Source organism: Poeciliopsis prolifica, unplaced genomic scaffold (genome assembly GCF_027474105.1).
Source record: "Poeciliopsis prolifica strain line A6 unplaced genomic scaffold, Auburn_PproV2 SCAFFOLD043, whole genome shotgun sequence".
NCBI lineage: Eukaryota > Metazoa > Chordata > Actinopteri > Cyprinodontiformes > Poeciliidae > Poeciliopsis > Poeciliopsis prolifica.
The window spans coordinates 4,520,391-4,581,338 of record NW_026562418.1 but is presented as its reverse complement, the minus strand read 5'-3'; the positions used below and the strand labels follow the sequence as shown (position 1 = coordinate 4,581,338).

At 41.4% G+C, this 60,948-nt stretch overlaps 1 protein-coding gene across 1 annotated transcript; it reads left to right on the top strand.

The window, feature by feature from the left end:
* Positions 1-3,002: 3,002 nt before the first annotated feature.
* foxo6b (forkhead box O6 b) lies at positions 3,003-45,694 on the top strand. The gene is made up of 2 exons (XM_055056011.1): positions 3,003-4,281; positions 41,556-45,694. Exons 1-2 carry the CDS (start codon positions 3,778-3,780, stop codon positions 43,281-43,283), a joined length of 2,232 nt encoding a protein of 743 aa, XP_054911986.1. The 5' UTR covers positions 3,003-3,777; the 3' UTR covers positions 43,284-45,694.
* The last annotated feature ends 15,254 nt before the right edge of the window (positions 45,695-60,948 follow it).

Below are 60,948 nucleotides of genomic sequence, written 5' to 3'. Positions count from 1 at the left end.
CTTATACTGCCCACAATAAAAGGCCAGTACATTGAAACATAACATTCAGTCCTTTACGATATCAGGTTTCCATGCTTGATGATTATTTCTCAATTGTTTAAAAGCCTCATGAACACAACTGATGTATGTTCTATACGGAAATACATCAGTTATATCAGAAATGATAAAAGTATAGAAAACTGAATGCGGTCAAGTCTGAACTATATATTGTATATATGCAATGTGTGTGTGTGTGTGGGTGTGTGTGTGTGTGTGTGTGTGTGTGTGACTCACGTCGGTCGTGTTGCGCTGCGGGTGTGCATCACCTACTCGTGATGACGAGGGCTTTGCTGTAAGCCGCAGCTGAACACCCTATATCCACCCTGCTGGCACAGCATCACTGTTTTCATTCCATATTGTAGGAGTCACACCACATTCCTCTTACAACTCCTCTGCAGCACATAAAACTCTTCTGTGAAAAACCGCAGGGCCATGTGTTTTGAATTTTCCCTCTGTTTGTTCCCATTTACAGCATCTCTGTCTCTTTTCTTCTGATCTGTCTCTCCCTCACGCAGACACACACGCACACACACCTCTCTCCTCTTCTTGTTGATAGGCCCATTTAGTCCTTGTGAAAGCATTCCATTTAGGTGCATTTGAGGTTATGGTTGTCACTGACAACCGGTTGTCAGAGAGCGCTCCATCTTGCGTTGGGGTTTTCCGGAGAGCAGTACAACACAGAGTAGCCATTGATGGAGCCTGCTTTATGGACTCAGAGCCACCAAAGACAATGGGGTGTGACAAAAACAGTGGAGGGAGCTTACTTCTTTGACCCAACCATATTAAATCACATGGTTTGATTTGGAGAACAGAAGAATCAGTCTCGTCCAATAAACGTCAAGTCAGGATCAAACTGTGAGCTTCTTTTGAGACTGGAATAAAACCCTTCAGCCCCTAAAATGTCTCCAATCTGATAAAAATCGACAAAACGCAATTCTTTGTTTGCTAAGACGTCAAAAATGCTGAAGACCAAACTGAACAAATGGGAATCATGGGGCTAAGTAGCTACCAGGTGCTGCTGATCAAACTCGTTGATTAACCGATCGTCACTAAAAGCACATCTTTCAGTTTAACACAATGTCATAGTAAACCTACAGGCCATGAAGTGTGTGAAGATATGACAGACTCTCTGATACTTAACTGGTTTGAATCTGGCCTAAAGAACACAAACTTCTTTGTGTCAACAATGAACTTCTTATCAGAGCAGACAGAAATTCAACATTTAATTTTTTATGAAACAACTCAGATGGTGTGAGCTGAGACGGTTTAGTTCATTTATGTCGCTCCAATTCAAAACACGTCATCTTAAGCCACTTTAAAAAAAAAGACAATCTAGTCCAATCATCCAGAGGGATTCTAAGTCAAAACACACCTGGTTAAACAATGCAGTTCATTTCTGTAAAACTTGAGTAAAGATGCCGGTTAGTATGGTACATGTTGGAAATGAAAATGCTAATAACTTGTGAGGATCCTAAGTAAGAATATTTGTCCAAAACCTGGAGTGCTATGGTTCACTGCTCTTTCTCAATCAAGGAGGAAGGATCATGATTTAGGTGTCTTGCACAAAAGTGATCCAATTTCTGTCAAACAACTGGCCTAAACTGTGTGATGAACTGATATGGCAGTGTTTAATGTCTGTAAGTCTTCAATGGTGTAGCCATGTTTAGAATATTCAAAACATCCTTGGCTACATCCTTCCGTAGACAGCTTAGAATGCCATTGGAGTAAATTTAGCTTTAAACTCATTCACCAACCAGTCCCTCCAGGACATAACAATGTTGTGTTTTGTGATTGCTGCGGCCTAAACTCACTGATTTTATGACACCTTTTTCAAAAAGTTGTAGACAGAGTTGTAATTTTTTTTGTATGGATTGGTCAAAATCCAGTCGAGTGTCAGTAATTGGTTTGAAAAGAAGAAAAAACAGAAAACATTAAGGTGACTTGTCAGATTTATGGAAAAGTCTCGATCCGTGGAGGATTTCATGGGTCACCAGCTCTACCACCATGGTTTTTTAAGCATGCAGTGATCTACTGCAACTACAGGTTGTGGTGGTTCATCATCGTTACTGTGTGCACTGAGATGGTAAGCATGAGTGAGACTAGCATGGCATTCAGTGGCATGAAAATTAAAAACAGGGGTCCACTTGTGATGGATAGGTCGATAGTTTTATGCTAGAGTTGTTTTTTCTTGTACAACCAGCTTCTATCTGCAACTGAGTCTCCACAGATAAAAAAAAAAAAAACAGCCCTAGTACAAAAATTCTAACAATAGAAAATGGTTTATGCACATAGGAATAAAATGGCAACAGGGAGTGGAATTGTGAGCCATGTTTTACCTACACACACATTTGCCAGGACAAATTTTCAAACAAGTGGAATTCAATAATTTTCTCCCTCAAATGCGTCTCTATAGTCCACAATTAAAGGAATACCAATGAACTGAATACAAATAATTAGAGCTGATGGTAATTAATAAACAACATATGAGTTTTATCCTTGGGCAGCAGAACATTATAAAGATGAGAAAACAACTGGACTTCCTTATAAAAACAATTGCCTTTAAACCATTTGAAGCTATAAGGTACTTTGAAGAAGTTAATTGATTTGATGCCCAGTTATTAAAACAAAAAACAAAGCTGGAAATTTAAGTCTGGTTTATCTTTAATGAGAAAAAAAATGAATTCAAAAGCAGAGTGATTGTAACGTGAGGACAGAGAGAAAGAAAAGATGACAACCTGACTGCCTTTGGAAATGGGACTGGGAATATCAACTTCACCACACACACACACACACACACACACACACACACACACACACACACACACACACACACACACACACACACACACACACACACACACACACACACACACACGCACGCACGCACGCACGCACGCACACACATATACGCAAGCATGCACAACGAGCTGGTCCCTCCTCCCAGCCTGGAAACCTGTTCTGGAGGGAGTGACTTGATCCAGGCGGCGTCCAATTATATGGAAACAGCACTTATTCCACTTTATTCCACGCTACAGTTAAGTGGCTTGAAGCCTTCAGAGACGCACAGGCGTGCGGTATAAAGCGGAGCAGCAGGCAGAGAGACGCTCCCCATGTGACATGGAAAGCTGCAGACAAAGGTAGAAGTCTCTCTGTACGCCGAGTGAAGCGGAGACAGAGGATGCTCCAAATCAAATCCACGAGGAGCTCTCTGGGTTTTTCTTGTTTTTTTTTTCTTTTTCTTTTTTTCTTTCCCTAGTCTGGAAAATCCTGGGCTCAACATAAATGATTCATGAGAGCGCGCTTCTGTTTCTGACAGAGTAATAGTGAGTTTCAGCTGAAGCCCGGCAACCTGCTGGAAGGCAGGACCAGAATCTCGGAGAGAGTCAGTTCATCTGGAGAGTTTGATCAGGAGATCAACTGTTGCTCCGCGCGGATGTCTGACCGCCGCCTGGTCCTAGTCGGGCCAGCTGGGATGGAACAGAGGCGGATTTTGCTGCTGATGCGCCGGATACACCTTTATCTGTCCTGATGTGATGCCACATTGTTGCACTGAGGGGAATGAGAACGTCACACACCGCGAGCGGCTGCTTTCCACGCTTCATCCTCTCTGTGTGTGACACACCATAATCTACCCTCTCCAGGGAGCGCTTCTGGACACTCTGACCCTCAAAAAGAGGCACAAAAGCTGACAAGCCTCGCGTTAAAGTGACTTTGCCGGGTCGGGCGGAGGGGATCATCATGCTGATGATGATGGAGACCAGCGGCATGGACGCGCATCAGGTTGATATCGATTCGGACTTCGAGCCGCATGCTCGGTCGCGGTCGTGCACCTGGCCGCTCCCGCCGTGTCCCGAGGGCTTCCTCGGGGCAGAGGAGGCGAGCCGTGGGGGTCTGGCTCTGGCGACCGTCAAAGCGGAGCGCTACGACGTGCCGGCGTGCCGGGCCGACAGGAAAGGCGGCGCGCCAGTGGAGATCAAGCACCCGGCCGGCGCCCCGTCTCCGGTAGTGGCCGCTCCCGCTTGCATGTCCGGGACTGCCCTGGACGTGGCCGGCCAGCTGCGCAAAGCCAAGTCGTCACGCAGGAACGCGTGGGGGAATCTGTCGTATGCGGACCTCATCACCCGCGCCATCGAGAGCGCACCGGAGAAGAGGCTCACTCTGTCCCAGATCTACGACTGGATGGTTCGCTTTGTTCCTTATTTTAAGGATAAAGGCGACAGCAACAGCTCGGCTGGATGGAAGGTAGGCCACGTGAAAACAATCCTCCTGACACCACAGGGGGACGTTGACTATATTTAGTGAGCCTGCAGCATTCCCTTTGTGCATATTTTAGAGCCACATAATTGACCCTTGGCTCCCGTGATTTATGTCTGTAGCGTGTCTCGCTGTCTCTCCACATGACACGGTGTGTGGAAATGGGCGTGAGCACGCCCGTTTCAGGGTTCACTGGGTTCGTGTGTTGAGAGTTCGCATCCCGTGCATATAGGAGCCACCGCAAGGAGACAGATTCCCATACTTTCCTTTGCTGCTGGAGAGGCGCGCGGTGGCGCATCGATCCGGCCTGCTGTCGGGTCACGCCGGGGACAGCGAGTGCCTCGAGCTTCTCAACCTTAAGCTGCACACTTGTTTAGGGTTTAATGCTCAGCCTCCCCTCCTCTCCTCCCACCACTAGTCTCCACCAGACCCTTTTGTCGATCCGTTGCGCCCGTGAAATTACGCACAGGCTGTTGGAAAAGCATGGCGCAAGCCAAGTGGTTTGAAACCACAATAACAAGAGATGATGACGCCGGTTGTTATAGTAAACAGATGTAACCTCGGATTATCTCTTACATTCAAATTAATATGAGGTTAATCTAATTGATTGGTCGGTCTAATCTGCTTAGATTTACCCACCATTCGGTGTTGGGATTAGCAGTCTTGTTTTCAAGGCACAAACTGCAGTTTCTCTTCATTCTCATCTTTATTTTTGTTTTCCACAGTTCTCCCTCTGGGCTTTTTGCACTTCAGAAAGCAAGATGATGAATATTACTCAGGTGTCCTGATATAACATGGGCTGATAAGAACTGGGAAGTCTGGTTGGTGAAGGGTTTCAGTAAGTGGGGAAAGTAAAAGTAAACTTGGAAAAGTTAGACATTTTTTTCAGTAAATGGCTACTGTTGCCTTCTGGAAGTCACAAAAAGAGTCTTTATTGAAGTGTTGATGTTCAACTGAGAGATACTCTGAGATTTGAAATCAAGCTTTCCTGGTCTGGTGTAGGTGGAATGGAGCAGAAGATGGACAGATTCAGACTTTATCTGCAGTAAGAATTCATTCAACTGTGGTGATGGAGAAGTTGGGTCAAATGATGAAACTCTTGGTTGACTGGTCGGTCTACCTCCCAAACCTCATCAGAAATGAGTTGTGACTTAAACAGCAAAACGATTCCATGGTCATGGTTTTCACCTAGAACAAAGCTAGGCTGCTTCTTCTCGGTCAGAGGTCAGCCACAACATGGTGAACCCTGATGGTGTAGGCAATGGAGAGACAGATTGGGAGTTCATCTGCAGTAAAGCAGGAGCTGCTTTGGTGCTTTGCGGTGAAGAAAGAAATTATTTTTCCAACACTCATTTATGGTCAGATCCATCCATCCACTGAGATCAAGGACACAAGCAGTTGGACTGAGCTTCCACAGGTTGACCTATAAGGTAATGAGTTCATATGGAGGAGGCTGATAGTAGGACCTGCATGCTGAAATGATATGGCTGAAGAGTTTCAAGTATCAGATGTGGAAAGGTCATTTCTGAGGTTTTCCGGACTCTTGAAGAAGATTCCACAGCAGACTCAGATTTCACAGGAGGAACTAGATTTCCATTTTCGTCTGGGAACATGTTGACTATTGACTGTTTTGGGGGTTCAGTTGAACAACATATAGATGAAAATAATCTCTATCCTAAACAACGGATTTATGGCAGGAGTTTAACTCTGAGGGGCTGGGGACTTTCTGATTGGCTGTTCAGGAGATGAAGCTGATTGGTGTGTGTGTCAGCGACTTGTCTCGGGACAAAACAACATAACACAAAAACACTCATATATGACGGACTTTAACAACAATAACAGCTGCAAAAACAAAAGAATGAAGGAACAAACACAGTTTGGATGAGAACACTGGGTTATGATGGATGGATGGATGGATGGATGGATGGATGGATGGATGGATGGATGGATGGATGAATGGATGGATGGATGGATGGATGGATGGATGGATGGATGATGGATGGATGGATGGATGGATGGATGGATGGATGCAATCAGACTATGTTGGCCTTTGACCCAGTTGTTGGTAGAGATTATAGTTCAGATCATCTGGTCCTGCTCTTTGTCTCCAGGTGTCCACTTCCTGTTGAGGCATCAATCTGCAACTTTGGATTCACACATTAGCACACTTCTTATCCTCAGATTGATTCCTTTAAGTGGAGCCGCAGGTCGTCAGAATAAGAACGGAGCTGGACTGCGCGCTGGAGGGGAGTGAGTTTGTTCCTGACTATGTATGGATTCTCTGAGTGGGTCTCAGTAATTGCAGTCAAGTGTTTGTTGTTGTAGTTGAGGTGGGAGGCTTTGTTTGGTCAGATGAAGTGAGTTCACTCCTGTAGGTGGTCACAGTCACGATGGTTTTGGCAGGGGTTTGGGGGGTAAGAACTCTCTCTCTTACACACACATCCACACACATGCACACACTCTCTGTCTCTCTCTCTCCATTTCGTTCATTTCAAGTGGCTGTGTGTGTGGCTGGCTGAGTTGCGCTGTGGCCTGTCTGCAGACTGTGCTGCAGGTAGGAGCTCTGACTGCACCTGAAGGCTCCATAAGGCAGCCTGATGGAGGCACACTGTGGGTGTATGGCAGCTGTAAGCATGCTGACACACACACGCATGTGCACGCACACACTTAAACACACACTCACAAACAGATGATGATCAAATATTGTCATAGAAACACGCTTACTCTTTGTGTTTGAGCCAATCAGAGCAGACCTGGAAGGACAGCGTGGAGTTTCTTCTCACACTAAATCAAAGTTCGTCTTGTCTTGGCTTATTAGCTGGATGTTGTGGAGCAAAACTATTTCTATGCTAAAAACAAAATGCAAAACTGCTAAAAACGCGAGAAAAATTTATATCAGCACTCATCTTCTTTTTCCCTTTTTTTTTTTTACCAATTTACGGAGAGAATATTTAAAGTATGAAAAACTGAGCATGAGTGACTCGATGTTAAATACGCAGAATCACAGAGCAAGTCAGTGACTCCATGCATGTAACTACTGAGCTGAAATTGATTGCACTGTTTGATCTGTAGGACCTGGTTGTGTGATTGGATTGAATTTTTGGATGCACCCTTTGCTACATTAAAGGAATGCTGTTACTGCATTTTATGTAACAAAATGTGTATTTTATTATTCAGAAAAGGAATTAATAAATTTGTTTACTTGCATTGCTTTATGTATTCCTAATATTGTACAAAAAACCCCTCAAGTGGTTAGATGAAAAATCTGCAGAAAGTGCCAGTGGATAAAATGTGGATAAAATGAATCCTTTATCTGATTAATTGACTAATTCAGAATGACCCAGTTACAAAAAAACAACATTTAGTTGCAGCCCTTGAAAAATTTTAATCTTTACTTTGAAAAAGCTGCCAAACGTCTCCCAGTGCATCTCCATGTCCTGCATGTAAAGAGTCAGCTCTCATACTTGTGGCCATCACCTTGTTACACTGAGAATGCTGGAAGCAGAGAAGGAAAACGAGATGCATCGAACACTGAGGGAGACAGAGACAAGCTGGAAGAAAAGAGACAACGCAACACCATGGAAAAAAGGTATTATTTGTTCTGCCAACTAAACCTTTCTTTTTTTTTTCAATTGGATTCCAAATTGAGTGGGAGAAGAAAAAAGAAAGAGAAAGGCGACGAGAGAAAAGCTAAGAGCGGGTGTGTGAGTAGTGGCGGTGGCCCCTGCTGCTGAGCACATTGATAGCAGCCTGAGCGCCTGTGATGCTCCAGCGCCAGCCCAGACAGAGGGGAATTGGTTGGAGATGGTGGAACAAGCTTGGAGGGTTTCCTGTGCCAGCCAGCCTGGCAGCGCGTCAACACAGAGCCCTCTGAACTGCTACACAGTTATTGTTATTATCACAAAGAGGCAGCAGAAGGGGAGGCAGCTCTTGAGTTGGCGGGCTTGGCGCTGGCTTTATGGTAGGTGGAGACAAGGAAAAGAATTTGGAAGGCAAGCAGGGTTAGTTGTTAAACGCGAGACTTGACTAAAACCCATGCGAACAGTCCTGAAAATGAAATGGGAAACGGCTCAAAGAGAGAACTGGTTGCCTGGTTAGATGACAGAGAAGTTTCTGAACTGACATAGCTGCAGCCCAGGATGTAAACAAGGGACGGACCGTCAATGGAGGCGGGATGTTCGTGGCATGAAGTGAGTCATCTGCGGTTGGAAGAGAACATAATATTCTCACCATCAGACCTCACACTTCAATCAGCTGGAATAAATCAGCTGGAACAAAGCGCTGAGAAACACTCCACTGACGGAAATTCCAGAGAGAAAACCGAATCCAGACACGGAGCAGTTGGATCTCGGGAATTGTGCCTGGTGGCGGCTTGTAAAATGTCGGCCTGGATTGCGTTCTTTCTGTGTTGTCTAACAGAATTTTTTGGGGGGGGTTAAAAAATATTCTGGTGTTTGGCTCAAGTCAAAAGAGCCAAACTAAAAATACAATGCCTGTTTCCTCAGTGTCAGTGAAGCATAACTGAACCGGCACATGATGGTCCGTAAACAAGAAGCCTTTGAGCCAGGCACCAGGGCCTCAGCACGCTGGAGCTCACCTCAACATGAAACCCAACATTTGGACTTCAGACCATGAGGGCCAAAGCCATCAAGATGAAAGCACTAAGGCCACATTTCACTTACTTATTTTAGTTTAATGCAGAAACCTGGTGAGTAAGTTAGAAATGATTTTTGTTGTTCTTGCCAACCATTCCAGCAGGACTGAGACAATACGGACATAGAATTTTAAACATGATATTCTGTGGTAGCATAGCGATAAAGATCATGATAAAACTATTTATTATGGTACTCGTTTTTCATGTGACTGTTTGACTGTGACTACATGTTCTTGAAAAACATTCCCATTTCAAACAGGCTTCTTCAGGATGCCACTTTCTTAGAAAAAGTCTGATCACTGAAATTTATTGACACTGTCACGGAAGAAACAGTAGACGAAGTAGCAAAAGTAACAATCCCAGTCATATTATCAGATTTTTTAAAATGTATTTATTTTTTATTTATCTTTCTCTTAAAGAGAAAGTTGCATATTATCAAGGTAATGCTGATAAATAGCTGCCATTGCTGCCACCTGCCTGTCTCTTTAAAAGGGTAACCAGGAGTTACCACCATCCTCTTAGTGACTCAGCGGTGGCTTTCAACGGTTTCAGGAAATCACAGTGTTTTTCACACTTCTTCAACGTCTGATTTGAAGAAAACCGAGTCCACAGAAATGCTGCACGCCAAATATTTGTTTGATTTCCCAGTTTGAGACTGACAGCTGAAAAGTGAAGCAGCACAGGGGGAGTTCCTCTGCAGTCACTCATCCTCACGTTCCCCAGCCGGATTCCACTGGAACGCAATCATGCTGTCGACATCTGAGCTGCTTCATAAAGTATTCACTCCCCCCAACTTTCCACATATTGTGCTCATTATGAAACACCATGGTTTGAATAAATCATCGTGCTCTTGTGGTGTGTTTGTTTTGGGATTTCTGAATCTTTTCAATGTCTTGTGAGGAGCATTTTGACTGAGAACGTTGTCCTAACTGTCAGTGCAGACAGGATTAAGTTTGGAGAACGAGCGCATGCTAACAGATGTTTTGCACAGATATAAAAATGTGCTGTGTGTATGCATGCATGTGTTGTGTAGCTGATGTCTGATGGGAGTCATAGTCCACCGGGCACGGGTCTGGTTAATAATTCAGTTGAGGCTCTTTATTAAGGCAGCACAGATTCCACCTGATTCTACCTTAATTGCAGGCAGGATGTGCCTCTCAGACGCTCTGAGTCTCTCCTTCTCCAGTCTGCTGTGAACATTCAGCAGAAAGATCACACACCGCTCTGCTTTGGCCCCGCCGGCTCAATGGCGGGCCCTCTGCCTCTGGTCCAGCCAGGTTCACAGAAATGGACGTTTGGAGATGATCTCGGAGCTTCCAGAGAGTATTGACTCAGAGGTCAGGCATGTGCTCCGGTTGTGAGTCACTTACATTTTTAATTAGATCTTTATGAGGGTTTCCTCCTTTCACAGGATTCAGCAAACTAAGATTGATTGTGGGTAATCAGTCAGACGACAGCTGCCTGGTGATTAATGCTGCAGCAGAGTGGCGCTGGCCGTCTGGGATCGGAGCCTTTCAGGCCCAAATGAGGACAAACCAAAGAGGAGCTGAAATGTGACCGGAGCTTTGAAGATGTTCGTCATGTTCCACCCACAAACTCTGGTTCATTTTATTAGTATTTCATAAGATGCGTCATCACAACGCCGCTCATAAGTGAAGGAAAAATGTTAAATGGATTTCATGTGCAGGTGTTTTAGTTCTCCACCGGCTTTGAACATCTACAGATGGAATATTTTGTCAATTTTTTGCTGATTAACAAGTCAACCTCAGTCAGTCCCAACACCAATTTGGATTTTGTGGACTTTGACTAATCTGCATCAATAGGGAGCTTAGTCAAACAATTAGTCATCTTTAACGCACTTCATCAAAGCATTGAAATCGTCTCTTGTTGACAAAAATCCTGTCCACCTGCCCTTCGTGACACCAGGCCTGGGTTGAACTATTTCACACAGAGAAGTCTCTTGTGATTGTCAGAGATCTTGATATTTTGCTTCAACTAATCCGATTCCACTGTTTGGTTTTTCAACATGAATACTATGAGGACAATTATATGAAAGATCATCAAGTGGCTAAATACTAGAAAGGCATTGATTCCCTTTTATAACGTCTGATACCGATATCCGAGACTTAACATTGGCCGATATCAATCCAATACAGAAAAACAATTTGATTAACTTCAAGTTTTTCTTTTTTTTTTATACACAGACATAAATGTACTGAATTACTAATTGATTTCATAACTCTGCACCAGTTCAGAAAACATAAATCCACCAATACCTTCGCAAGCTTGGTCAAACATGTAAAAACAATAACTTCAATTTGTTCAGTCGGTGAAATCAGGAGTAAAACAGCCGATGTAAAATAATAATAAAGAAAATAAAACTGACTAAAATAGGTTGATTATTTTGGTGACACATGTAAAAGTAAACAGCAACAAACCTTCCTTCACATGATTCAGAAAGTCCGTTTAAGAATTCTAAATAAAATGCAGAATAAATAATAAAGCATGACGCTGTTCAGAACACAAAGAATATAATTAGACTGAATAGATGTGCTCTTATGGATTGCTGCCGACACCCGATCTAGAATATTTGTCTTTATCGGGGCTGATTCACATATTAATATAGCAGTAAAAATGCCTGGCTGGAAATTGCAAAGTTGTTTTCGACGGCGGAGGCTGTCTGCAGGAAACCATGGCTCTGTGTGACCGTTTCGTTATCTGTATGTGTTGTGGCGTGATGAAGGAGGGCAGTTACCAGGTGACCTGAGCCGTGTGCGCGAACACGAACGTCCCGCAAACACGCGACGGTGCGTCGGGCTTCCGGTGAAGTGCAGTGGAGCCGTGGAGTGTGTTTTGTTCTCAGTGTGACTCAGTCATGCAGAGGTGATGCTCAGCATCAGTCAAGTCACATTCACTTGCTGACAGTTGAATCCATTTTCATTAAAGAAGGCTGCTTCTGCACTTTAACTGTGGTTGATAAAAGCCACTTGAAAGTAGAAACCATTAGCGTGTGAAGAGTTGGATCATTTACTGTTTTAACCAGAGTTATTTGCCTGCTTCCTTTGTCAAATGTCTGTTAAAACACCGACTACACTGTGAGGACGTCTCTTAACAATGTCAAGCCGAGCCCACAGGGTGTATTGTCACTAAAGAGTATTCTCTCCAATGAATATTCATCAGACCGCATATTTATACAAATTACTGTAAAAGCCTTTCATGCTGAGTAGGGATGAATTACAACCTTGTCATTTTAGGGACGATTAATCAAACACCACTTAATGCTTTAAATTATAGCTAAAGAGATTCATATTATGTATGTAAAGATCAGATAAAATGTGTGCGTGTGTGTGTGTGTGTGTGTGTGTGATGACAGCAGTGCAAGACAGACTCTCTGTGGAATTCTGTGTCAATTTGATGAAAATAGGTCAGGATTGAGGGCATGACGTTTAGCATTGTGATCGCGTGACGCAGACGCTGTGCTGACGACGGCCTCGTATGAACCCCAGGTAGCCCACCTCCACCCTCACCCCACCCCCAGGCCAATCCACGGCGATGTGAACTCTGTCCTTTTATCCTCTGCCATGGCTCCATCGGCTTCAAAACTCACCTAAAGAAATTTAAATCTGAAGGCTGCAGATTAAAAAGACTGCTCTCCAGCAGGATTTGCACTCAATTCCAAAAGAGACTTGGCCTTGTGGAATTTATTTGATTTAGATGTACTTTTGAATATTGTTGCTCTGCTTCAGGGAGAGAAAATAGATATTTTATCTGGATGATACTTCAACCGTCAACCGTCATTATTAGATATTTATGGTTCGGTTTATTATATTTCATCTCTCATGACAACTGCACCATAAGAATGTAAAGAAATTCAAGGTAGACCTGTGCATTCAGACAAGCTGGTGCAGTGTTTGTCCACATATATGACAATCTCTTCCATGTTAGCCTCTGATATAAAATTGTGCAGAAGTTAATTTAACTGCAATGTAGAAAAGATAAGATAGATTTTTTTCTGACAGATCACCAAAAATGAAAAATAAATTGTTTTATCACCTTAAGAGGACTGTCCTGATGCCAGAAAGGACTTTAGCTGCTGATTAGCCAAATGCTAATTTAGCAAAGAAACGTGTATTTGCCCTGTTGTGTTATCCAGCTAACACTAGTCATAATCTGCTTGATGCAGAACTTGGACCAGCAGGTGTTTCTCAGGGTTTGCATCACACACTGCAGCAACAAGTACAGTGCTGGCCAGTCTTACATGATATTTTCTACAGACCAGAATAATTATGTTTCTTTATTTCTGGTACAAATTTGGAAATCTTTGATGAAACGTAAAATAAATGTAATTAATTAAGAAAACAGACAAAAATCAGTTGAAATCCTGTCTTGATCCAGGTGATGTGGCCACCTGCACTCTGGGCCTGTTAGCATGGGGGTTGGTGCTGCATCAGACCTGCCTTTTAATCCCCAGCATGGAAAATACAATGGAAAAATGGGCTACGGGTGTTCCACTGCAGGTTAAGGGGTTTCAATGAATGTTTAATCTATAATTCATGTTTAATTTTCCCTGAAAATAAATAAAGTTTTGGAACTTTGAATTGAATGGATTGAGACATGCATGCAAACTGTTACATAGTTGAAACCAGATATTTACATACACAGAATAAAAGGACATACATATTTTTATTTCTCACCAGTTAAATCTGATCAAACTTTCCTTGTTTTTGCTTAGTTAGATTTACCAAAATTATTTCTATTTCTTAAATGCCAGAAAACAAAAAAATTTTTTAGGGGTTTTATTTTTGTAGCTTTCCTTGAACTTAAAGGTTTGCATACATTTTGGTCAGTATCAGAGATGACTGTCTTTTAAAATGTATAACTTGGGTCAAACACTGTGAGGTTTACTTCAACAGGCTTGTCATATGTAAAATGCCCAAATCTGGACTGTATTATTTTTTCCAGGTTTAGTGGCATAAAGTGCAATTATTATTAATTGTTTTTTGTCAAATAGCAAAGACAATACATCATATATGCAGTATTTGATTAAATGTTTAATTGCTAAAATGCAAATATGGAAACACATGTTGTACTGTGTGTTGTTTTAGCACATGCAAATTGTTGCTTTATCATAATAGAAGCCATATAAACCAAATAGTATGTAAAGCATATTTTATAAAATCAGTGACAGTTGAAATTCTAGTGGCTAAATGTTAAACCGGTCAAACATATACTGGCTTCCAGTATCATCTTCCTCCTTCATCATCCTCCACTTTGTGAAGTAGACCGTGTCTCCATAACTGATTTATTAGCTCCCTGAGAGTCTGACTTCATCAAATCCGTGATGCTGACAGTCATATATATACTGGCAACCCCAGTCAATGTGAGCTTTTAATAGCTGCATTAATCTGTCTATTTAACGGTGTTGTTGAGCTGGAGGTGGTCACTGAAAGACACGGCACTAAAAGATGAGGTATGGCCTCTGATGGTCGGCGATGGAGGAGCAAAATGAAAAGCAAAATGAAAAGCAGTGAAGTTCTGGAGGACAGCTGAGGATTTCCAAAGAGCCTTTTTTCAGATGGGGCAGAAAAGAATCGCAATTCTCCATGGTGTCCCTTTCAGATATATGAGACAGCGATGTCGGCATCCGAGCATGCCCAAAGTGACATTTAATTTGTCTGCGCTGCTAGATAATTTCAGTTATATGTCCTGAGGATAACTCAATGCACTGTTTCACCTAATTAGCATAGTCAAACATGTTTAGACTAATCGTCAAAACAACTTTTATAGCCCTCCACATGTATACCAGAGGTGTCACTTTGTGGCGGGTTGTTATTTTCTGAGTACAAGAGAACATAGTGCTACTTTTTTTAATCATCAACATGTGAATAAAAGACAGGCTTTAGGCATGTGTTCCCTGTCTGTTATTCTGTCATCATCTCAGGATATTAGCATTCTACTCATGCAACATAGACATTTCACTGTCACTCTTCCAAATTTTTCAAATTCCTATCACTTCAAACAAAAAAACAAACCAAAACAAAGTAATTTAACAATGTGACTTTATTGTAGAAAAATGTTAACCTCACCTTCTAACAGAAAGCTTAATGTCAGTTCAGTGGCTCTGAAAGCACACTACGTGTGAACACGTTTGTCTTTGTTGATCCTAAGCGAGCTCCGTGAGTCTAGAGGCTTTCAGCTGAAAACATTTAATCCATAAATGTGTGGAGATTGGTGAGAAATTACGTGAATCTGCTCTAACCTCAGTCACATCACAGATGTGCACAAATCTTTGTCAATATTTTGCTAATGTTGAACCCCCCCAACCCCCACCAATTTCACAATTATGGTTTTTCCATTGGATAAGAAATGAAATAAAACTCATATGTGAATAAACATCTTTATGTAATAAGTCATTAAAACCATGTAAACAGTTACATGGGTAAATGTCTACAGTTATAGTTATAGTAGATAACTGTAAATAGTTATCCAATAATTTATTAAGATGCTAGCGCTCATCATCCATCAGCCAATCAGAGCCAATTGTCTTATTCAGGCCTTGGAGCAACAAGTCTCACTTACTTGGGAGTGGCTACATATGCTGCATTTTTGGGTAAATTGTCATTGATGATACATTGGAATGACACACAACTTTTTATGAACTAATATATTATTAGAGATCAAATAAAAGATGTAACAGCACTCAAGTTTGTTTGTATGCTACTCAAACAAACTCGAGTAGCATATGATGAACAGATAAAGGAAATAAAATGTGACTAATATAAAGCAGGTGCAAAAGTGGATGCAAAACCCAGGTAGGTTGAGACGTTCGGTTTTAAATTAGCCTTTAAAACATCAGCAGCTGCTCTGAAGACCATAAAAGACGAAGAAGACCTCACAGTCAGTTTTAATGACGGGATTCAACAGAACGCCTTTACTCCTGTGTTTTTCCCTGGCAGACAGCTTCATTTCAGCAAACTAGTCTGCTGCAGCAGGTGGAGAAGGCACAGCGTCAAGTAGATTAAGCCACTCCTGTTTCTGGTATCTTTTTCAAACCTCTTTGGAAGTTTGGTAGAAAATTCTGTTGGTTTTGAAGCTGCAGCCTTGGTACCACTAACTGACCTCATGTCATAGCAAGACAGCAGTAGATAACATCCATCCATTTTCTGATCACCCTTCTCCCTAACGGGGTCGGGAGGTGCTGGTGCCTATTTCCAGCTGCGTTCCGGGCAAAAGGTGACCTGTCCTGGCATGGACAGGTCGCCAGTCTGTCGCAGCAGTAGATAACATTTATATATAAAAAAATATTTTATCTACTTGTTAAAACTGTCCTTATGTGTCAACAATATGTTATATGAGACAGATAATCTGAAAAAAATTAGATTCTCTGCTTCTTCCAGTGCCAACCAATCAGAGCCAGGAGGAGGGTCCTAATACTGTCAATCCCCCTTTTTTAACTCCACTATGCTAACTAGCATACCCTGTTGTGAATTCTAAGACTAGCTGGCATGGCTGGCCCGATGGCCGATGAATTGTTTTACTGTAACAGTAAATTGTTTCTCTATCATCAGCACATTTAGTAGTGACTGCATGAGGTTGGTTGACAGCGCTAAGGCCCTCCTCCTGGCTCTGATTGGTTGTTTTTGGTCAGGGTGCAGTTCATTTCTTCAGACATCAATAATAGCTCAGGGAGCAGGTGGAAGAGATCGATCTGTTCATAACAAACCATCACAACATGATAACAGTTTTAGAAATTATGTTACTTTAGTAGTGTATGTAGCTCCTAGGCTAAATTATTATTTTCTAACTTTAGGATCTGAGGTGTGAGCTGGCCTTCCAGTGATTTATTTCTCGCAGTTCTGGTAGAAACACAGTGAAAGTGGGAAAGCTTCCATCAGGCCTAATTCAGACAATCGGACGTCTAACTTTAGACGTCCGATTGTCTGAATTAGGATTATTCAAAATGGCATCGGGTGCTTCAGTTGAGATCTAAATAAAGTACACACTCACACAAAGGCTGGGATTAAGAAAACAGTTTGAAACAACGTGTTAATGGAACGCAGCCACGTCGGGGCGTCTGCTGACAGATGTGATGTCCGTTGGGGGCTGCCGTACTGAAGCTGACGGGAGGCCGGAGGGAGGACACCATGGCAGAGTGGCGGTTGCGTGACTGAGCGGCGCGCGGGGTTTGCTCGTGTAATTCTCCGAAGATGGATATGAAAGGCGCGACGCTAAGACTTTTCCCTGCGCTTCCTCCCCTTCCCTCCTCTTCCCCTCTTCGTCTGTACTAATGATCTGCTCCGCCTGTCGCTGCTTGGCTGACTGATACCCACTGACAGCCCCACTCAAGTGGAAATCCCCCCTCCCCACCCAGCCTTCCACAAGCACACCCATACAGAGAGAAAGTAATGAACTCTCCTCCATCGCGGCGCCGCGTGCTCACTCACTATGCATGTGTGACACACATGCAGCGCGCGCGCCAGCTTGCATAAGCGCTCGCGGTGAGCCAGCTCTACGTTAACTAATCACAGCCATTTGTTCAGTCACATGTCAGCAGACATATATATGCAGAGCAGATGACAAACACACAAACAGGCCACACATGTATGTTTCCCCTCCTTCCGTCGCATAGCGTGACTGTTCAGCAGCTGACTCACAGTCCATGCATTGTTATGCAAATGACAGCGTTTGAATTAGTGGTGAGTGGAAAGAGGTGCATTTCTGTCAAAGTTCCTCAGCGTCACAAAAAAAAAAAAACTTTTTTATTAGCTTACTTTTAGAGAAAGTGTCCATCAGGCCTGTAAATATTCTGGTTCTTCTTAATGAGCTCTGTTAAAGTTTTATGGCATGGAAAACATGCTGATGACATTTATGACTTGACTCAATATTTTTTTAATATGACTGTAAACAGTACAAAGAGGAATATCTGAATGATCATATTAACTGATGGATTTAAATATGAAGAATATTAAACATGAAGAGTTTACACACCTGAATGTATAATCAGGAAGCCCCACAGGCTTAGTGGTCCCTGAGTTCACATGTAGGTACAAGAAGGAAAATTTCCCCTGGCTCTCAGTTTATGAAGTCATAAGATTTTCATCAGAAAGCCAAGCTAACCAGGGTTAGCAGTTTGGTTCCAGTCCATAAATACTCTTAGTGGCTGAGATAAAGTTTAACTGGATATGTTGGGAAGGGTTCATTTGGGTTTTAGGTTTAGGTTTTCTTTCTTCAAACAGATTGTTTATGTGTTCAGTTTTTCCTACTTATTTTTCTTTGTTCCTGTTTTGCTAAAGTTGAGGTTTTTATTTTTTTCAGTTTCTCAAATCATAAGTTTTAAGTTTTTAGTACCAGTAATATGTACTAAAAATATATTGTCATCTTTCTAAAATAATGCCCTACATTTTTTTAATGTCTAAAACATCTTTTGGCAAAAAATTACTTGGGCCATTGTTTTGGAAAGATGATAATATTGTAGTGCTGGCTAAATTAGTCCATTTATCTGGCTTTTTGTTCCTGTCTAAGTTGAAGGTAATCCTGATAGAGCACCAAAAATGCTCCCTTTTTTTGTTGAATAAAAATGAAATCAATCTCAGGATGTGTTTTAAAGAATTGTTGCTCAGTGTATAGCAAATTTGATCAATATTTAGGATTTTAAATGAGAGATGATCAAATGCAGTCTAGACTCAATAAAATTTTTTAGTTAGCCCCGATAGCTAGGCGATGACTGGCTATTTGTTGCAAAGTTGTAGCATTTAGAAGCCATTCGTACAATGTCTGTCACTTTCTCAACATTTGGTTTTCACATTATGAAAAGAAAGTATGTCAAAGTTATGGAGACTTCTTTGGTCCTTTCATAAGCTGGTCACCTGGGCCACCAAGAAGTTTTTATTGGTCTAATTTTCTTTCACAATAGAACAAGACAAATTAATATTGTGGCCCCACAATGATCACGTACATTATGATTCAGACTTTACTTTGACAACAGACACAGACTAGTCCTTGTCAGAGCCCTAGAAATCCTCAAACTTTGTCATCTTCCTAATTCATCCTGGTGTTATTTTCTCAGCTGCGCCCCCTAAGGTTCAGAAAGAGAACTGTTGGTAAGTGGTGTTAAAAATAAACCTGGAAAGTTTACATAGGTCCAGCAAGCACATTTTTACTCTGAGTATGTGGAAAAAGAAACACAATTGTTTTATGGTATATGAGTAAAATGCTGAACAGTGAGCAGGTTTATATACCACAAGTTACTCTGCAATCCTCCTGGAGAAACTTTATTCTTACCAGTGTAAAACAATTTTTATGTCAGAATCATTATATTGTATTTACAATCAGATTAGTTTTTCTACATTGATTCCTATTAAGAAGAGTAAATTCACATTCTCCATTTTAACAGCAGTTATATCATCATATACCTTCTTTGAAAGACATTTATTGTTAATTTTCTAGTAATTCCATTTTGGACTCACTGTTCAGGAACTGAAAAGCTTGTAGATAGATGTGGTGTATGGCAGATTCTTCATATATCACTGATGCTTACTGAAGTTTATGTACATCCGAGTAAAATGAATATTGAACATGAAAAAAATTGTCTTAATTAAAATATAAACTTCATGCTGCAAACTCAGTTTTCATCTATCGCTGCAGTCCCTTCTACATCTCAGCTCTGATTCATTGTTGGAAGGTTTTTCTGCCCCACCGCCGTTTCTCTAAAAAAAAAAATTCCACCATCATCAAATCTATTTATGTACACATCGAATACCTAGGATGTGGCAGAAAGCCCTTCCATAGTGCCCATGGGCAAACGGCTGCCACTTCATATGCTCAGCATCACCTTCAGACTGCAGCTTGAGGACGTAGCCTACTTTCTCAATAAAATAACAACTTTCTGTTCTTTCATTAGTGCACACTCGAGCACTTACTGAGTATTCTCCTGCTGAGCCTTCTCCTAATTGCTAATTGGCCCTTACTAATAATAAACAAGCATGCATATGGAAATGTGATCAAAAGTAGTTCAGGGTAACATGCTTCTGTAGACAAATCAACACTGCAATCAATCCACTGTATACCAGTGTATATAGTACATTACATGTATCACCTATCATTGTATCATAAAGGGGTTCTGTAATCATAGTAATAATAATAATAATAATGATAATAACAATCTTGTAGATTACTGCTGTGCTGGTGGAGTTCTGTGGGAAAGGAGGTCAGTAAGAAACAGTCTGATGCAGGGCAACCCCTCTGGGCTCCCCCCTCCCCAGTCCAACCCTGTGTGCAGCTCACACTCTCTCATCTGATGGCTCGACCCAGCCATTATGCTCAATCAGGCGGGTTACACAAGATCCAGGAAGGCCCTGCCGGCTCTGGCAGCTTAAACCAGGAGACGTGGCAAGGTGCTGGGCCAGCAGGACCGAGGTCCAGATGAATCAAAGACTCTGGTGAGTCGGGTTTTATTGGCACTTTTAATTATCGTGGATGAGCCTCTGCTTATTTATTATTTTTGCACTATTTGTTATTCTTGATGATATACATCAATGACATGAGCTTTTTTTCAAATTGTAAAGCAGCAGCATTGACTCACTCCAGGTGCTAGTAAAATGTTGAATATTTAGCACCTAAGCCATTCCAGAATTATGATGACTGATATCATGAATTTATTGTTATTGTTATACTTACATTTGACATCTGAAAGCTTACACCACAATAATTATCTGATCTCGGTATAAGATTTAGTAAAAACTAAATTCTTAGACGAAACTTAGGTTTCTGTGATTTGTCTGTTAGTCTGTGGACTGACAGAGTGGACTGTCACTGTTCATACATATCAACAGTTTGAATAAATATGAACCTTTCCTAATCTTGTACAGTGTACACGCTCATCCTGCAGAGATGAGGGTTCACCCTAGTATACCAAATTCTTGGAAGAATGAATCTTACAAATACTTTTTACAAATATCTAATAGTGATCAATGAAAGTGAAGTTCCATTAAAATGTATTTTTAAGAAAAATAAATACAGAATCTTCCTTAAAAGCTGGGAATATTTTTGGTGCAATTTAAGTAAACATAAAAATTTTGTGCCGGTTTGTTTCCATTGCCCAGAGTTGCTACAGCAGGAACAGCCTGAATACAGGCTCCTAACTAAATATTGTTTTGTTTTCTCGTGATGAATCTGATGTCAGACCTCAGAAAGAAATCTTCGGTTTATTTCAGAAAGAAATCTTCGGTTTCTTTCCTTTTACAGTCATTGACAATGACGATAAAACGGGACGTTGGAACGTTCAGAGCAGTGGAGAAACTTCGGATGAAGTTTTTTATTGAGAAAAGCTCTGCTTTACTCCACCTCTTCATTATCAGCCTGACCCACTGCCACATTCACATACACACGCACACGCACGCACACACGTGCTTGCACACGCAAACATGCATGTATTTAAACACTGCAGGGGAAAAACACACACACATCCCAGCATTCCAATTTGCAATTCATGAGCGGCGTCTCATTAGACTTTAAGTTTTACCATAGGCCTCTGAAGTATATGGCTGGAGCAGTTATTAATATTTCATAGTCTCCCATTGAGGAGCTAAAAACGAAGTCAACCCGCTTCCGCTACAAAGTGACTTTTGCTCGTCTGTTTTCCCCCTCTTCCTCCTCTTCTTTATCACCCTCTCTCCTCCCTGTTTGTTATGATGCCGTTCTCTTCCCCTCTCCTCAGTTTGCTCCTCTGCCACTGCTTTTTCTCCTCAGCTTCCCTGCTTCCGATCCCTCTCTGTCACACAGACCCTAACTCAGACTGACTTAATTGGGCTGTCTTTGTTCTGGGAAATGTGGGCATACCTTCACCATCTTCCTATTTGGAGTCAGAAAGAGCGGAAGAGAAAGAGAAGGAGAAGGAAAAGAGGAGCAACAAAAGAGAAGATGAACGGATAACTCTGGTTCCACTCCTGCTGCTCAAAGAGGATCATGTGTGCCATGCTGAGGCTAGGAGGGACTCAGGAGGTCAAAAGGTGGAGGATGGGTGATGTGTGTATGCGTGTGCAGACAAAGATGGGTGGGGGGGGGTCTCAAGGGTTCACAGGGTGTCTGTCAGACTGGCAGACAGGAGTTCTGCCCCCAAAACAAACCCATGCATGAATAAGTCAATAAACCGCTCTCTCTGTGTGAGAGATGGAGCGTGTGCGCGTGTCTGGGTGTGTGTATGTGTGTGTGAGAGAGAGAGAGAGAGAGCAAAGGGAAGAAAAAGAAGAGAATTACACAAGGGTGATGAATTCCTGCATTTGTGACAAAGAGACAGATACCACATTCTCTTACACTGACAAAACGACAGAGAAAGTGAGAGACACACTGTGTAAGACACTGAGAGAGTGAGAGACTCATTCAGAAAAAGAGTGAAAGATAAATAGAGTGATTAAAAAACCGGGTGTTTGAGGGACTAACAGAGCTATGTTAGTCCCTCAAACACCCGATTGACCTCAAGTCTTTCCCCAATCACTGGGTCAAAGTATTAAAACGTATATTTGTTAGTAGTATTTTATTTGACACAATAACAAACTTGTTAAAGGAAATGTTAAAAAGAATGAACATTTGGAGTCCTGTGGGATGTGTACGTCACGCTGTGTACACACTTCCTGAAGCGAAACCAAAACAGATTACTAAACTTCACATATGGATACCAATGCCATCCATCCATCCATCCATCCATCCATCCATCCATCCATCCATCCATCCATCCATCCATCCATCCATCCATCCATCCATCCATCCATCCATCCATCCATCCATCCATCCATCCATCCATCCATCCATCCATTTCTTCTTCCAGTGTGGAGGGGGGACCTGTTGTCAATCTCCAGCAGTCATTGGGTGACAGGTGGGCTACACCTTGGACAGGTCACCAGTTTGTCTTCTTCAATTAATGTGTGTTGCCATTAAGACATTTTGAAACACCAAGCAACATTTTAAAATTATAAATATTTAGAATTTGATGAGTTGAAGGGATTGTCTTGAAACCAATGGCAGGCCTACACCCAAAACTTTCTTGAATTATTTCTCGTTTCATTTGTCTATTTTTTAATTAGATAAAAAATAAATAAATAAATGAATAAAACATTGGTCCTCAATAATGGAGAGTCTTTCAAGAAAAGGACGTGGAGCAGCCTGACAGGACAGGGAAGCAAACACTGACAGCACGACCATGTAGTGATTTATGATCAGTGGATGTCATCTGAGCGATCATCTCTAAGCTTTGTCCAAAAACAATGATTTTAGCGACTGTTCATTCACACAGCCCAGTGAATGAAGTCTGGTCTGGATAAAGGGGTGTGAATAGTGGGAGTTGGTGTAGCTCTGATCTTGGACAGTTCTGAGTTAATGAAAAGAATAATTTAGTAAGGTTCATAGATTCATCGGCAGAAAAAGGGAAACACAGAAAAAAAAGAAGAGTTATGGAAGGGAGACGGGCCGGGGGTGTGTGGTGTGACACAGAGACAGAAAAGCAGCATGGAAACAACTCCACGTCCTTGAAAACCAATAAGGCTCATTTAAATTTTAGACTGAGGACTCCTTCTCCCCTCTCTCGCTTTGTTTGACCTCTTCCTCGCCCTTCTTCTTCACGTCCTAATCAGTTTAATCTCTCTGTGTTCATCCCTCACCGATGCGCTTCCTCCCTCTCCCTCTCTCTTCATTACTGCTAACTTTCACAAAGCAGATTTATTCATATGATGGATGGTCTTCCGGGTCACTCCTCCAAAGGTCGTTCGAGTGTGTAGTAAGACCTGGGAAGCAGACAGTTAACTTTCGACCATGCGTGGTTGTTTGGAATGGGACATGAGTTAGACTCTCAGGGTTTGAGTGTTGGTTGTATGTGATACAGTTTGCCTAGCAGCTTTTATTGTTAGCTGTAGGAAGCCTGCTGCATGCACATAGACAGATTTAAAAGAAAGATGGGGGTCATTTCTCAAGGTCCCACTCTTCTCTGTTTCGCCCCATCAATTCTCCCTCTGCAGTATTGTGAGTGTCTGTGGTTTTCCCGCTAGCTGGCTACCTCGGCGGCAGCTTTACAGGTGCCCCTCCCTCAGCATTCTCAGCACCGTAACGCCCTGTAGCCTTTCTTTCCTTCTATGCTGCCCCCTCTTCTCCTCCCTATCTCGCATTCCCTCCGTCTACGATGGTCAGGTCTCATGGGGAAAGACAGTTGGAAGGATGCAGAGTTGCTGCCATAGCAACTACAACCCTCCCTCTTCCTCAGGTCTCCTTAGCAACTAGTTGCTTGGCATTGTTGTAATGAGCCATCCCAGCATGCCATCCTGGGGAAGCTGGAGATGTGTGATGGCTAAACATGCTGTCAATGTGTGGTGAAGTCAACTTATAAATCAGACTCCAAACTTTTGCTAATGATTACATTTGAGTGCACAGACATGTTCTCGTCCTGAATGTTTGTCATTAACTTGAAACTTCGGATTCAAGTTAATATGTGACTGTATTCTGGAATGAAACCATCAGAATCAGAACATCCCGATTCTTTCTTCACACAGGCATACATCACAAAAGCATCTGTGTACTTTAAAACGCATGGTTTCAGATTAATTACAGACACATGTTTGATGTTTCAGTTCATTTTAAAATGGAGGAGCCGAATACCTTCACCAGGATGTGGTGGTTATGAGATGAAACACTCCACACAGTTTGAAACTGTGGCAGTTGTCCTTTGTCTCATTGATTTGATGACACGCACTGGAAGTTGTAATAAACTGGTTTGCTTGTGCCGTCCATGCTGCTGGGATTTAAAGGGTTTCTGCCGTCTTTGTTCAGATTTTCACACACACCTGTCATACAACAGCACAGAACATCTGTTGATGAATCCACACCAATAAGAGCTGATTTCAACCCTTAACATGACGTAGGTGGGAGGCTGAAGTAGTGCCAGTAGTAACCCCTGAAACTAGGTGAGTGGCTCCAGCAGACTCCAGGAACAACTTTTGAGTTCTCTGCAGTGCTAGGAACAACTAGCGTACTGGCAGACGACTCGCAGGCCTCTGCTGGATCATCTGAGCTCAGCCAAAATCAAGAGCATCTTTCAATATCCAGATCTTGCTACATAAGTCCGAATATATTAATTAACATGTTTGATATAACACATTCCAGTCCTGGTGGTACAGTATGTTTAGAGGGTGAATCTTTTCCTTTAGTTACACATGTGTGATGTAGCAAAATACACAAAAGTATCAGATCTTTTTTCAGTAACTTTAGGTATACAAAGTTCCCATTTTGTGCAGTGATGCAAATTAGTTGGTAGCACTAAGTATGTCTTATTAATCAGGAGGCCAGTGTTTCCCCAAACTGCTCCTGTTTTTAGGGGACTTCCTGTTTTTGGCCTCTCAGAGTATAGATGCTTATTCTGTGAATCCCATTATGATCACCAGGAACAGATGTGATGCTAATTAACACAACCTGAATGTCTGTTGGTGCCATTATCCCTAAAGACATATATGTTTCCAAACTAAGGGACAATAAAGGATAATTCTATTTTATTCCAGTCTATTCTATTCAAAACAATAAGCATTTGGAAGTGGTGAACTGTAAGTGACATATTTAGTGCTCCACAAGTGTTCCTCTAAACAAACAAAACAGGTTAATTTGCATTCTTTTCCACAAGAAAAGAAATGCAACAAATATATTTAATCAGACTCAGCGTGATGTTTACCATGAGAGCATTAAATCCTGAGGTACTTTCATACTGTCTTCATGAAGCAGCTAAGGAGCAAAGGTGCCCAAGCAATGAATATTCAACAGTACCTTAATTTAATTATGAATATTCAGTGAAAAGTCTGGAATAACTGTGGTCACAATGAAGTGCCTTTCCAGGACCACTTATTGCTGAAAAAAAAAAGGATTCTGTAACTGAGGTACATGTTATGTTGTCCACCGTTTCCACAGGGAAGTGCTGCAGTATTCTGTTTGGAGACTCTAAAGTTGTAGGGGAAAAAATTTAATGTTGACGTATTTTGTATGCAAATATGGTTTTTAATTCTATTCTCCCAGTTTCCTAAACCTCCCTGAATTTAGACCGTCAAACATGAAACATGTTCTCTTTTTTTTAAAGTCTGAGAAACTTTTCAAATAATGTATCAAACTATTTTCTACGATGTTTTTATGAATATGTGTTAATTTCAATTCTTACAACACAAAGCACATATTCAAGGATTCTTTAAATTTTTTTATATAATTCTTTTGGCGTATTGAATGTATCTTCTGAATCTGGGAGGATCAAAAAACATTGGTTTTATTCAACTTGGTTTTTTTTATGCATACTTTACAAATACATTTTGTGGACACAAATAACAGAAAGAGATGTATTTTTATTACATTAGTTCATATATAATAATTAGTAAATAAAAAAAAAAATACAATACTAAAACTTGACATTTAGAATAAATCTAAACACTGAAAATTGGGTTTAAAAACCCTGAAATTTAATACAATAGTGATACTATTGTAATATAAGTACAGATAACAAATGTGTCATCGGCACATTAAAACATAGAAACGTCACTAACTTTCAGCAGTCTGCATAAAGTTTGGCAAAATTTGAAATGAATAAAAAAAATAAAATAAAATAAAAACATATCTGGAGAGCCAGACAGGTAATCTTCCAGCAGTGATTGGGTTTTCAGCGTGGTGTTGCAGTGCGGACCCCGGTGAGCGTGGGCCTCCGGTTGGCCCCCGGTGAGCACTGCGGATGTGACAGCTGACTGCTGAGGTAGGAGTGGCTCTCTTGAGACCTGATAGCAGGTGTGATCAGGCCTGTTTATCGGCTTCTCGTTTGGCTCCCAGAGGTGTCACGATGCCACACCTGGTGTGTGAAAACCCCCGGAGGGCCCGGGGTGGGGGAAAAACCACAGCTGAGGAGGCAGCTCTCTTTTTCAGTCGAAGGTGGAGGCAACGGACCCATTTACTCCTGTTACTATAATTAAATGGAGTTTTAGCACTCGTGACGTTTTGTTGGAAATGTTGCGTCATGGCATGAAATCTGAGTGATAACGTGGAAGGTAGAATAACATCAGGTTAGTTTTGCTTTACAGTCACTGCGTCTGTCCTGCAGCTGAGACACAGAAACCACTGAGGTCAAGCCAGGCTGGACTTGATCAGGTTCTGCTCTTACATCACTGAGCCCGTCTTGTTCTCCATGCAATTCAGCACACAGCACAAGTTAACTTCACTGTAAACTTTTGTATCTGGACTGAAATGTAGTTTATTTTTCATATTCATACACATCTTAGACCTTGGTGATATTTCTGAAAAACACGTCATGATATAAGAGTGTAATATCAGTAGATATCAATAATTATTGGTTAATATTTAATTTAAACATCCAGACCCTTCAGTTTCCACTGGAGCTGTCTCATCCTCTCCGGTTCTTTTTATGCTTAAGAACTTTTGAAGGCATGATGGAGAAACACAAAACTGTTGATGAGCAAATTCATTCATCTGACATTACTGGTAGATTTCTACATTGTAATCCACAGTGCAGATTGTAATAAAGTGAAGTAATTATGGATTAAGTTACATAAATTAATGATCAGGTTCGTGTAAAAACAACAACAAAGAGACACACATGGGAAACAACCATGTAGACACACTGTGACCCAAAAGCAAGTTCGACAGATCATGCAGAAAGACACCAGGCTGGGACAGGAACCCTGGATCTTCTTGCTGCAGGGCATCGGTGGTGCTGGCTGTCCCTGCACTGTGCAGCCCGGTCCACAGGTCCATCAGTTCTACATGGAAGTTAACTGGTGTGAGTCTCTCATTCTTTCCAGACAAATATCTCTCTGTGTATGCAAAATGGTTGTGGAACAGATTGTTTTCCATGGGACTGTCTGTGATTGGTCATTGCCAACACAGGAATAGGCAGATCACCTGACCAATAGAAACACACTGGCACCAATCAGTGTGTGTGGCAAAAAACACACACAGCTGGGGAGTTTTTCTGTGAAGTCGTTTCCAGAATGTTCCAAGCTGCAAAATGTTTGTAGCTCATTATGGTGCTGCTGCCACCTGGTGCAGCGGGGGAACAATTATAATTAGGATTCATTTAGTCAATATTGAAATCACTATTTACAATGACAATTTGTGTGAATTTGAAATAATTGGCATAATGGTTTTGTTGTACTTGGACAAAAGTGGCCTTCAGTTAAAATAACTGACCAAGTATTTACTGAACCTTCAGATATATTATATGAAAACTAAAATAATTGTAATGAAATAAGTCTCTGAATGTTTATTTTATTCATTACTAAATTAAAAGAAAAGGTTGAGCTGATAGGGCTTGTGGTTGGGGAACCCAGTGTGCATTTCTTAGTTAATACGTCAACACATTTATGTTTCTCAGACGAGTGGCTCTGCAGTGGATCCAAGTTGTATTGACTGACATGTTTATTAGAAGTTGAAATGCGGACCAGTTTCAGCTGATACAGACTAGTTCAAGACCAGGTTACTCATATTGTTGCGATGACATTTTGTAAATATAAATATTTTATCTGAGTTAATCTCTGTTCCTTCTCTGGAACAGTTTTGCTCAGAAATCATGAGTCCTGGTGTCTTATTGTGGCACCAAAAGGATCTAGGTATCTGATTAGATCTAGAGCATACAAACAACAACAACAACAAAAAAAAACAAACAAAAAAAAAAACAATTGATAATACTACCAAGAGAAAAATGAAGAAATTATATGCTAACAGAAAAAAGTATTAATTTTATAACACTAAATCGAATGCCTCTATGTTTCACTTTTCTGACATTTTCTTATTTGCAGATGATTTTTTTTGGGAACCGTGTCAGTTTTTTTACATTACTTCTAAGCTTTGAGAAATGTTTTCCTTTGTCTAAATATATGCAATGAAATCACAGCTATGAACAGATTAACACTGACTCATATCTAGTTGAAGTCTATGTATAACTTTGTTGGTGAAATCAGGTCAGTTTCTCACTTGGTAGTAATAAATGTGGTGGGGTGGTGATCCTGTTTGCTGGTGCAGCGCAGAGCGGGAGGATGATGAGATTCAAAGAGCAGCAGGACGCATCGCCATGGAGATCAGGGTGCAGAACCAGCCTCATCAGCTGTGACCTTTACACAAATCAGGATTATACATTTATGAAAACTTATGATGATGTAATTTAATAAGGTGACATTCTGCACTTACAAAAATGTTCACTCCTTGAATGTTTTACCCTTTTTATTGCGTTTACAAATCAATAATGATCAACAAAATGTGGCTGTCTTGACAAATAGATTTTTATCAATATTTCTTGACACCATTCCGGCATGACAGCTCCAGAACACTCCAACAAAGTTTATTGAAAGGTATCAGTCAGAGGATGGAGACAAAGTAATCTCATTTAGTCTATATTTCAACCAAGCAAGACTGTCCAGTCTGACACTTCTCTGTTCTTAGCTCAAAAATCAAAAGAAGTCTGTAAGCAATGTAAAAATGTCTGAAAGAAGAAAAATTCAACTCTGAGACAGCTTATAGACAATCGAATAAAATCATTTTTGTATTTGTGTTGCAGTAATAATATCCATCTGGGGAAATATATAAAAGTTTGTTTCCGTAAGCAAAATGTCGACTCTACAGCAGAAATCATAATTTTCAAGCAGAACTGCATACAGAGAGGCTGACAGAAAGTCCCCAAAGCTGATTAAATGAGTTTCATTTGATGTATAGTAATAATATTACAACAAAACTAATCATCTAAGGTGTGAGAAAAACTCCTGGACGATCAAACATGTCGATCAAACATGTTTCTTGACATGTTTGATATTTTAGTCAGGAAAGTGGAAAAGTTGCATGTTGTAGACTGGATGCTGTCACTCATCTTGTTCTTTTCTTCAATCTCTAATAAACTCTAAAACTGATTCTAAACTTCACTTCTGAATAAGATATCTTCCAAATTCATCCTAGATGTCTATGAACCGTTCAGACACATGAGTGAAGGTACTTCCATCTAAAGAAATCACTGTTAGCCTGGCCATCACCATCCTCGATTCTCATCTCCCCTCAAAACTCTGTCTGGGTTTTCTCCCGTCAGAGAGGATTTCTGGCCTTTCAACATGGGCCAATGAGCAAACAGAAAGATAAGTTGTGAACGATGATGTTCATTTTCTGCTCTGTTTTAGAATTATAGTCTGGCTGTAGTTTTAGTGATGACAGCAATCACAGTTAGAAAACATTTAGTATTTGAACTGCGGACTGAAGAACTTTACACTTTTCTTGTTCTCAGATCAACTAATGTCTATAAGTGTAAGCTAGTTAAGTAATATGTTGTGTGAGTGATAAGTCTGTTCATCGCTCTGATCTAGTGTGGGGTTAAACTAAGCAAAACTGTCTGGTCTAAAACTTTTCTAATATTACATGTTTATCACATCCAAATGGACAGCTGGTACATTTTAAGAGCAGAATGGGAGAGAGTGATGAAAAATTAATATATGTAAAAATTCAGCAGAGCCAAAAATAAATGATTGTGTCATAATGTAATACCAAGAAACCTCCAAATGCAGATCTCACTGAACAGATGTGTCTGTTTTGGAACATTGCTAGTATTCAGTGACACGTTTATATCACTTTTCATATTTTGGCCTCAGTTTACACTAACTGAAACAGATAAAAAAATTTTATCCATATGATATTTGAAGTTGTGTTAATCATATTTAGATCATACTACAAATGAAGACGATGACTTTCATTTCAAAATATAAACCTTGTTAAATACTGATCAGAACCTCCAGAGTTCTTTCATTTTGTGGCGTCCTTCATGCAGATGAAGAAAGTTGTGCGCGTGTCCGCTGTGGGTTCACTGGGCCTCCAGAACCGGCTGGAGCCTCCGGACACGCAGGGAGGATTTTCCAATCTCCTGTCCGGCTCTCAGATGCTCGTTAATCTCCCCGCTCTATTTTTATCTGCCCTCTCCTCCTGCCCCAGGCTCTCCTGCTCTGGCTCGGACCGCACGCGGGCGGGGGAGCCAGCCTCAGCCGGCCCGCAGCTCCAATTAGAGACGTCTTCGCTGGGAATTGGGCTTGCCGTCCATCCCTGCTCCCTCAGGCTCTTTTCTCAGCTACCTTTTCTCAGGTTAACCCCAGACTGAGCTTTTCTTTCTTCCTCTCCTCACTTGTCTTTTCGCCCCCTGAGTAGCTTGTTTCCCAGCCTGCAGCCCTCCCACACCGCCCAGTCCACGACTCCACAGGGAGTTCAGGGGAATGAAAGGCCTTCTGTCACCTCAGGGCTGGCTGTAGTCCCTCGGCTGTTCTTTGAGGAGAAGGTAACTGCTGCCGTTTTTAGGAGGCTGCTGGAGATTCTGACTCTGATCTGGTTGTCACAGCTCCTGCAGGTGAACCAGAGAAAGTTCTGCTTGTACCATAAACACAGTGCAGAGATCTAAGCTCTGCCAGACCAGCAAGTTCAAGGGGAAATGCTTGTTTCTCAAGGACCTGACAATTATGCTTTCTTTTGTTTTTATCAAGCTTTACTAAAAAAATCACACCCTTCAAGGTTTTCACGTTTTATTTGTGCCAAGTGCCACAGTCAAGATCATTAATACATGTTAAATATGTTGGTCAATGTTTCAGTTTTATGGTTCAAAAGCAACTCTAACCAGATGGGGTTTCAGCCTTAATTTAAAGGAGATCAGTGTTCCGGCTGTTTTTCAGTTTTATAGAAATGTATTTTAGATTTGTGGAGCATAACTGAATGCTGCTTCCCTGTGTTTGGTTCTGGTTCTGATGCAGAGCAGGACCAGATTGTTGTTTCTTTATCAGTGGTTTGATCACTGCTGTTTTTAAAGCCTGGGAGAAAACTTGATGAGAGCGATGATTTTATTATTTCAGTTAGATCAGATGCAATGACAGGCAGTACTTTACGGAAAGTTGTGGACAGAATATCCAGACAGCAGAAACTTCAGCTTAATTGATTTAGAATGTCTTCTAAGCTTTTATAGTTAAGTAGTTGAAATTTAGTCGTTTTGTTGCATTTGTGTTTGAGGGATGCATTGACATTGGATTTAATGTGGATATGCAGATAAACGCTCTAATTTTTTTCTCTCTGCAAAGAAGTTGGCAAATTCATTGCAGGTGTTGATAGATTGCAGTTCAGAAGCCACAGTTACTGGACAGTTTGTGATCCTGTCAGCTGTTGCAAATTAATCGTTAATGTTTTTGTTTATAATTTCCACAATCAATGCTTCCCTCGAACATTTTAGCATTGAGGGATAGCTAAAGAGTTTTCCTTCGTAAATTTCAGAATAAATGTGAAGTTGAGTTTTGGGCCATTTACGTCCAACTACATCTCTACGACAGAGGTTTCTTGAAGGTCTAACTACTTACTCATATCTTTACTCAAGACTTGTTACCTTCACTTGACACTTAGGATGGAAATTATCTACCACATTTTCTAGAAGTTTACAGCATAGAGGCGAGGTGGAAGAGCAGATTTGATTAAAGGTTTTTGCTGCATTGTCTGTGAAAGAACATTTTGGTATTAGAGTCTGTTTTATGATCAGACATGGAAACATCAGTTACAGAGACATTGGAAATATTCACACCATTACTGATAACCAGGTCCAGTGTTAGGATGTTGACAGCTTTTTTGCCCCTGTCCTCCTCCTCGTCAGCATGGACACTGAAATTATCAAAGAGCCATAATCGATGCAGGTAACAGAACATGCAGAAAGACTCTGGGCCAGGATTCTAAAAACTAAACAGAAACTAAACTACAATGAAAAACCCAAAACTACTACAACCCTGCAACTTGGATGGTCTAAATACACATGCACACCACACTTTTCAGATTTTCATTTGTACAATATTTGAATTCTTATATTATATAATAATATATATTATAATAATATATACAACAATAATAAGGATTCTATCTATCTATCTATCTATCTATCTATCTATCTATCTATCTATCTATCTATCTATCTATCTATCTATCTATCTATCTATCTATCTATCTATCTATCTATCTATCTATCTATCTATCTATCTATCTATCTATCTATCTATCTATCTATCTATCTATCTATCTATCTATCTATCTATCTATCTATCTATCTATCTATCTATCTATCTATCTATCTATCTATCTATCTATCTATCTATCTATCTATCTATCTATCTATCTATCTATCTATCTATCTATCTATATTTATATTTATATATAAATATATATATGAATATTGTGATTTGTGAGGTTCATTATTGCTCTTCCCAGTGAACAGTGAGTAATGTCTGTGTGAGTGGACAGCAGCTGCAGCACATTTCTTCAGACTGACTGTGTGCGCTGTTCTCACACAAAGCTAAGTTCCTGTGTCCGTCTGAAGTTCCGAGCTACACTTGTATTCCTCTGGATGTTTCAGGCTATTATTTCCCTGCAATCCACCATAAGAATGAAATCCTTTTCCCCAGCTTACAGCCCCCACCCAAACTCCCCATGCTCACACCTTCCTCAACCCCATTAATCCCTGAACCTCCCACTTCTTCCTTTCTCTTCAAAGAGACAAGCACTAGCCGTGACATCAGTCACAGGAAGTGAATCTTTAACGTTGACTAATTTCCATCGATTGCCTCCAGACAGGCTTTGCAGACGAGAGCCATTCCCACACAGAGGCTGGATGCTCTCATTTAAGTCTCCCCGCCTGCAGAAAGCGCTTCACAATGAACGCAGTCAGCGCTTTTATCTTCTTCCCCACTCCTGCTTATTATCAAATAAATGCGCGGCATAGAGAGATACCCATTGACAGGACCGTGCATAATGACTCCTGGCTGTGTGAAATGGATTAATAAATAATGGTTGAGCAAGAGGAAGAAAAGGGCTTCGCCTCGTCCCGGTACTTCTCGACAAGGCAGAGCAGAGCAATCCTGACAACACGCAGCCGGATTGCGCTGAGCCACATCTAATCAGGAGCTGCATGAAAGTTCAAAACAAACAAACAAACAAACAAAAAAAAAATGTCAACGTGTTGTGGGATGAGTTAGAAAGTAGAGAGGGATACTTAAATAAAATATGAAGTAAAAAGCACAATAGATGAAAAGATGATGTGGACCAACCAATATCAGGCAGGTTCTGTGGATGTTTTAAAGATGTTTTAAAATAAAGATAAGTTTACTTAAATTCTACTTTCTATTTTACTGTCTTCTAGGTATTTTAGACTTTTACACTATTGGCAGAAAAATGATGCAATGTTTTCCAGAAGAAAGTCATAGAATTATGAAAATAAAGTTGATGTAATGAAGAAAAAAAAGGTTTGACAGTTATTAATATCAGACGGGACCGGCTCAATAAGTCTGTAGTTCTTGCTTCCAGATGGACATTTGCTCAACCGATCGTTTTAAAGTCCTGCAGCTGATAATAACTTCCTGTTCATGTGTTAAAAGATGAAAGTTTTTTTCTTTATTTGTAAAACCAATACCATCTATAATTTCACTGGATGCTCAGTTTTCTTCATTTTAACACAGTTTGGTGTGGAGTTCTCATAAAATTACAACTATTATTAAAAGCAAACAAAACCAACAACTAATAATCAACTGTAAATGTCTGTGTTTCAGGAAACGCATAAAATCTAAGTCACTCAATAAACTTCAATAAAAACTTTTAGCGCTAGGATGAGGTGCTCCTGGGTTTCTGACCTTATTGAAACTGGTTTCTTTTGCAAAACTGCAGTGGAAACACTTTTTATGCATCACATGAGTCACATGATCAACAATCCGGAAGTTGCCATTTGTGCAAACCACAAAGAAGACAGGAAGTAGCAGCCATGTTTTTCACCTGAACAACGTCATTCTTGTGTGATTTTAATTGTGTCTGTTATTTAATGGAAACGCAGCGACTGCAAAATTGTCATTTTTTGACTTCAGCAGAACATTATTAATGACTTTTGAGCACATTCGTAATGGAAACGCAGCAACTGACAAAAGTGGTGGCGTACTGCAGCCTGTCTGGTGAAGCGGCCTCCGTCTCTGTAGCGACAAATTAAGCAGCAGCTGGATCAAGGTGCCTTCAGTTCTGCATTCGCAATCAGGATCAATAGCCACTAAGAGGAATTGAACCAGGAGCTTCGGAAGGCACGGCTGATTGAATAAGGGCTAATGACTTCTCAGGAGCTCCTTGTAATAAAAGACAGGCTGAAACTTGAACCTCTTTATGTTTTTTCTAGTTTATTAGAATTTTTATATTCATTTGTAAATGTTCTGCTGTGCCCTCCTGTCTCTGCTCCTTTGGGATCCATACAGTCCTGTGTTAGTGTGAATGAGACAACAACGGGTTGGGTGAAAAACATGTTTTGTCACCAGCGCCGTGACAACAGAGAGACCAGGGTGTGTGACAAATAGCTCAGGGTCAATCCGGATGAAGCTTGAAGATGGTCAAAGCCTGTGCTTGTTTTTCTTGACTCCCAATAACTGCCCGACCAATTATGTCCATCAGCGAACACGCCCACCCTCGGACGCCATGATCCGACCAATCCCCGCCCTGTCGTCGTGGTTTCAGGGTGAAACCCAGCTGAGGAGTGCCCAGCATTAACCAGGATTAGCCTTGGATTGTCGGGGATTACTCAGGCTGGAGGGGGATTAAGTATGATTGCCAGTTTGGGGGGTTAGGTGGGAGGGTGGTGTTGATGATGTGTGTGTACGTGTGTGTGAAATACATATGCTGGTATTTGTTTGCATGTGTGATGTCAGTGCTTTGACTGACTTCTTATTATGCAGCATTTTGTTTTACAGGAAGAGCTTCACCGCACGTTCTGATCACAAAACACAAATCACTGCTGCAAGACAAATACATCTGACTGAATATGATCAAATTTAAAAAATAAAGAGCTGCAATACACAACAGGACATTTATGCTCATTTTTAAACAAAGTAATTCAACCACATATTGATTTCTGAACTCTTCCTGAGTTCAAACATTAGTGTTGCTGTTTCTAAATGAATACGAACTTGTTTTCTGTGCATAATTTGAGGTCTGAATGGGTTGCATCTTTTTTGTTATTTTGACCATTTCTCATTTTCTGCAAATAAACACTAAATATTGGCTTGGAGACATGTTGCCAGTAGTTCATAGAAAGGAAGAACAATGTTCATTCTACTTAAACATAAACCTGTAAAAAGTCATGTATCATGTCGTGAAAAATTTGTATCATGTAGAAAATTTAAGCCAGGATTTATTCCACCCCCCTAAAAAATCTACATTTGCAATATCTATATTTCAACCACGTCAAAAAATGTGTAGGTTGAGCACATTTTTTGGCAAATTATTAAGAACTATTGTGGAACATCTAGAGAACCATTTGTGGTTACAAGCTACAGGCTGCTGATAAATGGGATAGCTTGAGAACAGAACCCAGATTCCTGCAGTGAGCCCACAGTATGGTGACCCACATGCAGAACACATGGATGTAACAGGAACCTCTTGTGCTCCTCTTTGGAATTCCCGCTCTGATCTTCAGTGTTTGTGCTTCATAAAAATGAGGCAGGTGTCTACTTAGAAAGTTATCTGTGGTAAATACATCATCAGCCTTACTCATCTGTCGCCCTCCACAAACACATGCAGGAATGGTGAAGAACTCTTCTGTCCACTGATGTCTCTCTCCACTCACACACAAACCTCCACTGAGAGAATTACTTTCAAGAAGAAAAGGGGTGTATTGCTTACATCATTCTTGTTGCTATGCGACACAAGCTAGATAATTTGCAATAGATATAATTAACGTTAGCTGGCTTACCCAAAATAAAAAGGGACAAGGGGCTGAAAATAATGATAATCTAGAAAATTAGATTGCTTGTCTGAAAATGGAGGATGTGGGCATTCAGCTGCCTGCTGAAGGAGTCTGACCTCATCCAAGACCTGCAGGACAGAGGGCCCTGAGGACCTCTGCTGTAGATGGCCCACTGTCATCAGTTAGACACATTTGTTCATTCTCAACCATTTTTTTCTGAAATAATTATTATAATTCCCACATCAAATATAACAGAGAACAAATACACATCATTTCAATTGCTTCCACAGACCAGCAGGTGATCAAAGAGAAAGAAATTTAAGTTTGGTTCCCTTGTGGCTAGAAGCCAAGGTAAATGTACACAAACAATAATTCATCTAACTTCATAAACCAACTGATTTGCTTAATACTTCCTTGACAACATCTAATTGATTGATTGACTGATTGATTGATTGGAGTGTCATGCACCATAATATAAAGCCAAGCCTCCATAAGCTTGCAAGACACTCTACATCCGATGAACGCAGTTTGTACAACTGCTTGATGGGACTGTATGTGTGAAGTGGGAAGCTGTGAGCATCTAGTGGATCTCCATAGAAACAGGTGACAGTCTGATTCACTACCTCATTATTATTATGAAAGTGGCCAGTGAACTTCTTTAGCACAACAACACCCACTGAGCTGATGCATCATGTGATCCTGAACACGGAGAAACCAAGTGTCTTTGATGGACGAGGCAGAAAATGTAACTTTTCTCAGACGAATGTCAGATAAAGGACTGTTGATGTAGTTTTATTTCAATAAACATTGGATTCATAATGATCAAGACGTTAGATCTGTCCAGGTTCCAGGTCGGTTACCAGGATGACCTCCATTTTCTGACCTTAACTAGTACTCATAACAAAGCATTCCAGATTCATGCACTTTCACACAATGACATGACAAAGAGCCTTTTGCTGTAGTCACATATATTCATGAATTGTGGAAATAGAAAACTATGACAGTTCTGTAATTTCATGTTATTTCATTTGTATCATTTTGAAAAGTCTTTGTGTCACACTCTGTTTTCATTTACCTTAGTTCTTATACTTGGGGAACTAACCTCTAATATAACATGACAGATTAGATACGGTATCTAACCTCCTGGTGGCAGATAATGGATGCACGGCCACCAGTCCCGTTCAATTCGCTTTAATCAAACTCTACTTGATTTGCCCAGAGCAGGGGTGTCAAAGTCCAGTCCACTAGGGCCACTGTCCTGCAGTTTTTAGATGTGCCACAGGCACAAAACGCTTGGAATGAAATGGCTTAATCGCCTCCTTATTGTTCATTAGCAGAGGCCTGCTAATGACCTAATTATTCCATTCAGGTGTGATGCAGCAGAGGCACATCTAAAGGTTGCAGGACAGTGGCCCTCCAGGACTGGACTTTGACACCCGTGTCCTAAAACCTCTGGCTCATTTGGGTAGGTGGAAATTTGTAATTGAATTCTAATGTGAACCAAAAAGTGAACTCTGGTGCAGTTTGAAGTTATATATGAATGCCAAGCGACCTGAAGACCACTCCAACAGCAGAAAGTGGACCACGGCGGAGGGCATTCTGGGTAAACAACCTGAGTCAAATGGTGGCAAGAGAAATGACAAAAGAGAAATCCTCCAACCACTCAAATCTGACACCACTCCAGTTTTGTTTTCTGATTGATTCATCCCGTGTTGTGTCAGGGTTAGCATTAAAGTTTAGCTATTAAGCACTTTCCATTCAATAATGTCAGCTTAAAACTGGATAAAAGAAGAGGAAAAAAGCGATTTAAAAAATTGGCAAAAACTTTTCATATCTAACAAAAATAAACATGACAAGTCAAGCTGTGACACAAATCCGATAATTAACATTTAGAGTATTTAATAAACTGACATCTGGAAGTTTTATTACAAACATGAAACTTTATTAGTTACTGAGGAAGCATACATAGCATAAATTAGTTTATGCTAATAAACTAACCTTGTTTATGCAACCTGTTTTTATCAACGCCATTCTGAAAGGTTTAACTTAGTTTGACATATTCAGCTTCATCGTTATGATTGGTTTCATTTGACGTGTTAAACTGATTCATCTCGATCAGTTTCCCGATGAATATCGATGTTTTATAAATGTATCCAGTTTACTGAATTTTTTTTTTTTGTTGCTCTCTGGTTCTGACAATTGGAAGAGAACCAAAGCTTTTGATTAATCTGAATGATTAAAAAAAACCTCATTTTAAATATGAATAAAGAAGAGAATAAGCTGCCATGTGTACAGTGTGCTGTTCAAGATAGTAGGAGGAGACAGAGGAGCAGTCTGCTGTAGTGGTTTCTCCTTACACGCACACTCACACACACACACACACCCACACACACACACACACACACACAGCAGCTAATCACAGCTTGGTACAGGTAGTGAGGCGTTGGGACTGCTGGTGATTGAGCCTCCCTGGTGGATTGGAAGCAAGAATCTGACAGACTCAGATAAAAGGCTGTTTGGAGTTGCCTGCAGCATCAAACAGCATCAGCTGCCTCCTCCTCCCCCTGTTTATTCCCTTCCCAACATCACCTCCCCTCTTCCTCACTCTTCTCCCTGCTTTGGTTTACTCTGTTGCCATGACTACACCCACAACCAGAGCCGTCGCCTGTCAGGGCTCCACTCTCAGATCACCTTACGCAGGTCGCCTTCACCGGCGGCCTCTTTCGCACTACGACACAGTTCAGTTCAGCCGCGATGGAGTCTGAGTGTGTTTTGGAACGTAGCATGTGCAGTTTTGTGCACACAATATTTTAAAGAATTTGGTGTGTGCATGTGTGTGTGTGAGGGGGTTGAGGAGGAGTTTGGGGATGGGGGGACATAAATGCAAATCTCAAAATCCAATTTCCACATCGGTGAAGAGAGTCTAGTCAGAGCTGTGTGATTTGAGTGGAGGATGGGATGAAATTACCTGTTGGAAGTCACGCTACGGGGATGGCTGCTTTTCTACATGAATGAAAATTGTAGCAGGCAGGACAGCAGTGATATGAAACCCACTTAGAGCTGGATTCTTTCTGTAAACTCTCACCGACAGACCAATTACCTGCTGTTCTCTATGCTGTGCTTTGTATAAGATTCAAGGAAAACAAAGTGAAATTCTCTCTTTAAGCTGCCTGTCCACATTGCAGTCTTGTGGTTTGATGGTTTTCTTGTTGCCAGTGCTTTGAACTGTCCCAGTAGGAAGCCACTTAGCCTTCTTCTTCTAACTAACTGCTCTAACATTTCACCAGGTTGGGCAAGCTTTCTCTCCTGATCGCTTGGTCAGGTTTTGAATTACTTTCCCGTTGAAGTGTCCCATCGACGAGCAGAGTCCACTGGATTTTTTATTCAAATCCCCTGGTGTTTCAAAGAGTTTGTCATTTCTAACATTCTAACAAGGTACTCGGGACTGTTAGAAGGTCTTTCTCCCATTAAACACAGATTTGCATCTCCTGCTGTTTGTTTTTTATATTTGCTCTGTGTTCGAGGCTGTAAGGAGGTTTCTGAGAGCACGGATCTGGCGAGAGAGGGAGAGAATGAGCAATGTTGTGATCAAAAGAGGCTGGAACACCGAGAGGGAGATGAATGGGCCTGAGAGGAGGAAAATTGGACAGGAGGCAGAGAGTGAATGAAGATAGAGAATAGCTCAAGATATCTGCAGACAGAGATTGTGAGTTATGTGCAGGTAATAAACAAGGCAGAATAGATAGATATCTCCAGAGAGGAAAAAGAAAAAGGTGTGTGATTGCACATTCAGGCTGGGCTTAAAAAGTTTGTTCTTGCCAAAACATCCCAAAGGAGAAAGGAAAAGCAAAAAGAGTTGGGAAAGCAAAGAGTGGAAAGGCAATGGAGGTGTAGGGGGGGTACTGGAAAAAGTGTGAATAATGACACAAGAGGGAAAAATCAGGATGAACAAGCAGCATTTAAACTAACTTGGCCAACACAGATGATGTGTAAGCCTAGTAAGCTCTCCTTTAGGCGAGCTTAGATCTCATCAACTCGCTCCAGGTTGGCATTGCCTTCAAATGCCGCTGCAGAGCAAGGGATTAGCTTTACAGCCGTCATTCAGACTCTTAAACACGGTTCTAAAGAGGCCTATTCTTCAGCCTCCCAACACGCTCCATGCTCACCCACAGCTGCCCCCTCCATCCCGCCTCACAGAGAGACTTCATCATCAAATGCCGTCCACTGTAGTTGCCTGAGGTCATAGAAATTGTGCTGTGATTTTAAAAAGGAGGTTAAATGAGCATGTCACTTACCCTGTTTGCTTCCTATCTTTCTTCTTCTAACCCTCTGTGTTTCAGTTTCTTCCTTTCATTCTCGTCCGCAACCTCTTGTGCCAAATCACACCCCCTCTCTTCATCCCTCCCTCCTCAGCTCTGGCTGGATCTGAGGCTTTCATATTTGGAAGCCTCACAATCGATATGGGCCGTCTGTGATTGGGTTGCCTCATGTGATTTATTTCTGTAACCTTGGTGATAGTTTGATGTGGAGGTTGCACCCATGTCCATATTATGACTCAGTGAGCGTGTGTAGAGAGGAGAGGTTGGTCAAGGGAGGTATCGATTGGTCCTTCACACTCGCTGCCCTCTCTGCTCTCCCCACTATCTCCTAGTTTTTCTTTATCCATCTTTTGTCTCACTTGCCATGAAGGCGTGATAGCTTAGCCATAATTGAAATGACTGTGCTCTCAAAAACTGATTATTTAGCTATAAATGTTTCCTTAGGCAATCCTATTTATCTCACCTTCTGTCCCTTTTTTCCTTGGTCTCACTATCTTTCCATTTTTGTCTGTCGTTGCAGAATTCAATCAGACACAACCTATCACTGCACAGTCGTTTCATCCGAGTGCAAAATGAAGGGACGGGAAAAAGTTCGTGGTGGATGCTAAACCCAGAAGGAGGGAAGATGGGTAAGGGACCCAGACGACGGGCATCATCCATAGACAATGGGACACGCTACTTGAAGACAAAAGGTCGCACGAGTCGAAAAAGAGCAGGGGCTATTGGCCTGGGACGGGGACAAGTTCAGGGAGCTGGTCCGACAATGCAGCGCTCCCCAGAGCATGGCAGTCCAGCGGGGAAAGGAGGCGTCATGATCAGTGGTGAAGAGTATGACACTTGGACAGACCTGCATTCGCGCACCTCATCTTCTGCCTCCACGCTGAGTGGCTGCCTCTCCCCAATCCTTGCAGAAGAGGAAGCTGATGAGCCTGAAGAGGGTGGACTATCTTGCTCAGCTTCCCCTCGAATATATCCTAGTCCAACAAGCACCCGCTCACCGGCGTTGGGCACTGGAAGCCACTGCCCCAACGTGGAACTGCCTCAGCTGACTGACCTGACTGGAGCTATTAGTCTAGATGAGAGGAGCTACTCCCAGCAACAGCAAATCAAGTGCAATGGTTATCCCTTCGTGCCTGGGCCAAAACCTGAAGGATCCTATTGTGGACCAATTTACGGGCAGTCTTCCATGTGTATGTTGCGGCACCACACTCCAATGGAGACCATTCAGGAGAACAAGCCAGTTAACTTTCAGCACCCAATAAGGGGCTATTCAGAGAACAATGCTTTGCAAAGTCTTCTTACGGGAGGTCCTTACTGCAACAAAGATGCTGTGCTGGGTCAGGGACGTGAAACGCATGCACTGTTGACACAGGGAACTAGTGTTCACAGCCAGCACAACCGCAATCAGAATCCCAGTCACAATCAAAACCATAGCAACAGTCAAGAGCATGCTCGCAATCCCAGTCTACGTAACGGCCACGGCTCAGTCCATGACCAGAACACAGCTCACCATCAAAACCACAATCAGGGTCATAAACACCAAGCCAGCCTTGACTACAGCCACAGTCACAAACCCCACATTGCCCATGAGTATGGTCAGAGTCATGAGCACGGTCACAGAAGCAAAGTGAATTCCAACCACGACCACAACCCTCATTCTAGTCAAAGTCACCTGCACAACCACACACCCCCAAACCCTCATAACCCTATGCATAGTGGGCCTCACCATCAGGCTCTGTCTCCTCGGGTGAGCACTGACGTCCTGCAGCCCTACAGTCTTAAGAACTCTAACCACTATGGGCCACGCCCCCACCTCCCTACATCTCCTTCTCTGCCCCCAAACCCTGCAGGCATCCTGGATGTTCCTCAGGACCCCTGTTCTCTTGCTTCTGCCCCACACCCCCGACACCAGTCCTACCCCAGAGCTCACCATCAGGCCATGGCTGAATCCTGGCAAGCCTATTATCACAACAATCACAATCAACAACCAGGAAATTCGGCATATCAGGGACAACTGCACAGCTCGCACAACAGAATGGCTGCCCAATTGGAAATGGAAAATGCTCCCAACAGCCTAGACTGTGATGTGGACCCAATCCTGCTTAGTGACTTTATGGACACAGATAATGTGGACTTCAACTTTGATGGTTCTCTTTCTCAAGGGGTAGGCATGGGAATGGGCATGACTTTGGGGGCTTTTTCTTGTCCTCCACCAGCTCATAGCCACCAGAGTTGGGTGCCTGGGTGAACTCGGATCTGAGGGGTTTGAATAGACCATAAAAGTCACCCGCTGGGCAGGGCTCTGGGTTTGCTGTACCCTTGGACTGATTAGCTGTGATTCTGTTTTTTTTTTTTCAGGCATATTGTCATTTTATTTCCTGGGGACTCTCACACTTTTTTTCTCTCTCTTTCTCTGTGTTTATGAAGCTTTCTGTCTCCATGTTGAACTTGCTTCCAATGAGCCCAGAGGTAAAATCTGACCCTTTCCCAGTTTATGCCCTGCAGTTTTTTTCCTCTCTCTCCTCCTAATCATCCTGTTTGTCCTTGGCTCTTAAGCACTTTACAGCCATCTTTTCATACAGATGCAGTAACTCAAACACCAGACAAAGTCATGTTGTATGTTCACTTTTAATGTATGCAATCCACTTAGTATTATCTCCACCTACAAAGAATTTGTTATTCCTGACATAAGAACATGATCAAACAGCTGCATAGATTTCCTCAGTGCCCAGGTGCTCATAGATTGGAAAGTAAAGGGCAGGGGGTGGAAGTTTGTGGCTGCCAGGTTTAGGAATAAGGCTGATATTTTTTTAAAGACTGAGGCATTAGGGAAGGGATGTGAAACAGAGAGAAAGGGGGATTTGTCAGCTCCCTGGTGAACAGTGGTGGTTCCTGCTCTGTTCCGGAGTGGAGGACAATCATCCATCACACAACCATCAGCGCCACTCCATTGAAATGCAACATCCTTTCTTTAATCTCCAAAGTAATGCCAGATTGATGCATCATGATTGCTAATCTAATGTGGTCCTCTGTTTTTTCAACCTCCTCCCCTCCCTCTTCAGCTCCGGACACACGGGCTTAATGTGTTTTGGTGAAAGCGATGATAAAAGTCACTCAACACTAAATGGGGATAGGGATTGGAAAAGGAGGGTGGTGTTGTAAGAGGTGGGGGTGGGGAGGTTATGGAGAGGAGATGGTATGAGAAGAGAAATGCAAATATTCCCTCTGTGCCCCTTTCTCTCCATTTTGCAGATTTATGTAGCTTTCGTACAATGAAATAAGCAATGATCAGAGCCTGCTGTACATCCTGAGGAGCTACATGATTGGCCGGAGCTGGGTTTCCTCAGCTTGGTTCATTCACTGGCCCACTCCAGAACAAGTGACCATGAGTCAACCGGGATGCTGGTGAAGCTGCCCTCGACTCAGTCAGTAACAGCCAGGTTAAAGCCCTCTATGTGTTTTTACTCCAGAGAATTTCTCGCTGATGAGCAGCATCAGCCGATTACTATTTTGTGCTATCTGCTGTACCCAGACTCCCTCGTATCGCGCCACCCCATCCCGAGGTTACTCGGAGGGTAAACAAGAGTAATTAACCGCCAAACAAGATGGATGATTTATGCAAGTGCATGTAGTCGCTCATTGGCACAAAGTCATAATTCTTCCCCTGCCAAGCACAAGAAAGGTGATTTTTTTTTTAAGAAGCTGTGCTGAGCCACCAGGTGAAGTGTCTGTTTCCAATGTCCTTCACGTCTTTCGGCCATCTTTCGTACGATCATCCCAACCTCACCCAGGCCACGTCTTTATGTCGCTGTTGTCTTTTCTCGTGCTCGTTCAATGATTGTGCAGTTGTCTGTCTGATATAGTGTGGATTGGAGCGCTCTCCAGCATTTCATTTATGTTGTTTGCATTTTGAGGAGGGGGCGAGGCGGTAGGGCGGCTTTTGGGCTTCCGACCTTCTGAGGACAGAGAGAACAACACCATGGGAGAAGGGGACTGTAGATAGACAGTGAGACATAGAACAGGGATGAAAAAGTGAACAGCGTTAGACCAGAGCTGTTTAGCTTTAAGAGGTTTTCTATCTATAAAACTGCCTGTTACAATCAGGCCAAATGTCAAGTGCTGCTCAGCTGGCTCCAGTGAGTTTCGACCAGGCAGCCACTTCTCCCTCCTGATCAAGGACAATGACTGGTGTTTCCATACACTTTTCTTTTCTTTTCTTCTACTTTTTTTTGTGTGTGTTAAAATGGCCCATTGTTGTAACCCAGCTGTATTTGTTCTCCTGCCCGTGTGCACCTGTGTGTCAAGCTTCTCATGAGCATGAATGTGTGTATGTGAGTGTGTGTAGAAGTGATGTACAAGAACTGATTAAGGGGGAAATTGTTGAGAAGTTCCCTGCCCTGGTGTTTTCCATGCTTGGCTGAATGCAACATACATTATATATACAGTTTATATTTATTGTTTGTGAAGCTGGGTCTAAAGAAAGACCTCTCACTGCTTTGTCTTCTTGTTGACAGACACAGAATGCATTTCAGTTTGACTGCATTTCATCCTGTACATAATCTATATTTACAAAATTGTATTCTATTTTTTTTTGTTTGTTTTTGCAAATATGTTTTTTTTTTCTAAAATTGTGTATCTGCTCATCTGGTGACCGTCAAATAAAACAAAAATGAATACAGATTCCTCTCGTGTCTCAGTTATTCACCCAGACACCGTTCACGGGTCAGGTTGGATTCCTTCTAGTGAGGTTAGGTAACGTTATCGTTAGTAACGGTTTCTTTACCCGGAGATGAAGTCATGTCTCAGTGAGTTAGCAGAAAAGTCTGTAAATAGCTAACAGTCAGCTGGGCAAAATCTGTGTTTTAGGGAATGAAAACAAATCAACTTAACCTGAACTTTATCGTATCTACTCAGGATCATGGTATCGCTTTCTGTAAATATATAACTGAAGTGGACTGACTTGCACTAAATAAAATAACTAGGAAATATTTTTTACAATCCACTTTTCCATTTGAGTTTCATGTATGTTTTGAAAAAGAGTGCGGATTCCTGTGACATTCGATGCAATATTGAAATAATTTCAGGACTTTACATGTTTATTCTCTGATTTGGAAAACTGTGAATCTGAAAAAACACAGGTTTTGTAAAATTAGAACTGTATTTGGATAGATTCTTACCATGGTGAGTTAAATTAGAATTCAACCCACCAAACTTTCATAAAGGAAAGAAAGGGCATCTAGCAGCTGCCTTATATCTGAACTTTACACCCCATTAAGCTAAACCTGATGTGTATCTGCTATTTAAAGTCAACAAATTTGCTTTTGAAGATTAAATCAACACAATTCACAGTGGTGACTTATTCCTTGTAGTGTAGATGGTGATTCTTTGGTTCATCATGAAGAAACGTAACCATCTGCTGTTCAGTGGACGCTGCGGTCTGGCGCTTTTCAAGTCCTTTAGTAACCATGGAAACACCTGAGTGTCTGTACCCACTTGCTATCATTATTTATTTATTTATGCATCTACAATATTATTGCATCTACAATAAGAAAACTTTGGCTCATTGTTTTTACTTGCATGTCCTGTTCTATAAATCAGGAGTTTGGGCACCATGTGTTCTCACTGCTCCATCAATCTAGGAGGCCTTAATGCTTCTAAATGATGTTGAGTTTATCATTTTATAGTGAAAAACAACGTTCAAAAATAGGATATTCTGTAGAGTAAAATTCACTGTGAAACCAGTGAAAGGATCAGAAAAAAATGCCTCTGCAGCTCACAATCAGAAATGTAAAAAAATGACAGTACAAGTAGAAAAATGTGGCTTTCTTTCAAAGGCTGGTGAAACCAAAACTTTTCTCTCTGAAAACAAGACAGCAGTTGAACAATTTTTTACCTGAATCCACAAATTCTGAAACAATGTCCATAGTTGATAGTGAAGCATGACGATCACTTGGAGTTGCTGTGCGGTCACAGGATCTGAGGACCTTGCAGCCGTTTAGTTGATCACGTAACACCTGCTGCTTACCAAGGTAAACAGCAGTCAAAAATGAGGCCATCTTTCAACAACCCAACGATCCCAAACACAGCAACAAATCTACAGAAAGAACTTTACAAGAGAAAAGAAAAACTGGTTTGGAAAATTCCAGTCTGAGCTCAGACTGGTTGAAAAGCTGAACTGGAGTGACAAAAGTATGATGCAGAATATACACTATATATGATAAGACAAAGTAAAATATCTGCACATCTCAATAAAATGAACATACATCATACCTGTAATCGAAATGATATCGCTGCTAAATTTTTAAATCACAGTGGGGGACTCTGTTGGCTTTGCTATTACTAAGTAAAATATGACAAAGAGAAATCAGTTGTGTATTTCTGTCCACTGGTGAACAAATAATAAGATAATTTTAGTATATTCTGATATATAAAACCCAATGACTTTATGTCCGTCCAAAACTAATATAAAATGTTATCCAAAATTTGAACTAAACATGTTCAATAAAATATTCAAAATTATGTTGGAAAATGTAGCAGTTGAACCCAAAATGTCAGCAGAGTTGGAGAAAGAAAAATTAGAAAGTTCAATAAAAATAAATAAACTTACAAGCAAGGCAACAGGGACAGAAATGAATAGAAGTGACGGGAATGAAAAGAAGAATCTGGAGGCAACTGGAGCAGATTACCCACGACGTTTGGGCCAAAAATACCTGTGGACAGGAGCAGAAATGTCATCAACAGTTACAGAAATTATTTTTATTGCAGCGTTTGTCTTAAAAGGTTGAGCAACAAAATATTAAGTCAAGTCTGGTGGAACCAGGCCTGTTTGATCAGTTTCTTTTTAAAATGATTCTGTTGAACCAGAAATCAAAAGAAATACTTCCTTTTTATTTATTTATTCATCATTATTTTTGTCAGTTTCGAGTTATTTCTGTCACAGTTCTGCTGCTTTTGGTCATAACAGATGGATACCAACAACTGCCTCCCTATATGTCAGTAAAAGTGATAGAAAATACACTTAAAACAAAAAAATATAATAATGCAAATCACAAAAGTGGCATGAAAAAGACAAAGAAAAACAGGCAACTTTATTAATGCTGAATTGCTGTAGCTGGCTATGTAGACTCATATAAAACTTTTATTTGGTATATACTCACTTTTTTTTTGCATGTTCATGTGTGTGTGTGTGTGTGTGTGTATGCTGATGTTTGGTGTGTGTTTCCAGTCCATCGCCTGTGTTATAAGCCTCGTTAGCAACCCGATACTGCGCCACAGCTGTGCCTGTCCCAGTGGAGGCCTCCTCACTGGGGGAATGACTGCATCTGCATCTGTACCGCCATATTGTACACACACACACACGCGCGCACAGCCACCCACACCCACAGTAGGTCTGTTTCTGTCTTCACGTGAACTTTGCATTGACTTCTATTCAGTTTTCATTCATTTCTGTAGCCTAACTCTGACCTTTACCCCAAACCTGATCTGAACTCAGTTCACACTGAGTTCTAAATCTAATCCATGACTTTGGTCTTCTTCTGTGGCCCCATAAGAAGCAGTTGGTCCGTGCATAAAAAACAGGGCAACACTCAAACACACGATTGTGTCCTTTTGTGCCCCACCACTGTTCCTGTGAGTGAACCCACAGAGACAGTAAAGAAAAATCCTCCATAGTTAGCCCACTAGAGGATGGCAGCACATGGCACCCCCCACCCTCCACACACACTAAGAGGCAGAAACAGCTCTCCATCATCTCCAGCGTATGCCATTCTTTAAAATATGCTAGTTAGTCAATCTGCAAGGGAGAGGTAAGTTAGTGTGAGACAGAATGCATAATGAGGACGGCTGCTGCTGTACTTCATGCAAATGGGAAACCTGACATGTCAGAGGCTTGATGGATTTGTTCTGACAGACACAGTGACAGGCGGGTGACAGCAACTTAAAAACCTGCACACCCTCGCACCCCCCTCAGCCTCTCTCCCTCTTTGTATATATTTTCAACCAGGGTATATTGATGCACTTTTCCTCCCTAATCTCTCATGTTACTGCGCTACTTCAGAGACGGACTTATATTTCACAGGACGTGGAGGTTTGTGATGCCGGCTGATATGTGAGCTTTGTACCGTGTGTGATAAACTGGAGAAATTACTGGGAGAACCCAATAAATAAATAAATAAATAAAAAATGAATAAATATCAACACTCCACCAATCCACCATAGCTTTAATATTGGTTAGTATATTACAAAATAATCAATAGAATTCTAACAATTAAAGTCGGTCATGTGTCATGTGACAGCCTGAAACTTTTTCTGGATATTATTAGAGTTTTTTTTTATTATTTCAGATTGACACAAAGTACTGCGTACTTGTGAGGAAAAATTATAAGTTTAAGCCCACAACAATTAAAACGTCTAAAATTTTTAATTTTCATTTTAATTTTCTTTTTTATCTTCCTACACTATCTGTCTGTTTTATTTTCTGTCTCAAACAAACTCGTGTCATTGTCTGGTAAAGGCTTTCAGTAGCTGTAGATGGTTTTCAATTTTATTTCAAAATAAAGATGTGACTTTGCAGTACAAAACTTTCCAACAACAAGCAGGTGTGGAGGAATGGATGCAAAGAAATGTTCAAATAGTAGTCAGGATTTTAAATTAAGTCTCTTTTCTCTGACATCCCTAAATAATATCCAGTACAACTAAAAGAGTTCAGAATCTTATGTTGCTTCATGAATTTTATGTTGCTTCAAGACAGCAGATGGGTGGGAAGTAATATGTCCTGATCAACTGTGATGACATTAGCCATAAAATTGCACACATTAAAAATTACAAACTTAAATTTGCTCAATTTAAAATAATAAATCATCTTTTTTATAACTCTGAGTTGAAGTGTTTTTTCTGCAGTATTGAAACAAATGTAAAACTGTAATGGAAACTCTTTATTCACGTCACACAAGTCATGTGATCAACAACCGGATGTTACTGCTGGCGGAAATGACGAGGAAGATGAAGGGAACTGGTAGGAAGATGAGGATTTCTTTCTTTCAATATGCTGCTGGCTCCACCAGAGACGCACCTGGAGCCGCTCCCAAGAAGGCGGGGCTTGTTGCTCCAATACCTGAATTAGAGAGAAGGACCTCGCCGAATAATGTAGGAAGTACCGCCCCTTCTCTTCCGCTGTGCAAATGAGGTATGAGACTGACAGTGGTCCGTCTCCGCCCCTTTCTGTTTGCTGCGGCGAGGTGTATTTGGAATTAGACGCCGATATCTCATCTAAATGCTTCTTGTTTTTTTTTTTTTTTTAGTCCAGTAACCTTTATTTAAAAATGCTGTGACTGGAAAGTAGAGCAATGAGAGAGGAAACAATTGCCACCAGTCCTGCAATCGAATCTGCGACGACCGCGTCCAGGACTGAGGCCTCCTTATGGGCTGTGCACAACCATTGCGCCGTCACCGCACCTTGCTTTATTGCTTTTTAATGACTGATTGCATGAATAATCTTAGTCACGTGTGATTAATTTTGCTTAGTTTTTTTTCTCCACCATCAGTGGAAGCGCAGCCAGTGTCCGTCTGCGTCCAGGCCGCTCAGAGAGCTGCTGGCTTCCTGCTGGTGAGTGTGTGTCAACGCGCTGGCTGACTGCTGCGCTTTATTACAGCAGAGCCTCCCCGGGGATTCAACTGGTGACAAACATCAAAGCTTCGCCTGCCATATTAGAACAGCAAGGATGTGGGTGGAGGTCATCTCCGATGAATTCCGCCTCATATGTGGGACAAACGCCTTCAGCGCGTTGCTTGGATGCTCATTATCAATTCATGGAGCATTTGAAGACCCGCAGTCTCTCAGTGAATTCTTTCTTTTCTTTTTCTCCCATCGTCTTTAAAGAGAACTTTTTTTTTTAAGCATGAATTTTGACAATTCAAACTTCCGCTCAATGACAAGCAGTCCCAAGCTGAAAAAACAAAACAAAACAAACAAAAAAAAAAGGTCCCGTGTGTTTGAAGCATCTAGGCCGCTCCATGTTTTGATCAGCAGCTCGGCTGTGAATTGTGCAGATCAGAAAGTGGATCAGAGGCTCCCCGGGGACCGCCATTTACGCCCGCCACCAGCAGAGGATAGAAAACGTAATTAAGAGTTTGTTAAGATGCCCAAATTCCTTCTCATTTCCATCCGCCTCCCATCCCTCCTTCTCCCGCTCCCAGTAGCTCTGATCTCGCCTCCGATTAAAACTCTCCTTCCTCGAGAATACGGGAGCCAAAGCCGCATCTCCAGCCACACAGGCTGATTATCTTAAAGAGCAATTAGCGAGTGTGACAGCGCTCTGTGTTGACATGATGGAGATGGATTATTCTGACTGCGGCTCCTTTCAGAAGCACAAGAAAGCCGAGTGCGCGCGTCGCATGTGTGTTAATTATCAGTGTCAGTCATTCTTTATGTGTCTTTATGTGTTTGATAGTAATTGCCGCTCATGTATGTGTATGTATCGATGTCGTCGAGTCAGTCAGCAAGCAACTTCAAGCCTCCGCAAGGCAACAATTATCCCCTCAACAATCGAGCTCAGTCCGCTGCGTGAGATTTGATGCTGAATGCAAATTCATCCAGCCATTGGTTTGTTGGTTTGTTACTTCGGTGGGGAAAGAGCGAAACTGAAAAAACAAAACAACAACACAACCACTGGGTCTGATAAGAGCGTCACTGAGGACGGTCAGAGAAAATGAAAGACAAAAGAATCAAAAGCGAGAACAACATGCTGGACTCAGCTGAAGGTAGAAAGTGAAGCTGTGAGGAGCAGAGCAGAGGAGGGACAGCAGGCAGCAGCTGCACGACTTTAAAACCAACGGACAAAACCGAAACTGACGCAATCAAAGCAGAAATATATAAACGGTCCCTGAAATAAATCAGTTTGTTTAAAATGCATGAGTTACATTGCAGCAAGGAGCAATTTTCCTCCATTTTTATAATTGAATTGACCTTTACTTTTTCAGTTTAGTTTCAACCAATGATGTATAGGCCTAAATTCAGTTTTAGGTCATTCAGACATTTAGGATAAATTAGGTTTTTATGTATTTGGATAAAAACGAGTACTAGTTAAACCTCCAATGCATATGAATTTGTTATGTTGGACTATAATACATACAGCCTTCTTTTAAATTTGCATATCTATTTGCAGGTAAGGATTTTAGGGTGTGGCTAGAGAGAGTTAGTTGGGCAGCTAGGTGGAGCCACACAGTTTTTTGACATCTCTTGTTTACTCTTTATTGTTTTGTGGAAAAGTTTTTATTTCTGAAGTATAAGAAATACGACAAGAGGATCCAGTCGGGTTTTTAGTCATTTTGTCATCAAGTGGACCTAACGACAGAGCCTCAAGCTTATGACTTCATTATGTAGGAACCTACAAATCACATAATACGAATGTATTTTGACTCATTTATGTCTCTTTTTAATTTATTGTTCTTTTTTCTAGTTTTTTGTACCTCAAGTCTTTATTTCCATGTGTTATGTCTTTCATTTTTTAACCGTATGCGTTTCTGTCGTTCTTTCCTTTGAAACTTCCTCCAGATGTGATTGGAATCTAATCAGTGGATGATCTTTATTTTATTTGCACATCACAATGAGGAGAAAGATGAAGAGAAAGATTTTGCCAAAATGGGAACTTACACCAACTTTAAATTGTAGGTGAGTGCAGCTCATGTTTGCTCAGTTCCACCTGATTAAATCTGAAACATGTCCTGGGGTCTTTATTGACTCTGCAACAGATTGCAAAAACTATCTGCTAGATTGTGTTTCTTTTGCTGTTTGAACTTTAGCTTAACAATCAAACGAGCTGCCGTAATTTCTTCCAGGCCTGCATTAAATTGGATAAAAAGGAGGGAGCTGTAAACATCCATCTCTTCGTGAATTGCTATTTCGTTCTTCTTTTCTTTTTCGTTCTTCAGTGTTGAAAAGATGTTTTGGCATTGAGGACAAAACAGAACAGAGTGCTTGAAGTATCCCCCGTCTTTAAAGGTACACACCTCTAAGCTTGCAGAGCTTTAAGGTCATCATACATTAGTTTGCTAAAAATTCCTTCTTCACTGACCTCAGAGCAGAGTTCTGGCTCCGCTGTCTTTTTCTTCAGCAATGCTTTTATAACGTTTGCAGATGGAGGTTTTTCCCGTTAACTTTACAGAAATACACAGATTTGTAAGCAGAATGGAAATATACTGAACACAAAATGTATGAAAATATGTGTGTAGTTGATCTGGTTTCACAGTGATTTATTATAATCAGTTTAGGGCTGAATCAATTAACCAGGATGAATTGATTATTCGTGAATCCGTGTTTCTGTTCTCCCTCATCCAGGTCCAATCCCTCCATTCAGCGACGGCTTTCATTTGTCTCCATCCTGCTATCTCTTTCACTCTCTGCAGATGGAAAACCAACCAGTTAGAAATATCTCTTCCTCTTAATCTCTTTCACATTGACTCTTTTCTCAGCACTGACAAACCAATCTCTCTCTGCCTTCATTCCAGACCAGCATCCATCACCTCACCTGGGGAGTCTCTCCTCTTCAGTAAATCCAGAAACCTGACCACAAAATTCCAGTTCCCCAAACACTGTGGCCAGAACTCTTTGAATCATCCCAACTCCTTACTTTATTTGTAGACACTGTTAGAAATCCCTGAGGTACAATGTGAACTGGCGGGAATGATTGGAGGGATCCCAGAGTGCTTCAGAAGTCAGCTCCAGAGTCGGGGCCTTTTCAGACGGGGCCTCAACCCACAGGACTTCCCCGGACCGTAAAGATCAGCCAGGGCCCGGGTCTGCTGCCAGGCTAAGGGATGAAAGCAAAGAATGAGTCCACTGTTGAGTCTGAGACAGAGAGGAGAGGTCATGTCAGGCTGACAGTCTGGCAGACGCCAGGCCAGGCCAGACCCGGGTCATGGAGGACGGGGGTCTCAGGCCAGACCCCTTCAGCACCAAAGTAACCCGTTAGGATGTCAGTGATTAAAGTGGAGCCACAGGCAGGGCTCAAAGCACGCCGGTCGGGACCAGCGTTCCGGCTGTAGAGACAGGCAGCTTGTCAGTCCGAACTTAATAGACAGACAACTGGCAAACAGAAGTGAGACGTCATTCTCTTGACTAATTAATAACAGTAACGTGGCTGGTAGGAACTAAAAATGTGTTGGGTTTTATGGTCTAATCAATTACAGTGTAACAGATGGAGTTTGCCACACTGAAAGAAGCAGAGCTGGACCAGCTATCTGGGTGGCGTGCATTCATGGGCTGGCCTAAGGCTGTCACAACTCAGCCAGAACAGTATATTATAAATAATTTCTGCCCATCACCACGACCCATTAGTTAATTTTCCTGTAGGACAATCCAAATAAATCTTTCAGCGTTCCCCGACCCTCACCTTCATCCTCCTTTGAGAATTTAGATTTTGTCATTTGAGCTGAAGGAGTTGGAGAGAAGTGCATGGCAACGGGAAGACCACAAAAGAACAAGTGTGGTGCAAAAAAGCTGGAAAAAAACAACTAAAATCACTCAAGTCTATTAGTATAGCACATTTCAGCAACAAAGTTCAAAGTGCTTTAAATCATTAAAACACAAAAATCCAAAGTCATTAAAGACACCATAGAGTTAGGAATTGAGAAAACCAGTAAATTTGATCAAATGCCACTGTTTGATATCAAATATATCAATCAATGTTTCACTTATTATGGTTTAAAAGCAAATCTAGATCAGCAACATTCTGGTTCTAAACACCAGTAAAATAGAAACTTTGATGATTACTCTCAGCCACTTTCATCAAGATTTCAGCCAGATGCATCCTTCTGCCTGCTAATGAAATCAAAGGTAAAAAATGTAGATGTCACAGTTGATTCATCATTAGGCTTTCCACGCACATTAAGGCTATTTGCCGTTCTTGTTTCTTTAATTTAAGAAACATTTCTAAGTTTCAGAATTCGTCTTAAAGTTCTTGTGGTGACATTGAGAGCATCACATGGCCAGCCTCCTGATTGTCTTTGTCAGCTCATAACTAAATATTCTGCTTCTCTTGGTCTTCGTTCTCAAACTCTGAATCTCCTGGTTGTTCCACGAACACGGTTAAAAACTAAAGGGGCCCGGGACTGGTTCTGGTTCTGCAGAGCAGAGCAGAACCTGAACCAGAAGACCTCCGACCAGTAGTGTTCTGGATCAGTTACAGCTGGAGGGTTGATTTTTTTTAATCAGACCTGTAAAGACACTTGCAGTAATGAGACTAAAGATTAACATCATGGATGAGTTTCTCTAGATCTTGAGTTATCTAAATATCTTGCAAACCAATTGACTCACATGTCTATGTTGACTCTGCTGTTGAGTCTTGTTTTTTTTTTTAAATTTAATTTCATGTCAGATATTTTACATTTGCTGCGACAGACTGGCGACCTGTCCAGGGTGTACCCCACCTCTCGCCCGGAACGCAGCACCTCCCGACCCCCATAAGGGAGAAGGGTGCTCAGATGGATGGATATTTTACATTTGTTCCTGTAGTTTGAACACAGAGGAGCCTCAATGAGATCATTGCTACTGTTGTGCTGTTTGCACTTTTCACAGACCGTCTTTATTAAACGTGCAACAATATGTAATTACTTCATTCCAGAATTTTTTTTTGAAGCTCTACCAACAGAACGAAGAGGAACATACAGACTGTATCTGCAGGGAGAGGGAAAGAGTGACCCATCAGGAAATTAATTAAGGTGAAAAGAGAAGTGAAGTTCCTGCCTCTGGGTGTGTGGAGCTGAGCAGTTGTCTGAATCACTGAAGCTGTGTCCAGGTCTCTGACCCTCAGCTCCCCTATGTCCCCCAACCTGCAGCACTCAACAGCATAGGAAAGTGGAATGAGATGTCTATCACGCAGCCCAACATCATCTTTTCTGTTTCATGCTGGCCAGAGCTTGATGGTAACACTCAGAGTTGATAGCAGCGGCTGACACCACATTGCAAAGAATTGCCCTCTTTTACGAAGAATTGAGAGAAGAGAGTCAGAGAGGGGAGGGGTTCTGGGGGGAGATGATTCCTTTTTGATAGATACAATCTACCTGCCATTGAGTCTAACACTAAGCATCACACTGATGCTGCATGGCTCCACACACATCCTCTGAAAGGTCCTTTCTAATCTTGGCAGGACAGGGAAAAGCCATGTTCCTTCTGAAAATGAAAAGCTGATTATTCTCTTCCACTTTGGTGATGGTGTGTAAGGTTCTCGATTTGCACACGAATAGTGGACTGGATCGGAGACATCACTAGCTGCATTTCCATTAACCAAGAAATTGTTCAAATTGAAATTACAGACATAAAAAACTTGTGGTCCTTTTGCAGCAGGATGAGGCAATTTTTCAGTCGTATCAAAACAGATGTATCTCCCAAAACTGCATTGGAAACACTTTATATACGTCTCATGATCAACGGCCGGATGTTACTACTGGTAGAAACAAGAAGATGACAGGAAGTAGTAGGAGGATGATGGGAGGGAAGAAGGTATAGAAGACGGGAAGCAAACTTCTGCTGCTGAACCACACCTTCTAGAGGAAACCTGTGCCCTCAGAGTTTGCAGTAAGATGATGCATGTCTGCTATAAGTCTGCAGTGGAGAGTGAAATGTCTTCTGCCACCATCTGTTGGGGCAGCAGCATCAGAGTCAGTGTTGAACATGCTGATAGGAAAGCCTAGCTGTGTTCAGGAGCATCCACAGCTGACAGTGCAAAGAAAAATGGCTCATGTCATAAAAACATGACGGACTAAACAAAGACATCCTTTTCAGTCAGAGGCTTCTTCACATAAGCTGCAACAGATCTGATCTGAAGCAACACACAAGTAAAGATTTGAAAAGGGTTTACTATATAACATACAATATGTAGAATGTACCGAAAGTTTAAAAAAGGGCACATAGAAGGGCACGCCTTACAGCAACATAACATACACCAGGCTGGATAACAATAACCCACATTCATACTGGATCACATCCTGGATTGTTGTCACAGTGATGCAGTTCAAGAGGAAGAGGAGGAGTTACAGCGCGAAAATTTGAGGACGCCAACAAAGAGGGAACACTAACAGAAGTCGGACGGACGGACGGACGGACGGACAGACGGACAGACAGACAGACAGACAGACAGATAGATAGATTTGTCCCTGTAGGGTTTGCAGTGTTATAGCCGCAGGGCTGACTTAACCTGCCAACAGCACCACCATCTCCCCCTTCGAGGTAACTGCAACGCAGTTGTGTGTACATTACATAAACAAACGTACACACACAAACATGACATGAACAAAGAAGTTTGATCTCAGTAATTTATGGTACATTTTGTTGTCAAATAATTTAATGACTTACTGTATGAAATAAAAATTTGCCCTGTTTCTTGAATGAAGGAAGGCAGTACCTTCACCATGAAGGGGGCGAGTTGTAGTATCCACTATATGTAGTTCCAAACTAAATGTTTAAGTCTGAGTTAAATATTTAGTTTACAAGCTAATTGTTTATTAAGGTTTTGAACTAAATAACTGGTTTGGAGGAGTGACATGAATAAGATGGTGAAAATATGGCTTTGAAAAAAGATCATTTAACATTCATTCTCTAAACTGGTGGATAGAAAGTGAAAATGACTCAGTGTATTTTTGTTTGGTTGTTTTTTGTTTTTTTTTGCTGTGAAACAGAACAGGCGAATCTCATGAGAAACATTTTACACTTGAGAAGATGGGACAGGTTCCTGACACAGATCTGAGAAACCTCTGTCATGTTTCTGCTCCATCTAAAAGCCAATCAGTCACACTCAAGGTTTAGTGGCCTTCACAGCAGATCCTCCTCCACTGCTACACAAACATGAAGAAGCATTACGAAGTCCTTGCAGACGTCCCACATAGCAAACCTGCCAGGACATTTCTACCGCTGATTGGTTGTGCTACCATTTTAGTTTACTTATGCAGATTGCCATGGTCACTGTAAGGCTTTCAGTTCACACACAAAAGTCCAGGTTAGCATGCCTGCCGGGTGTCACTTAGCTCGAGTCTCAGCACTTTCAGGTTATCAGTTATTCGGCTGTTGCTGGGCGATCAATGGCTGTAGTTATAAGCTAATGTGCTGTGACTGTGTCGGGGTAGTGGCGGTGGGGGCTGTTGGTGTGCTTGTGTGTTTTGAGTTGATCCCACTGAAAGTCACCTCTGATGGCCATTATACACCCACACACAGAAATATCCCTCAATTTCTCTTACCCCCTACCAGCTCACTCCCCCACAACGCAGACTAAACAGACATGTTTGTTGCCATGTTCCTGTGATTTGCAGAGGATTTCGAGCTGCGCCACGGCAACATTAATATGGTGGTGAACGCTTCAAGGACTAGGCGGTGGTTCTTAAGCACAGCAGTATATCTGTTGCTAGGAACAACTTTAGATTTGGAGGTTTGGGAAACAAAAGAGTTTGAGACTTCCCGTCAGATTCTTTAAAACACTTTCACTGAAGTCGTCTTTATGAAATGCAACAGAGGCACATCTTCTTGTGCTTCCATACATCTATGCACTTTTGTGTCCTGGCTGTTTATGGTTCTGTATCCCTGTCTGGGATTCAGGGTGATGTTTTTGCAAACAGTTATGAAAGTAGTCTGATATTTTCTTTGTATGTGCACAAATTGTATGAAGTTGTAAATCACCTTGGCGCCTGTTGCCATGCCGCAGCCTGCCTCTCAGCCTGTGTTCTGTGATAGATCTTGACAAGCTGCAGTCTGAATTATTGATCGTCTGATCTGAAAGTTTGATGCTTAGCCGCGGGGCTGGATTAACCTGCCAACAGCACCACCAGCTCCCCCTTTGAGGTAACTGCAACGCAGACGCACATATACAAATGCATATTCATACCCACGTATGCACACATCAGACACCAGTTGACATGGAAGACCTTCCTCTTGGCTGCTAAGAGCCACACACTCGGTGCAGCCTCCCACCTGCACTTCTAACCATGGCTTTCATTCACTGCATTTGTCTTTTGACCCCCTCAGAGTCCTCCTTGGTGGGCGTGTCACATGGGTGGATATTCAGACCCCTTATTGAAAATCTAGAATTCCTGTTGGGTCATAAATTCTACAGCAGTGTTGTCAAGATTGCTATCACAAAAAATTATTGTTCTTTGAAACTGGGTTATGGTTACTGGGTTGTATTCACAGCCTTAAAGTTACTGTCAGAAGTTATCTGTAGAAACCTGTACAAAACGCTGAAGCAAGAAATTTACATACACTGAATAAAAGGAAGCAGATATATTTTATCTCACTGTTTCAGTCATAAAAGTCATTCGGATAAAGCATGCAAGAAGAACCAAACTTCCACTGTTTCAGCTCAGTTAACATCACCAAAACGAAGATAGAAAGAATTATGTTACAGATTTATTTATTGATGTTTTCCATATCAGAAATTCACAAACAGATTGATTACTGCTTCTTTAAACAAAAAGGGAATGCCCAGAGGCTTTGAGAACTTTAACAGGTTAAGAAACACATTTAGGTTAATTGGAGGCACACCTAATTGGCCTATTTCAAGGCCTCAGGTTGAACACAGTTTATTGCTTGAGGCTATTGGAATGTTCAAAGAAAGCTACTAAGCTCAGTATCTTCCTTTTTGATTGCAGGACTTTCAGTCAATGCCCAGCAGAAATGTTGATGGTGTACCATAAATTATTTTCCTAATGTCATCATGTGATGCACTGCTTCAGTGTTCTAAATTCCTCTGTTCACTGATTTTTCTGCGAAACATAACAAAGTACTTGTGGAAAATTTTTCTATTTGGGATTTTTGGTAGAGCACATTGAAATTATTCATAAGGAATGATGATTGGGAAGCTGAAGTTTCTTGGTGCAGTGCTACTTGACATGCTATTGGCTGCCAAATGCTAAGCAGCCAATCCAAGCGTGACATTTATTGCCTCTATTTGGCTGCACTCCATACTAAGACATTTGGACAAAGCATGCAAGAAAGATAACCAATGCCCACCATTCTGTGAATTAAGACATTTTAACATAAACAGTAGTTCTATCAGAATGTTTGTTTTACTGAATCTGTTCTTTTTTTTTTTTGCTTGCAGGTATGGTTTATTGATACTGAACAACCCACACAAAAGTCAGTCAGTCTTTGCCATTAATGCTCTCCTAAATAATGACTCCAGTCTGCACAAAAGCAAATCCATCAATAAAGGTCTGAAAATTTTAGCTGGACCTACCCGGCCCCTCTTCACATAGTTTTCTCTTTTACCTTCAGAAAACACAGTGGCTTCAAAAAGCTGCCAAAACAACAGATTTAGGAATTTGTTTTGCATACTTCTTGTTCAGTTTGTTTGTTTATTTGGATCCCCATTAGCTATTGCCGTAACTATGGCTATTCATCCTGTGCCCACATGCAAAACAAATGCTGCCCTAGGAATATTAAAGGTACCTTGACCTTGAGATTCTGACATCAGTAGACTAGAAAAATCCATCAAGAATGGAGATCTTCTAAACCAGTCACAGTTTGGTCCAATTTGGTCAAATATATTTTATGTTTTTGCTTGCCAGAAATTAATGGAGATGCCGCATTTGTGAAATTTTATTTTTTCAGCAATATTAGAATATAGACAAAGCTTTGTGCACATTTGTAATAAAAACTCATCCACTGGTCATATTGTTTTGCTTCTGTGGTGAACATTAGTAAAAAGCAGATTGTAGATGGTCTCTTTGGTCTCTTTGCTTCAAGCTGTGGAGTTTCGACGCAGGCAAGGCTAAGAACAAACATCAACATGAAGTGCTGCCGGTGTGCAGTGAAGCCTTCAAGGTCTTCCATGTTTGCTGCACTTTAGTCAAAACATCACTTAATCATCTGTGTTTCCCTTTATTTGCTTTCTTGACAGCCTCCTAAAAATCCCTGCTGGTAGTACTCTCCT

What these genes read in the sequence shown, in the direction of transcription:
- foxo6b (XM_055056011.1), top strand. Translation starts at nt 3,778, where the DNA reads ATGCTGATGATGATGGAGACCAGCGGCATGGACGCGCATCAGGTTGAT. An exon ending in ACAGCTCGGCTGGATGGAAG is followed by an intron (nt 4,282 to 41,555) that starts GTAGGCCACGTG and finishes CTGTCGTTGCAG; the next exon opens with AATTCAATCAGACACAACCT.